This window comes from Lactuca virosa, chromosome 3 (genome assembly GCF_052849685.1).
Source record: "Lactuca virosa cultivar CGN04683 chromosome 3, Lactuca_virosa_CGN04683_v6, whole genome shotgun sequence".
Lineage (NCBI taxonomy): Eukaryota > Viridiplantae > Streptophyta > Magnoliopsida > Asterales > Asteraceae > Lactuca > Lactuca virosa.
Genome location: NC_136428.1, coordinates 44,074,034 through 44,146,122, shown reverse-complemented (window position 1 = coordinate 44,146,122; position 72,089 = coordinate 44,074,034). Strand labels below are relative to the sequence as shown.

Here is a 72,089-nt window from a genome sequence, read left to right as displayed (position 1 = left end):
TTAAAGGATACATTTCTCCTTTGTGTTCAGACTTTAGCAGAACCTTTTTCGATTGCTTTTCTATTATTTCAGAGCCCTCATCATCAAATGATACTTTCAGACCTGTTCCCACAACTAATTGTGACACGCTGATGAGGTTATGCTGCAATCCTTCCACATACGCCACTTTTCGAATTGAGAAATCTCCGTTGGTTATCATACCATATCCCTTGATTGTTCCATAGGAGTTATTGCCATACTTTACACACCCACCATCTCTTAGGGACCGAAACTCCCTCAGCTCTTCCTTCCTTCCTGTCATGTGACGCGAGCAGCCGCTGTCTATATACCATTCATCATCGAACTGCTCGTCACTGATTACCTGCAAATTTAAGCAGATTTAGGAACCCAAAGTTTCTTGGGTCCTGGTGAGTTTTTCATAGAAAAAGGAAGTACAGAAGAAATATCAACTAAATATGTTCTTTTTACTAGAGTCGTTTGATCTTTTCTTTTAATGGTGTACACCTTGATTTTAGTTTTATCTTGTTTAGGTTTTGGTGTATAAGTTTGTGTGTTGTTAGATGGTTTAGGAATATTCTTTTGAATCCTAGGTTTAGCTGGCTTTTTCTTATTATTGAACTCAGAATCAAGCTTTCCCTTGCCTTTGATATCCTTCATTGAAGTTAATTTTCTTTGGGAGTTAGAAGGACCGAAACTAGACTTAGGACCGAGACTCGACTTTCGGTTCTGAGTGCTGTTGTTGGGACCGAAAGTAGGCTTTCGGTTGTTAGCCTTGGCGGTTGGACCGAAACTTGTCTTTCGGTTCTGTGAGTCCATGTGGGGACCGAAACTTGTCTTTCGGTTCGGTACGCTAGTTTGGGAACCTAAAGTAGACTTTCGGTTCTGAGATTTGGAATAGTAGGAATTTGGGCTGAAGTTTTCTTTTCCTTTCAGTTTTTCCTTTCCTCTATCCGTTGATTCTTTCTTAGGAGGTACGTAGTTGGGATTTTGAGATTCCCAGTGACGTTTTCGCACATTCAGATTCCTTGCGTATCTTTGATTTCTTAAGCGTTTCTGTTCAGCTAACTCCTTCTGTGATTTGTGGATATTGAAGCTACCCTTTGGCTTCTCCTTTTTAATTTCGGTTGTATTTGTTGGAACAGTTGGTTCTGTCATCGGTTCTTCAGGGATTTCTTTGGTTCCACTTGTGCTTGGTTTGTCGAAACTTGAGGGTTTGTTGATGAGTTCACCAACATATCTTCCTTTAACCCTCCATGAAGTTTGCTCAGATAAGCCTACGGTTTCGTCTGCGTTGTCGATAAGGGCAGACCAGAAGTAATCGTCGCATCCTTCAGCATTGTCTTTGTCGACCAGGATTTGTAATTCTGTTGTTTGTTTAGCAGTGATTCCTGTAACTGCATACACCTGATTCGGCACCGTTTGAACCTTTTGGTAGACCATAGCTTTTTCCTTGAGTTTCTTTGTCTTGTCTTTTGACAAGCGAGCGAACTCAACCGAATTTTCAGAAATGAGAGGTTTCTTATTCTTGGTTTCGCTTTTCATAAACTCTGAGCAATCAACTACATCTTCCACTGAGATTTCGCTCATCTCACTTTCCTCATCAAATTTAGACGTATTTTCTAAGTTCATTTTATTTTCTGAAATCAATTTTGCGTTAGACGAGTCAAATGATTTGATATTTTCGGACTTTATTTTTAACCTATCATTTTCATCTAAAAGATCTTTGAGCATACATTTATGTTCCTTAGAGTCAATGAAGGTTTCTATCTTGTCCAGTCCGATTTTGTAATGAATTGACGTTTCTTCTGAGGACACTACTGATTCACATTCTGTTATGACCTCATCCTCCTTAAATTCAAGAAAGGGTAACATCATCTTATGAATCTTCTTTCCTATCTCACAACTTAAATGCAATTGAGCAATATTAAAGTATAAACGCTTAGCAATTAAACAAAAAACATTCCTTTGTTTTAAAAACATTAAATTGTCTCTTTGTAAATAAATACTTTCATCCCTAATCCTAATTAACTCCGCCTCCTTCAGCTCAATCCACATCCTTCTCTCCTCACTTTTTGAAGACACCCTGCTGAGTTGGTCAGTTAGGTTAGAATTCGCTAAGCGAGTTTGCATGAGACTACCACTTAAGTTAGAAAATTTAAATTTTAATTCATTTAATTCTTCTTCGTAATCTGTTATTGGAACTTTAAGTGATTCAAGGATGGATTGTACCTTTTTGATCAACCGATCGCAGTCGTTGATCTTCTCACTCACAGGCTTGGCCGCAAAACACTTGTCCTCAGTCAGGTTCGGTTCCTCACTTGCACTTTCGGTTGATGAACCAGCTGTGACAATTAAACACCTTCCAGCCGAACCTACTTCCTTTGCCACATAAGCCTTTCCATGAGTGGGCTTTCTCACCTCTTCATCTTCAGAATCGGTTGACCAAACTTCGACTCCACCGAACTCATATTCACCTGCATTCTCCTGCACAATCAAGGCATTCATAGAGCTGTTAGTTGCCTTCTTTTGCTTGATCTCTTCCAACTTGTGCATGTAGTACGTCTCATCATCTTCACCATCTCTTTTCTCAGCCATTTTCCTTAGCACGCAGTCTTTGGAAAAATGGTTCTTGCCGTGACAGTAGTTGCAGTCGAACCCAGAGTCTCCTGCAAGTTTGCTCTCCTTCTTGTCTTCATCCTTTTGAGAAGAGACTTTCTCTTCGTCCTTCACCTTCTCAGAACTGTAACTTCCCTGCCAGTTTCGGTTCTTGTTGACAGGAAATTTTCTTCTTGCAAACTTCTTTGGATTGGTGACCATCATAGCATACTCCTCGCTTGTAAGGTCACACTCAGACATATCAGACTCGTCTTCTTCTTCTGCAATGCTTTTTGCTTTTGAGACAAGGGCCAGCGATCCCACACCAGAAACTACTTTCGCTTCTTTGGTTACTACACTTTCATGGGACTTAAGTATTCCTACAAGTTTCGCTAGTGAGTAAGATTTAAATTGTTCATGTGCTTTCACGGTTGAAACCACATCCATCCATTCTGGTCTCAGACCGTTCATGAAGGTCACCTTCTGCTCGGTCAACTTTCTTTCTATTCCATGCTAGATCATCTTACTTAGGAGATGATTGAACCGATCGAAAGTTTGTATGAGTTTTTCTTCTGGTTTCTGTTCAAAAACTCCAAATTCTGACAGCAGCAAGGTTTGAATGGAGTGTTCCAGATCTTCATCAGTTGAATAAAGTTCTTTCAACCTATCCCATATTTCTTTGGCCGTCGTGCATGATCCAACCAATCGAAAAGTATCAGATTGCAAGGCGAATCTGATCATTCTCATGGCCTTCACGTTACACAACAACTTGTCTTTCTCATCCTGTGGCATCTTCTCTACATCCGCCACCAGCTTGTTATATTCCTTTTGGGACTTAACTGTCGTGTTCGTTCCTGAATGAACAAACGGACCAAGTGTGATAGCTTCCCAGATGAGATAGCCATTATCTTCAGATCCAACCACGTAGTCTTCAAAGTGATGCGCCCATACTTCATAGTCTTGAGTGTAGAGTATGGGTATCCTGGTTGTTGATCCAATGCTGTTTGAGATGTTGATGGGATTTGTTTGCGAATCTTCGTGAGACATGGTGAGCTGCTAGAATCAAACCTGTAAACTTGAGATTAGGGTTTTATCTGAAACAGAGTTGTCGTCGATACGAAGAGGACGGCTTCTATTTATACGATAAAAACGGAAACCCTAAAGAATTCTGAATACAGAAGGAATGTGTATTGATCACACAGTCTCCTGCTCTGATTCCAATTGTTAGAACAATGTTCTATTAGGATCGTTAGATTCTATGCAAGCAAACAGTTAAGAATGTAATCAAGAACACAAGAATGGATTTGAATATGTCGTATAATTAATACTTCAACACCTCAGAAGAGCTCGATTAAGAACTTCAACTGTAGAGGTGTTTAGGGTTACAAAACAATAAACGTAATTATCAACCCCGTCTAATGCATACATGCATGCATATTTATAGTATAACCCTATCAGATAAACACGGATGGACAGGCCCAATCCGGATACAAAACATAAAGCCCAAGACGCAACACAATTAGACTCAACAGTTTCATTAGAGTAAAGATAAATCATTTCGATGCAGGTCTTGATGGATGCATGCAGAACTTTGTGTTTGGCTCTTTATTGTTAAAAAAAGGATATTTACTTACATGGAGAATAAGAAAATGTTTCTTGGAAGTTTTCTTCAGTGTGCATGCTAGTAACTACTCCTGATGGGTTTTCTGTCCCAAATTGACAATATTACCCTTATTATTTTTTTGAGTATAAAAAAATGGTGTTTATTAGATATATCATATATATACTTATAAGATTTTAGTAAATGTTTCTATTCTTTTAATTGTACTATTTCAAGCACACATTGCTGCCAATTCATGTTTGATACTGTTATAACACACTTAATTTTTACTCAAATGAAAAAAATTGACGATGTACTTTCCTCAATCTCTTTTTACCATAATATACCATCAAACTTTTCCGTTGTAATACTGTTATAACACAAAGTTAATTTTTTTCAGTTTTTTACTGTAATGGTGGATGACATGTTATAACATAAACTGCATATTAAAGCAATGTACTTTCGTTATGCAATGTTAGACAAAGTTGTATTCTTTTCATTTATTTATCATACTTTTCTATTAAAGAAAGTTGCATTCTTTTCATTTTTTTAATGGTGTATAATCTGGTGCAATTAAAAGAATACATGACAAAAAGGGCAATTTGGTTCTTTCTTATGGCTGTTACCGAAACTCCTTCATTCAATACAACTATATTGTTATTTGTTTTTGTTTTTATTCATTTTTTTTTTAGTTTTTTCAGAAATTGTTTATGTTAAGGTAAGTTTACAAAACTACCATTCAATTCCTTTTATTTATTTATACATCCCTTTAAATGCAAATAAAGCAATGTACTTTTGTAAAATGGCATGATTGACCTTTTTGTTCATTTTTAATTCTGCCAAATGATATCGAAGAAAAAAATGGTCAAATTTACCAGTCGTCCAAAATGTCTAAAATTGTCATTTTTTTGTATAATAACTTAACCAGGAAACAATTTCAGTTTTACAGCAACAAATTTTCATTTTATGAAGACTATTCTTTAAACTTACAAATACAATAGTACAACCAAAATGAACATTACATAATTATAGTAACATATTCAATGAACGACCCATAATTATACCGATAAGACATTATTATTCTTATATAACTATATTTACATATAGACACATATAATAACTGTAATCATAATTAAATGCTACCTACACTCACAATATTTGTTTCTTCTGAAAGCCAATTCATCATATTTTGACACACATAATAAAAGGTACATGACCATAAACAACCAATACTAACTTGTTTTCTTGCGTTTACTAAGTACAACTAGTACAAAATCGCCCTATGGAGACACAAATATTTAGTGTGACCATATGCATCACCTTTTAGCTACTTTGTATGTTATGTGTCTAAAAAGGCACCAGGTTATAGACACACATACAATTGCCTCATGTCACAATACATTTATCTATTGTCTCTTATAAAAAAGGTATGACAATATTAATCGATACATGTGGCTGATTGTGACCTATGGCCTCAATGTTCGAGTGTGACTAATATTTGTCACATTTGGTATAATTAAGTGTGGTTAAAGTTTTGATTATCTATACAATGGCCACACAAACTAATTTAAATGTATCCAAAAACAGTCTCTAAATTTTTTTAGTGACCTTTGGCCACACTTTCAATAAAAAGTGTGATAGGCCGTTTTTCGGAAAGTGTGACCGTAGGTCATTTTTGTACTAGTGGTGCAATTTCATGGGTTAGCATCAAATTCACATTTTTCCTAAAGTTTAGTTACTTTATGTCATTATACTTTAAATGAGAGTTTAGTGTTCTATCCTACCTGCTCGGCTAACGACCCTCCACTAGTCAAGGGTGTGGTGGGTAAGAATAGATACCCAATGACGGTCTTTTTACAGGCCGCTTCCTTAAACACCCCTTATAGACCAGCTTCGTGAATGAGGCCTGCTAACGGTAAGACTGACTTTTCTTATATATATATATATATATATATATATATATATATATATATATATATATATATATTAAACTTTTAATTCTATAATAGTATAATGGTCTATTTTAAACTTTTAAAATACTAGGGTTCTTAAATTTAAGATTTCAAAATTAAACTATTTAATTAAATTTTAAATTATAAAACCAAAGGATGTATTTTAAAATTTTTCAAAAATACTAGATCAAATTTTAAATAATGAAATTAATAAATTAATTTTGTCTTTATCTAAAAATTTGGCCAAATCATTTATTTTGATAAGGATATACCATTACCTTTTCAGAAAATTCAATTTTAAGCAATAAAAACAAATTAAGGTAATTATCCTAATCAAATCAAGATATGAAAATCGAAAAATCAGGGATCTGACGAGTCAAGTCGTCGAGTTCTAGGCAGTGAACTCCTTGAGTTAGACCAACTCATCGAGTCCCATGAGGAACTCGTCGAGTTCAATGAACAGATTGACGAATCTGTTCCTTCCTCCTTTGGACAATTCACATATGCATCAAATTCAACTTAAAAACATTGTAGGCTCTGATACCACTGATGGGTTATGAACATAAATACTACCTATGTGTTCATGAAACCCTAATTGCTTTGGATCTAAGTTTTTCACTAGTTGAACATCCAAATTGAATACCAAAGGAAAACCCTAGATCTAGCATATATAAATCGAAATCTACATGTGATTAGGGTATATAAGTTTACCTCACTTGTTATGTAGCAATAACAAGAAACCTTGTAGATCCTTGACTCTAGAAAGAAAGTGCCTCAAATGTTGCACCTCTAATGGATCACAAACACTACTAGCAAAAGGATGAGAGGAGAGAGGTGGGAATACACTTAGGAAAGAGAAGTAGATATCAGTCCTTGTAACCAACGAGTTAACCGAATCGAATGCATAAAATCATTGTGTCTTCAAGATCAACATGAGGGCATTCGAGGTTTTAAGAGATTTTGAGTCAGTAGATGAAAACAAGACTTACTGCATTGATGGTTGCTCTTTGCATTGATGCCAGTGAGTGTAGGAGAAAGAGGGTATTCTCAAGAAAAAGAAGACATGATGCCACTCTTTTTCTCAGCACCAAGAGCATTGAGATCTTTAAGCTCTTACAAATTCTGAAGAAAGGATATGTAGATAAATCTTAGATACGCCTGAAGGATGTATAAGAAAGAAAAGAATACTTGTAAATACTAGAAGCGAAGCTTAAACAAATTATGTAAAAATCTGTAAAGATAATAAAAATAGTATTTATTTTTGTGTTTTTATGTTTTCTTTTGGAAAGCAATCAAAATAGTTAGAAAGCAATTAAATCATTGAAATCATGTCGACATCTGAAATCAATTTGTTTAAAGTATTTTCGTCCAACGCCTTAGTGAAAATGTCAGCCAACTGATCAGTGGATGGAATGTAGAACAACTCCACTTTTCTTTTTTGAACTATGTCCCTGATGAAATGATGCACGATGTCGATTTACTTGGTCTTGGAATGTTGCACTAGATTCTGTATTATTTGATGGCACTAGAGTTATCATAGCAAATGGGAGTCTTTGAGAAATTTAGACCATAGTCTATGAGCTAATTCTGAATCCATAGAATCTGAGCACAACACCTTCCAGCGGAAACATATTCAGCTTCAGCTGTAGAACAAGCCACTGATGTCTGCTTTTTGTTGGACCAACTTACCAATCTATTTCCAAGAATTTGAGCTCCTCCTGAAGTGCTTTTGCGATCAATGCCACATCCACCATTATTGGAGTCAGTCTATCCCACCAGCTTGAACTTAGAATCACGAGGGTACTATAACCCAAGATTGGGTGTATGCTTGATAATGCGCACACAATATAGTAGCAAACATAATGTCAGGGAGACTGGCGGTAAGATAGAGTAAAGAGCCTATCATTCCTTGAAACATGGTTGCATTCACATCAACGCCAATAGACGTTGATGATTACATCGAAGTCTTTTTCGGCTTGCAATAAGACAATCCATACTTCTTCAGCATATCTACAACATATTTAGCATGGAAAACAAAAATACCATTAGTTAGTTGTTTGACCTGCAAACCCAAAAAGAAGGTTAGTACGCCCATCATGCTCATTTCGAACTTTTTGGCCATAATATCTGTGAATTATGAACTTAGCTTTTTATCATTGGATCCAAAAATGATATCATCCACATACACTTGAGCAAAAATGACATGGGATCCTGAATGCTTTATGAACAAAGTGTTATCGATCTTTCCTCATTTGTATCCACTTGAAAGAAGATAGCTCAGCAATATATAATACCATGCTCTAGCTACCTACATTAAACCATAGATAGTTTTATCAGGACGATACACATGATTTGGAAACTCTTCACTTTCGAACCCTGGAGGTTGCTTTAGAAAAACTTCTTCTTAAAGACGTAACAAACACATCCAAACACATGAAAATAAAATATGTTCGGTTTCCTTCCTTTCAGTAGCTCATAAGTAGTTTTCCCATGGCGCTTAACAATGATGGATCGGTTTTGGGTATAACATGTCGTATTGACAACTTCAGTCCAAAAAGAAAAAGGAAGACCAGCTTCAATGACCATAGTTCATCCAGCTACAATGAGAGTTTTGTTTCTTCTCTCTACGCTACCATTTTGTTGAGGAGTTGTAACAGCAAAAAAATTCTGAGAAATCCCTGTGTTTAAGCATAATTCTTCCAGAGAGGAGTTTCTGAATTCAATCCCATGATCACTATGTAATTTCCTTACTTTATGATCATAGAGAACTTCCCACTGCTTGATAATAGGAATGATTTCATCAGCGGCATGGCTCTTCCTTCTTAAAAAGAATACCCACATAAACCTTGAAAATTCATCCACAATGAAGAGAGTGTACTTCTTCCCAACTCTTGACTTAACCGGAACTATTCCAAAAAGATCAATGTAAAGAAGATGAAGAGGTTCGATAACGGAAGAGCAGGAATTTGGTTTGAAGGAAGACTTGGTTTTCTTTCCCTTTTCACATGTTGAGCATAGCTTATCCTTGACAAAGTGCATATTGGGAATTCCTCTTACAAGATGATTCCCCGAGATCTTCGATATGTGTTGAAATTCAAATGTGATTACCTCTTGTGCCACAACCAATTTAGATGCAACTGAGCACCAGATAGGAAGCAGTGACGAAGAGAGTTTTCAGTAGAAAACATATCCAGAACATAGATGTCATTCTGTCGATATGCAGAGAGAATAGTTAGGCTCCTTTGATCAACAACCTTTCCTTCTCTCTTGTTAAAGAGAACTTCATAGCCAACATCACACAGTTGGCTGATTGAAATGAGATTAAGCTGAAGACCTTCCACATAAGAGACATTCTAGAAAACAACATAATTACACTTGATGGATCCATATCCCTTTGTAACTCCCTTGCCATTATCTCTATACGTAACAGTTGGACCATCCTTCTTTATGAAGTCTTCTAGAAGTGACTTGAATCCGGTCATATGTCTTGAGCAGCCACAGTCTAAATACCAAATATGCTCTTTACCCTAAAACTAAAATATACAATAAGCCCTGACACAGAAGAAACAAAAATATACACTTACCCACTTGTAATGGGTCACTCAAGAAGATATTATAACAATCATCAGGGAGACAATTCAATGATTTTCCCTTTTTGATCCACTTATCATTTCAAGTCATGATGTTTCAACTCGAACGGAATTATTTTTAAAGGTTCACTTGTGGACTTTGTGATAAGCATCACCACATTGATAACAAAATTTGATTCCTGGATTCTTTCCTTTAGCATTAGATTTTTATTTCTTTTCAACTAAAGAATCCAAAGAACATTGATTATTTTATTTAATATTTATGCTTTTAGTTATGGAACAAGGAATTTCATCGATGGTATGCTCAGATACTACCTTTTCATGAGGCTCACGATGCATTGAAGAGTCATCCGAGGTAGAAGACTTTGATTGATCTTTAGTTTCAGAATTGCTAACTGAGCACTGAGAAAACATGCTAATAATTTCGTTTACATAATGAACTTCACCATTACATATAGGAAACTTTAGCAAAATCTTAGTGGAAGGAAGAACATACTCACGATGAGAAGGTTGGTGAGAAGGATCAAGAGCAGATAACTAATAAACACATTTGGTAATGTCGTTAGAATCAGTAGAGTTGTGAGTATTAATTAAAGTTTTATTTATAAAATAAGAACTCACAAATCTACTCTTAAAATATTATTTTAAACAATTAGCTTTATAGAAGATTTGTTTAGTTTCAACAACTTTGGTTAAGGAAACTGCACCTTCTATATCACCTCCAAGAATTTTCTCACACTGATCTGGGATCTGAACATTTATAATTCTTGTGAAATTGAAGTGAGAAGAGGCCCAGTTTTTCAAAATTACTTGAATGCATTTAGCATGATCAACAGCTTTTTCTTTTTCAGTGTGAAGAAAATTATTTGTTAGAGAGATACATGTGTTTTCCCTTTTTAATACATAAAGAAATTTTTTGAGAAAATAGATTTTTTCTTTGAGTTTCATTAACTCGAGAATGAGAGCAGATTTCTCTTTATTTGAGACCAATAAATCGAAACGTAGGTGGTCTATCGTGTCATCTTTTTCAATATTTTCAACAGAGGAGAAATTAACAAGATTCTGTTGGATTAGGTGTCTAAGCTCATCACTATTTTGGTATATACTTGACCCGATTATGAGCATGGTCCTTTTGGGTTGCCTTCGCTCATGCAACTTGATAGGATGACAACAGGAGAGATAGTAGAATTTATTATATGAATAATAAATTCATACTCAAAATGGTTTTATTAATATATTACAAGATTAATATATTATTTTGAAATCATATTATTTAATTAGTATTGATCAGAAATTAATTTAGTGGTGAAAAGAGACTGATTAAATAATTGAGGGACTGTTATGCAAATCATTGATAGTTGCATAAATGGGCTGATGGACTCCATAGAGTGGAGTGGACGAATTTCTATAAGGAAGCCTTATAGAATTCGTCCATGGGCTCTAAGGAAAGGAGTTCATGGGCTGGTTGTTGCCTAAGTTAGGTATTAGGGTTTCCACCTGAAAACCCTAGTAGCCTCAGCTATATAAACCCCTATAATCTAAGGAATTCGGCCTTATGCTTCTTGGAGTTGCCCTAGCTGATTTCCTCCTCTCTCCTAAGTCATCTTGTTGCATTGGGTGTTTGTGATTCCATTAGAGGTGCAACATTTGATGCACTAAGCTTTCAAAGGTCAAGGAGTTCTTGTTATTACTACATAACAAGTTGAGGTAATCATTCTAACTTGTTTATTATGTCTATTTTGAAATAAGCATGCCAGATTAGGGTTTATTGCTTTGGTATTCAATGTTGTATGTTTAAATTAGAAAAATCTAGATCAAAGCAATTAGGGTTGCATGAACACCATAGGAATGATGTTATGCTCATAACCCATCAGTGGTATCAGAGCCTATGTCGTTTTTCTAGTTGAATAGATGCAAAAGTGAACTGCCAATTGATCAAAAAGTCGAATTTTTGTTGTCTGCGAAGCCGGCTCGGCGAGTCCATCAGTGGACTCGACGAGTTGCATGAACTCGGCGAGTCCAGGGTGCTGTTGCCGGAATTTTCGATTTTTTGAGCAGTTTTGATGATGATAATTACCAAAACTCGTTTTTCTTGCCTAAAATTGATTTTTCATGTTTGGTATGGTTATCCTTATCAAAATTAATGGATTTGGTTAAATATGGATAATATAGGATTATTTTGATTCAAATATTTGACCTAGTAAGCTTGAAAAGTTTCAATTTACACCCTTTAGGTTTTATAGTTTAAATTTGAACTTAAAAAGTTTTAGTTTTTTAAATTTAAATAGTTAAACCCTAATATTTTGAAAAGTTTCAAAATTTGTCCTCAAGTTTTGGAATTTATAATTTAATTAAAAAGTATTAATTTTGAAAAATTAAATCTAAAACCCTAGTATTTTGAAAAGTTCAAAATTACCCCCTTTATCGATTTCATTAAGATTAATTAAAAGTTTAATTAAAAGCGAGAATTAATAAATCCATAATAATATGGTTTAAGATTAATCAAATTGAAAGTCTAATTTATTAATAGATTAAACCACCTAGTATTTTAAAAGTATAAAATACACCCTTATACTATATAGAATTAAAAGTTTAATATTATATATGTATAAGTAAATGTCAGTCTTACCGTTAGTAGGCCTCATTCGCGAAGCTGGTCTATAAGGGGTGTTTAAGGAAGTGGTCAGTAAAATGACAGCCATTGGGTATCCACTCTTACCCACCGCACCCTTGACTAGTGGAGGGTCGTTAGCCGAACGGGTAGAATAGGACACAACCTTCCATTATAAGTATAATGAAATACGAAGTAACTAAACACTTTTATAAATTCCCAAATCTTAGTTACTTTAGGAAAAATGTGGATTTGGTGCTAATCCATGAAATTGCACATTGCACCTTGTTGGTCGTTAGTGGAGCGTGTGTGGTTAACCGGCACACTAATATGGGACCAATGAAGGATGGCAATGGGTAGCTCGTAGATTATCATAGATCAATGGAGCGTGTGTGGTTAACCGGCACATTGATTAGGTGATACACATCTTCGAGAGTACCAAGCTAATTTGCATGGTTATCCACACCTTGTTTGTGATCCTCAGTATCCCAGTCACAAACTTGAAGGGCATAATCGAGATTAAACATGCCATTGAAAAGTTCAATGAATCTTAAAAGATCTAGGAGTTTCAATGAATTTAAAACCTAATTTCCAATTTTCGTTTTTCATGGTGGAAATTGGTAAATCGTCATTTACCTACTTTCAAATATTCTGCAACTGGATTGCGGCATCCCTCTTCCGAGTTGTAGAATATTGTGTTGGGTCCTAGCCTTAATATTTCATTTGGGTGTTATATTAAGGATTGAATCAACTAACTTGAATTTCTCCCGTGTTGTAGATGTCAAACTCTTACAACTATGGTGTTCCCGAATCCTTTGGAAAAAGCTTTCCACATGAAGATGATGTTCCACGATTGGATTGTGGAAATGGAAATCATGATTCACTTCCTCCACCTCCTCCAATAATTCTCCCTAACCCACGTGTTCGAAGACTTGAAAAGTTCAAGGTCACTCAAGCCCTACTGGCAAACAAACACGAAGATGGAAAGTCTATATGTGCTCGTGTCTTGGATATGAAGTTGCATATTGATAGATTGGGAATGTTGGGTGTCGAAGTCTCTAGGAAGCTGGCTGTTGACTTGGTTCTTCAATCACTTCCTGACTCATATAGTGAGTTCATTAGAGAGTACTATATGATGGACCACGACGTGACCCTCATTGATCTTACATATTTGCTTATTGCTGCTGAATCAACAATGATTTGGCGCACTCGTAAAGCAAACTTGACTGGTAAGTCAACCTCCCAAACTTCCATGGACATAGGCAATGGCAACGATAGTCCAGACAGGATTTCTTCTCCTAAGGGAAAGAGGTCTGCCATGGTCAAAAAGTTTGACCATAAGAGAAAGGCAAAGTCTGATATTGTTTCTTGTGTCTTTCCCAAAGAGTCCATATGTTTCTATTGCCAAAAGAAGGGGCATTGGTTGCGAAGCTGCCCTGACTACCTGAGAGATCTAAGAGATGGGAGAGTCAAGATGTATGACTTTGCTTCAGGTAAATCCACTATTTAACTCTATTAAGTTCCTATTTGTAGATTCTTAATACATGATGTGATAAGATTGCATTTTGATGTTTTGTAGGATCGAAGAAAAGAAATGAAGCTTAAAAGAAAGAGTATGTTGAGTCTGATCGCGAAGAAATGGATTTCGATCGCATGGTTCGATGATTGGATTTTTGAGCTGCTATTTAAGAGTTAGAATATATTGCTTAGAAATGTTTAGTAACATAGTTTTCATTTGTAATTGCGTTGTAAGGACATGTTTTTCTGCGTTTTTATAAATAAAATAATTTTTTTGTTTTGTCTTATTTATATATCCTTGCAATGGTATTTGTGAAACTTGATGTTTGTATGTTTCTATTGATAGCAATGTTGAAATGGATGTGATTCTTTATTATGTTGTTTGCGGTAGTGTCGAAAATTTACCAAATAAGGAATGATTCTCATCACCCAAGTTTCAATTGGACAGAAGCTTGGAATCATGCAACTGGTATAGTATGATGAATGAGAATCTTCACATTTGGGAAATTGAGACTAATTCCTTGTTCACATATAGATTTGAGTCAAGTGAAGGACTAGGGGATGTGGTACACATAGTTGTGCACTAGTCAAGTCCACCACAAAGAACAATAAGACTATTCGTCATGATTTGCTAAAAGTTTCGTAAATATGGTTATGCTTAAAAGTTTAAGTGTGATTCTGAATCATTGGAAAAGTTTCAATAATAGCAGAACGAATAAGAAGAGTCAATTAGGCAGAGATATAAAATTTCTCCATTCTAAAAAGAAGTGAGAGTACTTTTCTATGATCATCTTAATGATTATGAAACTGTATCACAATTAATCCTCTTAGGACAACTTAGTGCGCTAGTATGACTAAGAAGAGGATTCGGGAATTGTTGAAATGGTTAAATCAAAAAGTGAATCATACTTCGTTCCAAAAGGTCAAGTCTTGGATAAGTAACACATCACAAAATGTAGAGTAGAAATGTTTCTCGCTCTTGCACATTTTTAAAAATTGGTAAGTTGTGATGTCTTGGATAAGACAAAGACCAATTAAGACCAATTGTGTGTTGTGTGTTTGTCTTTATAAGAATCCGCACTAACTCTTGAATATTTGTTTGTCAAGGAATGTTCTTTGACAAGAGAATCTTATATGTCAAGAGGTTAGTGGGAGTCTTAAAGATATTGAAAAGGATTTAAAGAACTAATCAAGTGTAAGCCTATCGCTTTGACATAATTTTGTTTCTATGCCATTCCAGTTTCAGTCAAGTATGCATGTGAGTTCTATGAGTTCTCAATTGATTGCATAGAGGCAAGGCACCCTGATCAATGGAAAGTACATTGATAGGTAGGGGTGAGCTGCTCAAAGACTTGGAAGCAATGGTGGGACCCTTGATGGCAAGAAATTAAGGATGAACTAGTTCTATCCATATGAGTTGGATTTGTCACAAACATTGTCTTATGATTATGGTTATGACAGATTCACATGGATAGAAACACATACACCATTAAATCTAAGTGTCATAAGGTTTCTCTCCATTTTCATGAAAAATGATTGTGAGGAAACATTTTCACTAAGAGAGATTTTAAGAATATAGAAATTATGATATTTGCATTCTCAAATTCTATTATGACTACGACATCCCCCTTCATAGTTCGAATTGTGAGATTTGGCAATTAGTTTAAACATTTAAGACTTATTGCTATAAGTTCTGAAATGTTAGACACACATATGAGTTATCTAAGGAAAGGTGTATGAGTTTAAGAAGCTTAGATAAATTCTTATCAAAGCATCTCGTATCAGAAATATGAAATTTGGTATTGAAAGTCAATAAGTATTGATTTCTAGAAGTCCAGCTGTTTTCTACTACATGTCAAAGCTAGTGGGAGCATAAGTGTTATGCTGGTAAAAGATATAATCATCATGTTAGTGGGAGCATGATTATTATTTTAAGTGTTGCAAGTTAGCAATATTTATTATAGAAAACAAAAGTTTCACTTTGCAAAGTTGCAGGGGTTGAAAGGTTGTTTTGCTATAATTAAGGGAGAGAATATTATACTTCATTTCAAATCTAAAAGCTTAGATCGAGAAATTTTAATCAAATATAATCAAAAGATATATATGATTTTTATGTTGAAAAGATTCAACATAAGGGAATTCTATATATGACAATATTATAGCAAGAAACTGGTAAAGTATCACGTTTTTCATGAATCGTGTCCCATACGCTTCTGGTATAGGATCGGTTGCATATGCTGTACTATTCGACCGTTCTAAACTTTCCAAATGCCTGGGGCATTAAGAGGGAAAAAGGACTAGAACCGGAAATGACTAAAATAATTAAACAACTATCGAGGACAATCTAAGGTTCGCTAAGGGTTGGTCCTTGTGGGCAGTTGGAAGTATAGTAATGGATGGACCACATTGACATTATTATGAATAGATAGGGCTCTATTTACAATGAGTTGTCATATAGAAAATACGGAAATGTTTCCATAAATGGGAGTTGGATATCTAGAATCTATGTCTAGATTAGAAACTTTTATGAAAGAAGGATGTTCAAAGGAATGTACTTTGAATGTGAGACTTCATATCTATGGAATTTCCTTGTAACAATCTCCAATAGAGCACTTTGTAATATCATTGGCAAAGTCTTGGTGGCTTTGGTGCTGTGACATTACGAAAGGATCGTTGCATAAAATGTTAGAATCTAACATATTCTAATAGTGGCAAGAATTTGGTATTCTTACACTTATGATAAGGATTAGGAGTTGTGAAATGAGTATCGTTGGAAATGTGTTCAATTGATCTATTTCACAAAGTATGGACCATAGGTAAACATAGTGTGCATGCTTGGAGCATGGGACAACTGTTGTTATAATTCAAGTAATAAGTTGATTATCCGAAACATTATACAATGAATAATGTGTAATCGATATGGTGATTAAATAAAATGTATTTTCTTTATACTCAAAAGTTTTGAGACCATATTGGATTCGATTATTCTTGTGTTTCACTTCGCATGTTTTGACTTCCAAAATAATAAGATTATTTAAACTATCCACAGTCGATCATACTTTGGAAGTAGGTATGAAAGAAGACTGTCATGAATTGGTTTGTAGATTGTCTAAGTGTTTAGACATAGCAAAGGTTTGTTGCAACGTTCTTGAGTGCTCCTGAAATAAGATTTGAGTATTGGATTAAACCCACGCTCATGTGAATCACTTCATGGATTTTATCACGAGTGATTGTGAGACGATAATATCTTATATTCTTGAAACGGAGACATGTGAGTTGTAGTTTGCAAGTCGGTTTCACATTGACATATGTAAACGCACTAGTAACTTGGTGTTATAAAACATATTGTTGTGTGTAATTGGATGAGTAAATACAAGCGAGCATTTGAGTCGGAGTTTATCTGTTCCTTTTACCCTAAGAAGGATAAAAGCGATATCTGTGGGCCCCTCGATGATTTAGTGATGACACCCTAAAGCGCTTGGCCAAGCCTGGACTAAGTTGATGTGTTCAATTGTAGTTTGTTGTCAGTCGTCATAAATCGGAAATCGGGAAACAACACATGAACACAGAGAATGATTATAATCCATGTCTCAGTTCATACGATATCTAGAATGGAGGAATACATGATCCCTTATCTAAAGGACACGTTGCTGATAAGATCAGAGTTCGACAACGGCTTTTGAAAGCTACGATTGCTAATCAGGTTCTGAAGTAGTACTTAAAAAATAGTTAGTAGACTTATCCAAGTGGGAGACTGTTGGATTAGGTGTCTTAGCCCATAACTATCTTGGTATATACTTGACCCGATTATGAGCATGGTCCTTTTGGGTTGCCTTTACTCATGCAACTTGATGATGATAAGAGGAGAGAGAGTAGAATTTATTATATGAATAATAAATTCATACTCAAAATGATTTTATTAATATATTACAAGATTAATATATTATTTGGAAATCATATTATTTAATTGGTATTGATCAGAAATTAATTTAGAATTAATTTAGTGGTCAAAAGAGACTGATTAAATAATTGAGGGATTGTTATGCAAATCATTGATAGTTGCATAAATGGACTGATGGACTCCATGGAGTGGAGTGGACGAACTTCTATAAGGAAGCCTTATAGAATTCGTCCATGGGCTCTAAGGAAAGGAGTTCATGGGCTGCTTGTTGCCTAAGTCAGGTATTAGGGTTTCCACTTGAAAACCCTAGCAGCCTCAGCTATATAAACCCCTATAGTCTAAGGAATTCGGCCATATGCTTCTTGGAGTTTCCCTAGCCGATTTCCTCGTCTCTCCTAAGTCATCTTGTTGCATTGGGTGTTTGTGATTCCATTAGAGGTGCAACATTTGAGGCACTAAGTTTTCAAAGGTCAATGAGTTCTTGTTATTACTACATAACAAGTTGAGGTAATCATTCTAACTTTTTTATTATGTCTATTTCGAAATAAGCATGCTAGATTAGGGTTTATTGCTTTGGTATTCAATGTTGTATGTTCATATTAGAAAAACCTAGATCAAAGAAATTAGGGTTGCATGAACACCATAGGAATGATGTTATGCTCATAACCCATCATATTCTTTACCTGATACGCTGAGGTATCGTCCCATTCTTACTTGAGGTCCTTAGCAGCGTGAAGAAGATCAGCGTCAAGGATCCCAACGATGTCATGTGAAATGTCAGCATGGGATTCAAAAATCTTTTCCATGAGACATTTACTTTCATCGTCTGAGGAGTTTTCCTTTTCAAAAGCATATGATAGAGTGATCATCATCTCTTGAGAAGTTGAGCAGTTTAGGACCAAACGATAGTCATAAAAATGGAGTGAGTTTCCAATAGCAGTTCTCGCCTTTACATCGAGATTCGGCATCCTTTTCTTTTCCTTGTTATATCCGGGTATAGATTTCCCTTTCAGCTTACTACCAGATGCATCAAAAATGGGTGATTGATGCATAGCGGCGATAGGAGCTTTATTTATGACATCGAGCATATCAAAGTCCATGAACCTGAGAGCTTCCATGGACTTTAATTTCCAAGTAGAGGATAATTAGTCCCCATAGATTTAATTAGTCTCTTTTGATCACTAAATTAATTCCAAATTAATTCATGATCAATACTAATTAAAACATATGATTTCATATTAATATATTAGAACTTATAATATATTAATAAATCATATATAACCTTCTCTCAAGAGTCCATCCTAACAAATTGTCCTGGTGTTATGCAACCCAAATGGACCATGCTACTCTCGGGTCGAGTACATACCAATAATAGTTATGGGCTTAGACATCTAATCCAACAATCTCCCACTTGGATAACTCTAAAACTATTATTGCAAGTATGACTCCAAAACCCGACTAGCAATCGTAGCTCTTAAAAGCCGTTGTCGAACTCTGACCTAGTCAATGACGTGTCCATTAGATAAGGGGTCATATATTCCTCCATTCTAGATATCATATGGACTGAGACATGGATTATAATCATTATCTCTGTCCATCTGTTGTTTCCCGATTTCTGATTTATGACGACGGATTAATTGAACAAATCAAATCAGTCCAAGCCCGGCCGAGCACTTAAGGTTGTCATCACTAAATCATCGAGGGGCCCACAGATATCGCTTTTATCCCTCCAAGGGTAAAATGAATGGATAAACTTCGACTCATATGCTTGCTCTATCTACTCATCAAATCACACACAACAATGTGTTTTATAACACCAAGTTACTGGTGCGTTTTCACATTATCAATGTGCAACCGACTTGTAGACTGCAACTCATATCTCTCCGTTTGAAGAATATAAGATATTATCGTCTCATGATCACTCGTGATAAAATCCATGAAGGATTCAAATGAGCGTGGGTTTAATCCAATACTCGAATCTTATTCCAGGAGCACTCATGAATACTACAGCTATGTCTAAAACACCTAGACAAACTACAGACCCATTCATGACAGTCTTGCCTCAATACCTACTTCCAAAGTATGATCGACTGTGGATGGTTTTTGAATAACCTAGTTATTCGGGAAGTCAAAACATGCAAAGTGAAACACAAGAATAATAGTAATCCTATATGGCCCCAAAACTTTTGGGTCATATTGATTACTCATTATTCATTGTATAATGTTTCAAATAATCAACTTTATACTTAAATTAAAACAATAGTTATGCCATGCTCCAAACATGCACACTATGTTTACCTATGGTCCTTTCTTTGTGAAATAGATCAATTGATAACATTTCAATGATGCTCATTTCACAATTCCAAATCCTTATGATAAATGTAAGAATACAAGATCCTTTGCCATTTACTTAAATTTTGTTAGACTCTAAACTTATATGCAACGATCCTCTTGTAATGACTATGCACAAAAGTCACAGAGACTTGGCAACAGACATTACAAAGTATTCCAATGGAGAGCAGTTCCATGAAGTCTCATATTCAAAGTACATTCATTTGAACATCCTTCTTGCATTAAGTTTTTCTAATCTTACACAGATCCAATGAATAACTTCCACTTATGGAAACATTTCCATATTCCCATTTTGACTATCACTTCTGAACAAGAGTTGCCTCCTTTCAGAATATGTCAATATGGTCCTCCCAAAATTAACACTATACTTCCAACTGTCCATGAGCAACCAATCTTTGGCAAACCTCGGATTGTCCTCGACAATTGCTTAATCATTCTAGTCACATACAGTTCTGGTCCTTTTTCCCTCTTAATGCCCTAGGCATTTAGAAAATTCAGAACACATAGAAATATTATAGCATATGCAATTGATCCTATACCCGAAGCATATGGGATACGATTCATAATGTATCACATAAAGACATGATCATAGACCAGTCTTTTACTATAATTTTTCCATTTGCCATGTTCTCAAAATTCGGACTATGAAGAGGGATGCCGTAATCATAATCGAATTTTGAGAACGCAATTAACATTTCCATATAGAAATTCTTTATGTTGAACCATTCCAACATAACATTCATATATATACTTGACTAAATTTGATTAAAATCTCAATCTAAGCTTGCATAATTGAAATGAAGTATGAATTCCTCTCCCTTAATTATAGCAAAACAACTTTTCAAACCCTGCAACTTTGCAAATTGAAACTTTTGTTTTCTATAATTAATATTGCTAACTTGCAAAACTTAACATAATAATCATGCTCCCACTAACATGATAATTATATCCTTATTAGCATAACACTTATGCTCCCACTAGCTTTGACATGTACCCATAAATCAGCTGGACTTCTAGAAATCAATACTTTATTGACTTTCATTACCAAAGTTCAGATTTCTGATACAAGATGCTTTGATAAGACTTTATCAAAATCATACACCTTTACTTAGATATCTCACATGTGTGTCTAAACAATTATGAAGAGGGATGTCGTAATCATAATGTTTAGACCTTTTGCCATTTCTCAAAATTCGAACTATGAAGAGGGATGTCGTAATCATAATCGAATTTGAGAATGCAAATACCACAATTGCTATCTCCTTAAAATCTACTTAGTGAAAGCGTTTCCTCACCATCATTTTCATGAATCGAAGAGAACCCTTATGACACTTAGATTTTATGGTGTATGTCCTCCTATCCATGTGAATTTGTCAAACCATAATCATAAGACAAGGTTAGTGACAAATCCAAACTCATATGGACTGAAGTTGTTCAATCTTAATTTCTTGCCACATGGCAGCACAAGGGCCTACCATGTCTTCCAAGTTGTTATGCAAACAATTGAGAACTCATAGAACTCACATGCATGGTCAACTTTAACTGGAATGGGCACAGAAACAAGAATATGTCAACACGATAGGTTACAAACCTCAAGTCGTGTGCTAGTGATAAACAACAGGTTTTATTCTTGATTAGTTCTTGAGACCCTTTTCAATATCATTAAGACTCCCACTGACCTCTTGACATATAAGATTCTCTTGTCAAGAACCATTCCTTGCCAAAGCAAATATTCAAGAGTTAGTGCGGATTCTTATCAAGACAAACACTTCACACAATTGGCCTTAGCCTTAGTTGGTCTTTGTTTTATCCAAAACATCACAAATTACCAATTCCAAATGAACAAGAGTATGAAAACATTTTACTCTACATTTGACAAGTGTTATAAACCTTCTTTAGATTATGTCACTCAAGACTTGATTTTGGAACGAAGTACGATTTACTTTTAATTTAACCATTTCAACAATTCGCGATTCCTCTTCTTAGTCATACAAATGCACTAAGATGTCCTTAGAGGATTAATTGTGATACGGTTTCAAAATCACTAAAGTAATCATAAAACATGATACTTCAAGTACTCTCCCATCTTTTCAGATTAGAGAAACTTTTATCTTTCTGTCTAATTTGATTCTTCTTATTCGTTCTTCCATACATTGAAACTTTTCCAATGTTTCAGAATTATACTTAAACTTGTAAGCATAACCATATTTACTAAACTTTAGTAAATCATGACGAACAGTCATATCGTTCTCTGTGGTGGACCTGACCAGCGCACACCCAAGTGTACCCGATCCCCTAGTCCTTCACTTGACTCACATATACATGCGAACAAGGAATTAGTCTTAATTTACCAAAGATGAAAATTCTCATTCATCATACAATACAAGTTGCATGATTCCAAGTTTCTATCCAACTGAAACTTGGGTGATGAGAATCTTTCCTAATTTGGTAAATTTTGACACTACCACAAACAAAAGAATCAAATCCATTTTCCAATATTGCTATCAATGGAATCATATAAACAACAATTTTCACAAATGCCATTGTAAGGATACTTAAAATAAAAAACTTTTCTTTATAAAATTTGCGGAAAAACTTTTCCTTACAATGCAATGAAACCTATGTTGTTATCTATTCCTAAGCAATCTATCATAACTCTTAAGCAGCAACTCAAAATTCTGATCTTCGAATCATGCGATCGAAATCCATCTTCGCGATCAGATTCATCATACTCTTCTTCTAAGCTTCCTCTCCTTTTTTGATTCTACAAAACATCAAAATGCGACCTAGTCACATCACGTAATAAGAATCTCCAAATAGAAACTTAATAGAGTTAGATAGTAGACTTTACCTGAAGCATAGTCAATTTTTTTTTTTTTTGACTTTTACCATCCTAGTGAACTTTCAGGTAAATAAGGCAGCTTCGCAACCAATGCTCATTCCTTTGGCAATAGAAACATATGGACTCTTTGGTAATGGTACATGGGACTATCTCAGACTTAGCCTTTCTCTTTACCATTTGGTCAACCGGGTTGACTATGGTCGATCCCTTTCCATTGGGAAGATAAAGCTTTTCTGGATTTCTAATGTTACCATTGTCAATGTCCATGGAAGTTTGGGAAGTAGATCTTCCAATCAAATTTGCTTTACCAGTGCTCCAAATCATTGCTGATTCAGCAGCAACAAGCAAATAGATAAGATCATTAAGGGTCATGTCGGGGTCTGTCACATAGTAGTCCTTAATGAACTCACTATATGACTCAGAAAGTGATTGAAGAACCCAGTCAACAGTCAACTTCCTTGAGACTTCGACACGCAACTCTCCCAACTTGTCAATATGTGACTTCATCTCCAAGATGTGAGCACATATAGACTTTCCTTCCTGCCAACATGGCTTTGAGTGACCTAGAACTTTTGGGTTAGGGAGAATAATTGTAGGAGGTAGAGGAAGTGAAGTATGATTTCCAGTCCCATTAATGCACAACAAAGGGATTAATCTTTCACCTTGATCGTCATTTGGGATATCATATTCATTAGGAAAGCTTTATCCAAAAGGATAAGGAAGACCATAGTTGTCATAAATAGACATCTATGAGGGAAAAATTCAAGTTTAGTTGATTTAAATCCTTAATATAACACCCAATATGGAATATTAAGGCTAGGACCCAACACAGTATTTTATAACTTGGAAGAGGGATGCCGTAATCCAAGCAACAAAATATTTGAAGGTAGGTAAATGACAATTTACTAATTTCCACCATGAAAAACGAAAAGGAATTTTAGGTCTTAAATGGATTGAAATTCCTAGATCCTTTGATATTCATTGAACTATTCAATGGCATGTTTAAATCTCGATTGTGCCCTTCAAGTTTGTGACTGGGATGCCGAGGATCACAAACAAGGAGTGAATAACCATGCAAATTAACTTGGTACACTTAATGTTACAACCACCTAATCAATGTGCCGGTTAACCACACACGCTCCATTGATCTATGATTAACATCAAGCTACCCTTTGCCACACATTGTCAGTCCCAGATTAGTGTGTCGGTTAACCACACACGCTCCACTAACGACTTAACAAGGTGCAAAGTGCAATTTCATGGGTTAGCACCAAATTCACATTTTCCTAAAGTAACTAAGATTGGGAATTTAATAAAGTTTAGTTACTTTATATTTATCATTATACTTTTAATGAAGGGATAATTAATGTCCTGTCCTACCCGTTCGGCTAACGACCCTCCACCAGTCAAGGAAGCGGTGGGTGAGAGTGGACACCCATTAAACTGTCATTTTATAGGCAGTAACCTTATACCCCCCTTATAGACCGGCTTCGTGAATGAGGCTTACTAACGGTAAGAATGACTTACTCTTATACATATATATATATATATATATATATATATATATATAAATATTAAGCCTATAATATTATAATAGTATAAGGGTTGAATTTTAAACTTTTAAAATTCTAAGGGTTGGAATTAAAGTATACATGGGGGTAACTTTACAAATTCCAAAACTTGAGGGAAAGTTTTGAACAATTCAAAAACTTTTGGTTTCCATAACTTATGAGTTTAATATGGTTTTTATGGAAGACTTTTCAAGTTCCATAACTTGAGGACAAATTATGGAAGATATAAAAAACATTTTATGATGACATTAAAAATAGAGACTCTTCCATTTTCATAACCTATGAGACTTAATGACTCTTTTAAAAGAAAACTCTTCTTTTCCATAACTTGAGGGCAAGTTCTGAAGTTCATAAAAACCATTAAGATCAAATATTCCAATTAACACAATAATAAAGTAATTTTTCTATGAACAAGATTAAACTCATAAGCAAAGATAATTTATATCAACAATTTTCAAGAAATTAGCTAATCATATAAACTAATACAAATCTTGAAACTTTGACAATTATCCTTTATTTGGATGAGGATAATCATTACCATAGCATCAAAATCAAATTTTATGAACAAAAACATTTTGTGGTAATGATCCAAATCCAAAACAGGCCAAAAAAACTTGAAAATCTGCTGTCAGGGGCACCAACTCGTCAAGTGCAAGAACTGACTCGGCGAGTTGGTTGAATTATGAGGTGAACTCGGCGAGTTCCCCAGTGGACTCGGCGAGTCCACTGTCCAGAGAGCACAAAAATGATTTTTTTTCACATGAAAACCAATAATAACATCAAGTATAATAGAAAACAACCCATGTCTCTGATACCACTGTTGGGTTTTGTATACTACAACATCCTATGGTGTACATACAACCCTAAATTCCTTGGATCTATGTTTTCTCTAATTATACATGTAATGGTATTTCCAAAGCATTAAGCCTCTAACTAGCATGCAATTGACATAAACAATATGAAATACTAGTTAGGATGACATACCTTTTATGTAGCTTGAAACCTTGATGTATTTGGCCTTAAGAGCTTAGCACCAAAAGTATGAATGCCTCAAATGGCTCATAAATCACCTAGGACAAAGGTGGCTCTTGAGAGAGATTCTCCATGCACCAAAAACCTCCATGAACTCCAAGAACTAGAAGTGTAGGCGTTTTTAGGTTATCGAGCTTATATTTATATGTAGGATTCCAAGAGTCATGGGTATAACCTAAATCCATACCCATGGGTTTTATGATTCATCGTTCATGTGGCCCAACTCTTTATATATCCATACATAAACTTGGTCCAACATGGATCATAAGCCCAACACATATAAATATAACTAATTACCATAATTAGCCCCCATAGATTTAATTAGTCACTTTTGATCACTAAATTAATTCCAAATTAATTCTTGATCAATACTAATTAAAACATATGATTTCATATTAATATATTACAACTTATAATATATTAATAAATCATATATAACCTTCTCTCAAGAGTCCATCCTAACAAATTGTCCTGGTGTTATGCAACCCAAATGGACCATGCTACTCTCGGGTCGAGTACATACCAATAATAGTTATGGGCTTAGACATCTAATCCAACAATATGAGAACTTTTGTGAGTCAGGAGTGAGAGTTTATGAGTTTTAGACTTGCTCAGCCATGCTAAGGCTTAAAGTCACAAAGTTTATGGAGTATTAGCCTTTAGTGAGTCTAAATCTGAGATTATAGCTATGGTCTTAACGGATTAAGACCAGGAGAATGGGAAAAGTAAACCTGGGACGTATGTTGAGCGTACTCCTAGATACGCGCAGCGTAGCGTCAAAGTTTCCCGATGCATGCATCACGAAGCAGTACGCCCAGCGTAAAGGGCTCTACGCCTAGCGTACGCGCTTGGTGTTGACTTTTGTTGACTTTTAGGGTTTGGTCAAACTGTGGACTTTGGAGGCTATGGAAGGGTAAAATGGTCTTTTATTCTTCTGAGAAATTAGTAGAGGGTTTAGCCTAACAACATTGGGGGTCGTTTATTAATTAGATTTAATTACGATATATGTTAGGCGGAGGCTAGATCGGTGGTTCGAGTACGAGACATATTTGCTTTACTTATGAGGTAAGTCTTCTCACTATACTTATCTGAGTTGTAATACTGTGTGACCGGGGGGTCTTATTTGAGTTATCGATCGGATGGTCCTATATGCTTATATTGAGTTATGTGATATTATGCATTTTGTCTTTGTGATATACGCTATATTATTTTGTGCCTTACTGAGTTAGGACCGGAGGGTCCAAACCGAGTTATGAGACCGGAGGGTCTTCACTAAGATACAGGACTGGAGGGTCCGACCCGAGCTGTGAGACTAGAGGGTCTTCACTGAGACACATGAACGAAGGGTCCACACCGAGCCGTGAGATCGGAGGGTCCTCACCGAGACGCTTGACCGGAGGGTCCATGCCGAGCTATAGCCATGAGAGGCTTATTATTTGTGTATGTGGTATTTTGGGGAACTCACTAAACTTCATGTTTACGGTGTTGTGTGATATGTGTTTCAGGTACTTCTCAAGATCACGGGAAGGCACCGGCTTGATTGTACACACCTGTTCGAGATTATGTTTGAGGATTCTGAGATTTTATCAAACATTTGTTGAATTGTGTTTTGACAACTTATATATTTTGTGGTTTTGGGAAATGTGATGTTGAGTTTATGTGATTTTAAAAGTGAAAATTTTATTTGAAAATTTACAGTGTTACAAGGAGCAATTATTGTTGTTCTCCGATTGGGGCACACGAGATGAGGAAACAAAGGTTAATGGAAGGAGAAGGGGTAGAAACGGAAGCCTCTGTCGGATCTTATTCTAGTAAAAGTTTCTTTAAGATAATACGATCCGACAGAGTTAAATATCTTCTTTACGTATTTTAAACTAGGAATGTGATCAGTCCAGCACCAGTGCCGAAATTTTTCTGAGATTAAGGCTAGGACCGAATAACGAACCATACGTACAACTTCGACATTGGTTCGGTTTTGGGATCGAAAACAGTACTAGGACCAAATAATTAAGAACATAAAATAAATATACTAAATAACAAACACTAATGTAAATCATTCCAAATTTATCTGTAAACCATTCGAAAACCAAAATAGCAAATGTGTATCAAAATCAAAAAGCATTCGAATTGAAAATAAATGTAAGATAGTAACAAAACATCAATGTAGCAACTTAATCGTCATATGGGGGCCGATTTTTTGAAGGCTTTTAGTGTTTATCGGGTACCAATTATTTGATGAAGATGATGGAAACCGCTTTCGTTTAAATATCTTGATTCTTGAATAATCCTGTAAGTTAGGAATGGAGTTGATTAGGAGATCAAGAGATCTAGTGTGACTATTAAGCTTCTGGGATCGGTACATTCAGAAAAAAAAAACCTGAAACCGAACCGGATAGTACCGAATACATATTAGTATATATGAAAGGTGGAACCAAGTACTGCACTGAATAGATGGAATCGGTTCGAGTTTGGTGTGGTACCGATTTAGGTGGGGGTTTGGTATTTGGTCTGTCATGCTGATCCCTATTTAAAGAAATATTATGGTTGTTTTATAACCAAAACATTAATTAATCATTTGCTATTATCAGAATTGGTTTTATCATACAGAAAGGTTTAACGGTGCAACTTGTTGCCCGTTTGCGTTCTCATTCGTTGTACGATGATAACTAAGATGTTTTAATCGATGATTAGTGGTCTTTAACAAATAAAAAAAATGTTTAAAAAAAATAAATAAAAAAAAATAAAAAAAAAACGTTAATATTATTATGGGAAACTCTTCCAATAAATGCTCCTTTATTACACAGATATCAAACCTGAAACTCAATCATCAACGATATACGAAATACTACATGGAAAATACCTTCGTTTTCTTCACTCTACTAAATAATATTCTCAAAAAAAAAAATCCTGTAAAACATAGGTGAATGAAGCTAGCATGACCCCGGGGGTTCTCCATGTCCAACCCCAGGGCTTGGTCCTGGGCATGTTGGCCTGAAAGCTTTCTTCTCATACATTTTGTAATGATTGAACTTAAACCCGTGTATAGATGGAAGCTTAGGCATTGGTGGTGGAAGGACCTTTAGCACTCTTGATGCTTGTATCAAATATACATCGTATGTTACAAGTAAAATAAGCACACAGAGATTTAGAAACCTCATGGTGGATCACTCCTTAATTAGCTTGGTAGAGATAACGCCAAAACTCTTAAAAAGAGAGTATACAATATGAACTTGGAGATTATTTGAGCCACATAAGCTGTTACTTATGTACACTATAAAGTGTCTCGCAACATTATTTTATCGTAATTTTAGTGTTTGTTCTTTCCCTAATCTGAATCCATTCGATTCTAAGTCACGCAAGTTGTTACAAATATTTAAATAGGCATTATTATTAAAGTGTCTCAAGTACTATTTTATTTTTATTTATATTTATAGGTTGTATATTTATTTTGAATTACTTTATTCTTTTCCTACTTTACTACGTACCATGTTCAATATACTATGCATTATGTTTGTATTAAAAATCGGAAAACATAGCCTAATATGATATCATCTTGATTTGTAACAGTAAAAAAGTACTCAAGAGCCACAAATCACTTTCATACATCAAAAATATGTTTGAAAATACATACAAAATTCACACACAAAACGCAAATGGTAAACCGTACCATGATGCATTAGTATGGCTCACGCCGAATCTGCCTTAAAGCCTATCATATGGGTGATATATCAATCATAGACGACTATCAATATTCTTGATATATCAGTTTGGACCTCATTTATTCATGGAACGATGACACCTCAACCATTGGCTCACATCATGGTGATCACACATATAGTTCAAATGAAAACCACAAAAATGATGAGTACCACAATAACCGATTGCAACTTTGATGGATGAAAATTTGAGGTCCAAGAAAAAAAAAACTTTTTGATCAATTTTGGTACTTAAGGCTCTTTTTAACATTTGACTCAAAATTTGTTGGGATATTAACTCTACTCAACCTTATAAATGAGGTTTAACAAAAAATAACAAAGTTTTTGTGTTTTGCAAAACATAACCACGGTCATAAATCGGTGATTTTTTACCGACCAATAAAATATAATGTTTATTTTTCCTTACTTTCACAAATTATTAAAAAAAAACAAAAAAATATATGTACTAATGTTTGAAGTGTTAATTTCAAAGTGTTTAATATCACCATTTTCAATTTAGGTTTGTGATTTTAAGCTCCTGAATAAATATATGCTTCCAAAATGCTATGTTTCTTTAATTTTTTTTCTTAGATTTAAAATAAAAAACCAAGAATTTTCTCGAAATTTCAGAATTGTCATCGGATTTCGGACTTGTTTGGAAATTCAAGAATTTTTTTTTCCATAACCAAGAATATCAATAAAAAAAATGTACTCTTTTCCTAATATATATATATATATATATATATATATATATATATATATATATATATATATATATATATATATATATATATATATATATATATAATTAATTAGAGTTGTTATGTGTACAGGCGGACCAGAACCTTTTCCAAATGGGGGCATATATTTTTTTAACTATGTATAGTTCGAAGAGAAACGATCAAATAAATTAGACTATGGATAATATTTATTACTTTATTATACACATAAGTTTAATACAAAATTATTAAATTGTTAAATTTATCCATGTCTTTTGTTTTCATGAATATGAACTCTCTGGTTAATTATTACACCCAAATAAGCATTGTATATACTATGAATATATAAACGATCTATGAAAGTTAAATATTAATGAATATGTACGTTAGTAAAATATCAATGGACAATAAAAAACAATTAACAAGTGAACCTAGATATATAGACCTAATGCCTTAATTACAAGAAAACAATAAAAAAACAAAGTAAATAGATGGGTAGGCAGTAGGGTGCGGAGTTTAATAAAAAACAAAGTAAATTGTCTTTGTCAAACTTTTTTTTTTCATAATTAGCTTATTTTGGATATGTATACGACTTAAGATCACATTTTCTTGAAGCGTGACGTCAAGAATAACCTTTGGATCCAAGAAGATTAATATTAAAGTATTAATAAATATCCTTTTAAAATTTTAAACTAATATTTTATTATTTTATTTCAATAAATATATGGGTCCTTCTATTCGCACGAAACGAGTCGTGTAATTGTTTTGGTATTTGTGTCTGAAGTTTGAAAACTGACAATATGTCACAACCACTTTATATATGGAAATGTTATTATATAATTTCTCATTAATCCCTTTATTAATACACAATGTTCATATTTCATCCTATATTTTTTTGACTTTTAAAAATTCACTATATTAATCTATTCTATTAGAAATATGCTCATATGTGTATGATAATATTTAAAAATATATACATAATTTTTAACCTATAGTATTAGTCTAATTCATTTGTAAACTCAATCAACGTTTAAAAATTAGTTTTTAAAAACTCAATTAATATTTAAAATTAATTAGTGTTTTAAAAAATTAGCATTTAGAGTTGGTGTTTAAAAACTCAAGTAGTGTTTAAAATTAACATTTACAAACTCAATTAACGTATTAGAACTCAATTGACGTTTAAAAACTCAATTAGTGTTAATTAGAAAATAACACTTTCATAAGTTTAAAATTATACAAATATTGAAGGATCATAAACCGTTATTAAATTAGTGTTTTTTTCTAACATGGGAAATCCATCGGCATTTCGTTTTTTTTAATATGTATATAAATAAAAAAGAAAGCTATAAATAAAATGGGAAAATACAAATCTAGCAATTTTTGTTAATTATTTATCAAAAAATAGCAAAAAAAAATAATATTTAGCCAAAAATAGCCCTTAAAAACGTAGTCAACTTTTGGTTGACTACGGTCAACGTTGTTGACTATTATTTTATGCCTTAAAGTAGTGTTTCGTGCTAATAGGCTACTGTTTCACGGGCCCGTTTACTTTTTCGTGGCCCATTAGCCCAAAGTATATAATGAAATTTTTTTCAGATTATGTCATTTTTCCTATTGTTTTCTTTGGTTTGGCTACTTTTTTGTCTCAATGGAGCACCCGAAGAACAACTAGGTTTGTCTACTTTTCATCAAAATTTTACCGTGTTTGTGATTAGGAGTAGGTTTTGTATATGTGGTTAAATTCTTTTTGAAAAAAATCGAAAAAAAATATATAAAACTGTAGGTTTCATACTAAACCTACGGTGTACAAGTGTCGATGATTAGACTTCAAGTTTGTTGCACAACAAGTGTGTTGGTCAACAACTTTTGTGACTTGGAAAGCAGTAGTCGATTTGATTCCCCTTGCCCTAACCATCCAAGAACAATTTTCTACCAAACAAACCACCTCGAACCTCTCTTTGCTCGATCTGGTAGTCTTATACTGCTTACCTTGTTCCATGCATTGTCTTCCAATTGCAAGCTTGAGCAACTCTTTGTCATAAAAAATTGTCTAGAACCTTAATCTCTTCATTTATATCCAGCCTCTGACATGGAATGTTCACATCATCGTTTACAGGACACGAAGGCAATGGGGGCATACCATGAAACATGTTATCTGAATAAATAAGTTTAGGTTCATCATCAAATTCTTCTCCGTTAGAATCACTCTCTAGGACCGATATATCCAACTTATCATAATCCGCAAACTCGCCATATCCTTTTAGTTCACCATAATTGGAACATATTAAGTAAAAGGTTTAAAATAAAATTTTGAAAAACAAAAGGTAAATTTTGAAAGATAAATAAAAGCATGAGGACAACATTTGAAAATTAAAATAACATTATATTCGGGATATATATATATATATATATATATATATATATATATATATATATATATATATATATATATATATATTCGGTGCTCCTATATACACGAATAAAATCGTGTAATTGATATGTGTATTAATATGTGCGCCAATCATTATATCTCAATTATTGTATTAATATGTGTGCTAATCATTCTATCTCAATTATTGTATTAATATGTGTGCCAATCATTCTATCGATAAAATGTAATATTACAATTTTATACCCTCAGTTTACGTTGTCGTTTTAAAAAAGACCCTAGATTTTATCAATTTAAATCTTAAACCCTTAAAACTTTTTTAATTTTGAAAACTAACAAATAAAAACATATTATTTATTCATAAAAGTTGTATAATTAAAATGATCTCATTAATACATTTACAAGAAGAGTAATAATGAATATTATTAAATATTAATAGAAAAAAATTAATTTGTTAAATAAGAAATATAAACTATGAAACATTAACAAAAATAGAAGGGATAAAAATGAAAATTTGGTTACAATTTCTTTCTATATATAGATTTTCTTATATGTTAAACTGAAAGTGACTTGCAATGTTATTTTGAAAGTAACTTTCCTTAAAGCAAACATACGATACTTGTTATAAATATAGATTTTATTAAATGACAAGTTGGGAAGAATGGATGGGTGACACATATTATGAGGTATTTGTACTTAACCTTTCTTATTATTATTATTATTATTATTATTATTATTATTATTATTATTATTATTATCATTATTATTATTATTATTATTATTATTAAATGTATGTTTTTCTCTTTGTTATGTTTAGAGAGATGATATTCATCCAATGGAGACAAATGAAGTAGATGAAAATAATAGCTTCAATGAAAGTAACTATTTTTTCGACGACACATCGCCATTCGAAACGGATATTCATCCAATGGACAAAAATGAAGCAGATGAAAATGAAAGTTTAAATGAAAGTCGTTATTTCTTCGATGACACATCACCATTCAAAACAGATAAGGTATAAATTCATTAGTATGTTGTTACAGTAATGTTAGCATCGAGTGGATTTGTTAGCTACTGATAATAATATAATTGTCAGGTGTTCAATTCTCGTCAAGAATTGATGGATTAGGTGCAAAATATGGCAAATACTTTAGGTTATGTCATCGTCATAAAAAATTCGAAACGTAACTTTAATGTTGTATTTCAATGTGACCGTGGAGGTACATACAAAAGTACAAAAATCTCTAAAAAAAACAGGGACAAAAAAAATTAATTGTCCATTTAGCCTACCGGGTAAATATTCGACAGTAGAAAATTCTTGGAAGATAAAAATGATATGTGAATTTCATAACCATGAGCCGTCATTATATTTGAAATGTCATCCTTATCCACGACGGCTAACTGAATATGAATGTCGAGTAGTGGAAGATTTGTTGAAAAAAAAATGTCAAACCAAAAGATATATTATCTGCACTAAAAAACATAAATCCAAAAAATGTATCTACTCTCAAAACTATCTACAATGCAGACGAAAAACTTCGACGTAGGGAGAGAGAAGGTAAAACTCAAATGCAAGGTGTTATGGAATTTCTAGATCAAAATGGATATGTTTATTATAGTCGTGCAAATGTTTTGACAAATAAGTTAGAAGATTTATTTTTTGCTCATCCAAGATCATTAGAAATATGGCGTGCATTTCCACATGTCTTGTTAATGGATGCAACATATAAGACAAACAAGTACGGGATGCCTCTATTGGAGATTGTTGGTGTAACTCCAACAAATATGACATTTTCCATTGCATTTGTGTACATGCATGAAGAAAAACAGTCCAACTATGTTTGGTCTTTAGACTGTCTAAAATCGGTAATGGAAGGATGTATGTTGTCGCGTGTTATTGTGACCGATAGAGAAATGGCTCTCATGAACGCATACGTTGTTATATTTCCATATGCTAAAGGATTACTTTGCAGATGACATATAAATAACAATATCATGAAGAAATGCAAATCATGTTGGGATGTTCTTTATACGTCATGGACGAGTTTGGTTAACTCTGAAACAAAGGAAGCATACAACAAGAATTTGGCACAAGTTGAAAAAATTACGAACAATTATCCAGGTATTTTTAAATATACATTATAATATGTTATAATTCATTACATCAACTGAAATTTGTTTATGTATTTCAGATGCATTTTCTTATCTAAACAAAACATGGTTGACACCACACAAAGAAAAGTTTGTGTCTGCATGGACCGGTAAGTTTCTTAACTTTGGCAACCACACAACTAATAGAGCTGAAAGTCAACATGCCAAGTTAAAAAGATATGTCGAAACATCGCGATCAGATATCGCCAAATCATTGAAGCGTATTGCTGATGTTGTTGAGTCACAATACACAGGTATAAAAGCGAGTCTTGCGCATAACAAAATTTTTATTGTACATCGGTACTACGAAATACCACATCTAAAACCATTGTGTCGTTTCGTTTCAATTTATGCACTTGATATCATTTTCAAAGAATATGAGCGGTCCAAAGAATTTGGATTTGTTTATGAAAATTGTGGATGTCAAGTACGTACAAGTTATGGGCTGCCATGTGCGCATGAACAAGCTATATTTGTTAAAAAAGGTCATTATGTACCGCTTCATTCAGTCGATAAGTTTTGGAAGAAACTTGATTTATTAGAATGCAAATCGTTAGAAGATGACAATTTGGGTTGTGCAGTTGAGGTAAATATGTTTAATGCTCATTACGAAAAACAATCAAGACCTGTTAAGTTAAGTTTAGCAAGGAAGTTACTAAACTTAATCACGCCGTCAACAACTTCAGTTTCTGAACCTGCTACTCACAAAAATACTCGTGGGTGCCCCTCCTTAAAGAAGAAACTTTTCAAGAAAACCCATATCGATTTAAACCAGGACCCACCAACTCAAGATCCACCACCTCAAGATCAACCGACTCAATCGCCACCAACTCAATATCCATCTCGACGCAGCATTTCTACTTATACGCCTGATTATATGCGGTCTAATTTGTTTGATCTAAACTAGGAACCGGATAGGCACAGTACGTACTCGTTCCGAGAACCTCCAATGTTCAACTCAACTTTTAATCAGGAACAATCGATGCATAACTCGTACTTCAACCAAGAACAAGTAATGTATAATTCAGATCCACTTATGAATGAAATTCCGTATGAATTTCATCCATATGTCACAAACATACAAAACGTGAGGGGAGATGGAAATTGTGGATTTCGTGCAATAGCTGCGTGTCTCGGTTATAGTGAAGATAATTGGCGTCAAATCCGCTTAGATTTACAAAATGAGTTGTTAGCACACCCAGCTGAGTACGCACATATTTTTTATTACGATTTAAACACCATACATCACTCATTGAATTTCAATGGATCACATTTCGCACCAAAAGATCGTTGGTTGATTATGCCGGTCACTAGCTTTCTCATTGCTAACAAGTATAGTGTAATAGTTATTTTTCTAAGCAAAGATAGTCCATCAACATGTTTTCCACTATGGCTTGGTCCCCAAGACATCTCAACTCATAGAGTTGTTGTTGTTGCTCTTGTTAGAGGTGATCATTATGTGAAGGTTGATTTACATGGAGCATATCCAATGCCTACTATTTTGCCACTTTGGCGTCACAACAGATCATTACGGTCTGCTGGATGGGAAACTGTTTATGCTGCTCGCCTGAATTCATACATTTCTCCATTTGCAACACACAGTAATTGTAACAATTCTACAGTTATAATATCTGATAATTAATAAAATCAAGTTTATGTTTTGTTGTTTATAATTATGAAGATCTCTATAAATAAAAAAAATTGTTTTTTTTAATTTAGCAAACATATACGGAGTCTAATTGAAAATTTACGTCACAAATTCCATAGTTATTTAGCTTTAGCTACGGAATTTCATGTTTTTGCTATGAAATTTTTCCGTATCTAAATCGAAATTTTTTTGTAGTGTATATAGAAAACAATACATATTTTCTAATTATATATTTTTAATAGAGATGTGTATTGGACGGTTTGGTTTGGTTATTGGCCACGGTGAACCTTATTGCTATCAATAGGAACAATCATGAGATTATCGGTTAACAATAATTACATAAAAAAAATAATTTTAACAAACCATGTAAATCTATATTAAATTTATTGTTTACATATAATTAAATATATAAGATTATTGACTCGGTTTCCTTGTAAAACAAAAGTATGAGGACAAAATTTGACTTGATTATGTTTTTATGCAATTCCTTAAAAGGTAAATTTTGAAAGATAAATAAAAGTATGAGGACAAAATTTGAAAACATAATTGGAACATATTAAGTAAAAGGTTTAAAATAAAATTTTGAAAAACAAAAGGTAAATTTTGAAAGATAAATAAAAGCATGAGGACCCTCTTTGAAAATTAAAATACCATTATATTCGGGATTTATATACATGAGATTTAATTGATGGAAGACTGCTTTGCAATAATTATTCGTGCATATAGATATTTATTCGTGTCTTTAGAATTACCCTAAATATACTTAGGAAATGACAATTGACAAGAAACATGCTTGAACCATCAATATTTTCCTTTGTTCTTCCCTTTATCATTTGCTTCTCTCACTTTCTCTCATCACATCACAACAGACGAACGAAATCTCAAGCACTCGCCACTGCATCCCACTCTAATTTGTGCAAGAAACTTAATTGCTTCTATAAACTAATTTTTGGAAGAGATTATTCGCACCCGTCGCTTAGCGCAGGTAAACGTCTAGTATATATATATATATATATATATATATATATATATATATATATATATATATATATATATATATATATATATATATATATATATATATATATATATATATAGGGCTAGGTTATAATGTGGATGGACAATTATTGTGCGTACGTGTGGACAGTAATATTCTATGAGAATTACTAAGATAATAAGTTGTTTAGTAATGCGAATACGTTCAACCTCACACAACTATCGTCATTTTGATGCATTCTCACTAATTCTTGTTCATTTTTGTTCTCAAACATCGTTTTTTACTCATTTTCATTCTTACATAATACGACTCAATAAACATTCTGACAGAATGAGAATAATAATAAAATGTCTATAATAACCTTATGGACGATTTAATTAGTGAGAATGTATGATAATAACAATAGTTATGTAAGATTAAACATATTCATATTATCAAACAACATATTTTCTTTGTCATTATCACAAAATAGCACTGTCCACACGTCCACACAATAGATGTCAATCCACATTTGAACCTAGCTTTATGTGTGTATATATATATATATATATATATATATATATATATATATATATATATATATATATATATCAAGGTGGTAGAAATCGCTCGACGGTGGACCGGGGTCAAGGGATTAATCGGCTAAGCGGGGATTAATCGGGGGATTAATCGGAGACCATTAATTATTAAGAAAAATATTTAAAATTTAATAAATTCAAACATGAAATTTGGTCTTTTACATACTACAAAATGTTGTCTTCCAATTCCATTTCTACAATAAACTCTCAACCAACTATCTTAGTCCCACAACAATTACATATAAAGTTTGTTCAACAAAATGCACCAAAAACACTAAAAACAATACAAACTTTTTATAACATATACATAATATTCTAACAAATACAAAACCAAAAGTCCACATTAAGAAAAACACACCAATTCTTAACTTTTGAGGAGTGATTCCAGGGCATCAAAGAACAAGGATACTATTTCCGGGTTTGGAGTTTTGACAACACACTTGATTCAAGGGACACCAACAACCACTGTAATTTCAATCAGGAATGAAATACCTCTTGGAATCTTAGCTGATAAATACAAGACAACCGCTCTATAATTCCATCCACATATGTTTTCACAGTAAATCCACCAGAAACCAATTTCACCATTATGCACAAACCTGGAATTGGATACTAACCTTGAATTGGATTTTGAACCAGACAATTGTCTAAATGTCTACAGATAATTGAAAACTATGAATTCAATTCTTAACGAAGATATTGTAGTTGTAAGCACTATAGGCATCAACAATCAAAATCAAAATCAGAACTATGCATGATCAAAGAGATAAACGAATTGATTTAAAAAATCTAAAAACTCCAGCATATTTAACGTAACCTTGGGATTTCATACCTGTTAGCCACAAAATTAGGACCCCTGCTCCATTAGTGTTGGCCACAAGAAGTGGAGAAGCTTCAGAAGTCGATACCGGTGTTTAACTTTAGAAGTCGATACCGATGTTTAACCTCAGAATTCGACATCGGTGTGCTTGGAATCGGAAGACGATAGGCTTCAGAAGCTTGGAATCGGAAGTCGAAGAACTAGATGAAGTTGTCATCGCCGTCAATGGAGAAGAAGAAGATGTCGGCGATGGAATGGGTAATCGGAAGGAACCCTAGAATCAATTAACCCTCCCTATAATCACTGTTGTGGAAGCTTCGACAACGATGACTGGTGTGCTTCGAGGACGAGACGGACTGCGACGATGTTGGCGTTCACTGGAAGAAGAAGATGGCGTCGGAGGAGGAGCAGATGGTGTCGGCGTTCACTTCATTCTTCCATTCGTTCCTTGAGATGACAGAGAGAAATTCAAAAACGAAATTTTGATCGAATGCGATGGAATGGCGAAATTGGAAGGAACCCTAGAAACAATTGACAAATTTTCCATTAAAAGTTTTTTAATTTAGGTTGACCAGTTGACCGATTAGGGTGCCTAGACCCGCCTAGACCCAATTATCTCCGCCTTTGACCGACTTTGACAACGTCCGATTATAGAGACCGATTAGCTATAAACGTTATCTTCGGAGGACCGCCAAGCGCCTAGGCTCCGATTAATCGGCCGCCAAGGCCGATATTTGCAACACTTATATATATATATATATATATATATATATATATATATATATATATATATATATATATTGTGTAACGCCTGTGTTTCAAGGCTAAGCATTAATTCGATGATGTAATAGTCAAGTTCAACCATTGTAACCTATTTTAAAGTAATAAAGATGAATTACTTGAATATTATGTGAATTATGTGATTTTATGTGAATATATACTTGGTGGTAAATATATAATAAAAATAAGCGTCAAAAATAAAATGTTAGATAAGCCCGATATCTATGAAGAAAGTTGTAGTGTTTGTGACAAGGATTTCGGACATATAAAGAACGATGAAATCCGAGTTATAACGAAGAAGTTATGGTCTGTCGAAGTTTCGCGGCAGAACCGACATGACATTGCGTGACGTAAAAAGTGAGTTTACGATAAAGTGCTTTTTACACTTAGGTTGTGTTTGTTTTTTTTAAAAGTCCTCTTCTAACCTCTTAGTGCTGCGCGGCGCAGCAGACGCGCAACACTTTTAAGTTCGCAGCAGTTTGATTTTTAGAAGGCTTCGGGCTCAAAAACCTCTTCCCGTCCTCTTCCCCACGCATCATTGGGCTTGCCTCTTCTCACCACTTCTAAACCTAATAACAAAAAAAACACGGACAATAGCCGCAACGCCTCCTTCTTCGTTCTCCCTTGTCGTCGACACTGTTGAAGACCGGAAGAAATCCGAGCGCCGCTTGGTCCGCTGCCGCTCGCCACTCGCTGCTGCTGCTCGCCGCTCGCTGCTGCTGTTGCTCACCGGTTGCTGCTGCTGGTCGCCGGTCGCTGGATTCGCTGCCCAATCCACCATCTACCATCGTCTTCAACATTAACATCAACATGTTAGTTTTTTTTCCTAATTTCTTATTTGAGTACCTAAATATGAAGAAAAAGATGATAATCTCATGATATTTCTGAAACTTTGAAATTGTGAAATAAGATTGAAGCTGTGAAATAAGATTGAAGAGAGAAGCTGTGAAATAAGCTTTGAAACTGTGAAATAACTTTGAAACTCTGAAACTTTGTTATTATGATTTCTTATTTGAGTGCCTAAAGATAATCTCATGAATTTTCTGATTTCTTATTCACTGGTAATTTATTCATTTTTCTGAAACTTTTAAACTGTGAAATAAGATTGAAGAAAAAGATGATAATCTCATGATTTTAATGGTTTCATAAGGGCATAATTGGCTGTTTTTCAGCAGATCCACCATGATCTATAAGAGAGAAGTTTGTGTTTTGTTATAATTCTAGCATTTAGAGATATTAGAGCCATAAATTGAGTTAAAATTCAGCTTTAGTGCTTTGTTATACTTTTAGGAGTTTGTGTTTTGTTCTTTAAAAAGATTTTCTGCTCAAATTTATGTTTAGGTTCATGAATTTTTGTGTTGAATTGTTATGAATGTTGGGTAAAATCATAATCCTTGCTGAAATCATATACTTATATGCTGAAATCGTAAACTCATATGCAAGTTTATATGCTGAAATCATTAGCTAAAATGGTTTTTTAAACTTATTTGTTGAATTGTTATCACTTGTATTTCTTGAATGGAGATCAAGTTTATGCTTATTTGCAAGTTTGTGCTTAAATTGTTGAATATGCTAAACTTATTTGTTGATTATGTTGAAATATGATTAATCTTTGTAGCTAAAGTATGTATTCTATATTTTTTTTTGTTATTAGCAATGGGAGATAAACATACATGGACCAATGAGCATACAAAATGCTTATTGCAAATTTGTATTGAAGAAGTACAAACCGTGGGTAGAAAAGGTTTGAGTTTGCACAAACAATCATGGCACAAGTTAGGAACAACCATTAAGGAAAAGTATAGCGTGGATTTGAATCAACGACAATTAAAAAACGCCTATGATAACCTTAAAGCCAAATACACAGGATGGTTATACTTAAAAAACAAAAATGGAAACCTTTACAATCCACAAACAAATACTTTTAATTTAACAAATGAGGAGTGGGAGGACCTTAAAAAGGTATATATATACACACACATATTTATATGTATTTTGTTAATATAGTTGCCATTTATTCTTATATTACTTTTGTTACATTGATTGCATTTAGGGACATCCGAAAGCCGCTTCTTTGAAAACCGTCCCATTATTGTTTCCAGAGCTTTGTGCATAACTCTTTGATGGAAACAGTGCATCTGGTAATCTCAGCCATGCCACATCCCAAACACCATCGGCACATGGATCATCTTCTTTCCATGTTGCACCACTACATCTTATGGACACCCCTTCCATTAACATAGATGAGGATTATTTCTTTTCCAATCATACTAGTGAGCATTTTACTCAGCCTCCACCTTCTGCTGCTTCACCTTCTGCTGATTCACCTTCTGCTCCTTCACATACTGGTAACCCCAACAAAAGGACTAAACCCTCAACTCCTAGACCTCGAGCTCATAGTGCCTCACCTGATCCACCTTCTTGTGCCTCGCCTAAAGCTTCTATTACTGCTGATGATTTAGCACTGGAGATGAAAAAAGCTCTACGCCATTTGACTTAAGGGTCAACAATTCCCCAATGTTTAGAGAAGCTTGAGTTGCTCGAGTTAGACCCAATGGACCCTCTACAATTTGCTGCGTATCACATTTTTGGAGGGACCATGAATATAAGAGAGATGTGGGTAAATTTGCCTAATGATCCACAAATATTAAGAGGATGGATCGAGATGACAGCTACAAGTTTAGGAGTTTTAAAGGATGGAAAGATTGTTCGTTAAGTTTATATGTTTGAGTTGTTTAGGTTTTAATTGCATGTTTTGGAACTATATGGTTATGTTTTTTTTGGTTATTTGCTACTTGAATGTTATTTGTAGTATTTGGTACTTGAATGTTATGTTATTTGGTACTTGAGATTAATGTTATGTTATTTGGTACTTGAGATTTATGTTATGTTTTTTGGTACTTGAATCTTATGTTATGTTATTCTTTTATGTTAGTTGGCTCTTGATTCTTATGTTATGTTATTATCTTAATAGGTTTGTAATGGATCATGAAAAAAAGATATTACTCATAATTCTTATGTACTTATACGTCCGCTACTTTTGGAAGAGGGGTGTCAAACGAGTGCGGGACAATGATTCGGAAATGACGGGACATGAATTTACGTTAGAGTTACTTCACCGTAATCCTCTACAATGTCTTGAAGTGCTACGCATGTCCCGTGAATCATTTTTCCGGCTATGTGCTCATTTTAGAGTAAACTACGCGTTAAAGGATAGCAAACATGTGTCGGTTGAGGAGAAGATGACTATGTTTTTGATGATGATCAGTCATAACCAATGTTATGTGATTATCAAACGGAGATTTCAACACTCAAAGCAAACAATTCATAAGTTTTTTCATGAAGTGTTGGACAAAATGTTGCTTTTCGCACATGACATTATAGTACCAACTTCTTTTAATCCGAATCCAAACATTCCGGGACATAATAGGAGGCTACGGCGGGTGTTCAAGGGAGCAGGTGGTGCACTTGATGGCACTTTGATACATGCTGTTGTCTCTGCAAACAAACGGGATTTATATAGAAGTAGGGGAAAAGGCGATTGTTACCAAAACGTATTGGCAATATGTGACTTCAACATGATGTTTACGTTTGTTGTGGCCGGTTGGGAAGGGATAGCACACGATTCTAGAATTTTATCAGAAGCATTAGCAAATCCACATGCACCATTCCCGCTTCCACCATCAGGTAAATTTATGGTTATTTAAATAGTTTTATCTTAGTTTGAAAAATAAATGACCTTTTTCTTTTGTTTTTTGTACAAATAAATATTATCTTTGTGATGCCGCCTATGCAAACATTCGAGGTTTTATGGCACTGTACCGTAATGTGAGGTATTGGCTTGGAGATTTCCGTCGAAGACGTGCATTAACGAATGAAGAAAAATTTAACTATGCACACGCAAAACTTCGGAATGTCATTAAGCGTGCTTTTGGTGTCTTGAATGCACGATTCCCTATATTGAAGAGGATGACACCATTCTCGTTGGTTACACAACGAAACATTACCCTAGCATGTTTTGCGCTTCATAATTTTATAAGAAGAGAGGGACTACGTGATGAGTATTTTGCACGATATGATGAACCAAATGTCTCGGTTCGGAATAACAATACAGTCGTTGATAATGATGAAGATGACATTCCAACACATGGTACTGCAGCGGACCGTGAATATATGACCCAGTTACGGGATGAAATTGCCGAACAATTGATGCAAAATTTGGAATGAGAATTATTAAAGTTTGGTTGTATGAATTTTATTTAAAAATGTTATTGTAAGACTAATTTGGTTGTTTGAATTTTATTTCAATGTTTTAAGACTACAATTATTAAATTTTTGGTATTAAAAAACTATTTTCGGTTTATTAAATTACTTTATTTTAAATTTTTTAATATCTGCAGTAGCCTGCAGACGTTAAAAAAACAAACATGCTTCTCATTACAGTCTGCAGCACTTTGGTCCACCTCTTCTGCTGCAGAGGGCTGCATAGGTGGTCCGCAGACTTCAGACAGTTTCACTTCGGAAAAACAAACATCACCAGCAATCTAAACAAAATTTGTAGCATACGTTAAACTGAGAGCGTGCATAAAAAGAACGCCCAAATCTGACTTCGTATGAGGATGTTACGATTTTTCCAAGTTTCGGATAAACATTACACAGCCCGGAGTTCGAATAGTAAATCGAACGGTTTTCGGCCGACACAACCTAAACGAGTATCGAAGGTCTGGTTAATGGTAGCTCAACGGTAAAAAGACAGACGAAAACGGATTTCAGATGAAAAAGTTATGAATTTTTAACGGACTTTTCGGGTCCCGGCCTGTTAAAAATATAACTTTAAAAATAGAGTCAAAATTAGCCGACGGAGTCTAAACGAAAGTTGTAGATTAGATTCAAATGTTTTTTCTTTATGTGTATTGTATTTATTTTTCAATGTATGATTAGATTCAAATTTTTTTTATATTAATGATAATTATTGTATTTTGTGTACTAAGATTTGCATTCCAATGCATTCTGATTTTAATATGAGGGTTATATTAATGATATTGATTTCACAATAGTTAGTTGAAATCAAGTTATACTAGCTTTTTTTAGATAGTTTTGTATTTTTAAATTTGTAGAATTGATTGGTTATGTTCTCACTTTTAGTTTCGTACGCCAAGTGTTTGATGAATTGTCTGACCCAACCAACATTGCAAATAAATTGTTTTATGATCATATTTTATTACCCTAATTATTCTGTCAGAATTACAACTTGCTAATTTACTATGTTGTATGTATTCTGCCAAAATTTAAAATGTCACATATATATATATATATATATATATATATATATATATATATATATATATATATATATATATATATATATATATATATATATATATATATATATATATATATTCTGTCAGAATCAAATGGTAATTGCACTTTAGATTTAATGATTCTTTTAGAATCTTTTTTGCCTATTAAAATGTCAAATATTTTGTCGGTTCGTTTAGTGGATTAGTGTTTTTGTTAGATTTTGATGATTTTTTTTTTCTTTTTAGGTTTTGAAGAGTTTGTCATTCATGTGGAGAAAAAAGAAAATATGGAGAACAATTGTGTCTTATAGTAGAATGTATTCCGCCAAAATGTATAAAACGAATCTTAGCAATATTATTCTTTCAGAATGACTTAGTGTTTTTTGTTGGATTTTGATGTTTTTGATGCATTTGTGATAGGAATGGCTTGAAGATCTTATAGGAATGACGTGAAGAATGAATCAAAGATTGATCACACTCACAGTTTAAGAATGTTGTTTTTTAAAAATTACACTTGTTATTCTTTCAGAATGTTGTTATTATTCAAGAATGTTCTTTTTATATCACAATCATAGAATGTAATTATTTGATATATTATTAGTTTAAGAATCGATTTTTTATATTGTTTCATAATGTACTTATTCATGTTTTCTTCTTATTTATGTATTCTTAAATAATGTCATAAACTGTTATTCTAACAGAATGTCATTCTAACATAATTTCATTATAATAGAATCGCATTCTGACAGAATAAAATAAGTTATAATCGGTTATGATTACAAATTAAATTAGAATGGAAATTGAATTAATTTTTTTTAAATCAGAACTATTCCTTCAAATTCGAAAATTTCATTTTTTAAATATAGTTAATTGTCTAAAATACTCTTTTAATTAAATTTGAGTGATATTATCGTACATGATACTCCATTGTAATATCATAGACCCTCAAAATTATAGTCATTCATTATTTTCATCTATTGGTCCAGAGTTCTTACATGCACATAATAGTTACCTAAAACAAAATAACCTAACCCTATCATTGAAGTATGACTCATTACGTACTGATTTGAGTTACTTGGCAATTCAATTGAGGATGGTATGATAATGTGTAATTATAAGGTTTAAGTTAATTGGCATTCACTCGTGAATGCTTGAATGGTTATATTCGGTGGCGGACCTAGGAATCAAGATATGGGATACAAGTGCTTTATTCATATGATTATTTTTGGGTTTATAGACATTCACTTGAGAATGGAAGCACTCATAAACTAAAACAAATGTTTTATTAGTTGTATAATGTTTAGAATGATTATGATATATTAATATTACTCGGTTTGAGTTGCATGGAAATTCAATTAGGAATGATTTAATAACCAATGGAAAGCTGGACAAAAACAAAGTTTGACTAGTACAATAAAAGGGACCAAACACAAAATTAAAGCTAAAAAACTAAAAGCACCTGTCTTTTTGAATGGTAACTGTTGAATGGTCATATAAATGATTCTTTTGAGTTTCTTTGCCATTTTACTTGAGAATGATTTCATTGAAATACTAAAATGCTTGACTTATTCATCGGAAAATGGATCAAGTAATTATGATACTTGTGTTACTTGGGATATTTTATAGTGAATGTTGAAGCAAATGTATTGAATTCTACCATTTGCATGATAATTCTTATGAAGAGGATGATGATGTTGTTTGTAGTATACAATTCATAAAGCCGTGGAATCATGTTCTATCGATGAGGTTAGTTACCTAGAGGTGTCAAAGTTTTTATTCCCAAGATAAATGAGAATGTCAAACCAAAAAAAAAAAAAGAATACAATCTTTTCCATCAACTGATGTTCCAATCGTTATGTATGAAAAATATGTTGCAATAAGTGGGTTTCAAATTAGACGAAAAGTCATACTCGAAGAATAAATGTCACTCGCGAGTTAACTGTTGGAAAACGTGTTAGCGGCCGTTAATCCACAAGTTGCATGGTTTTTTTTTTTTTTTTTTTTTTTTTTTTTTTTTTTTTTTTATAATAAAAAGAACTTATATAATTTTTTATTGTATAGTACATCTTCAACATGGCAATTTAATGAATAAATCTATATATGGTGGTGGTCAAAGATTTAGAAAAATAAAATAGAGAATAATATTTGTGAGAAAGAATAGCTAAAAGATGAGAAAGGTATGCTATATTTTAAAATCGAAAGAAAAGCGACTAGGAATCATAGGATATTTCCATTTTTAGACTGATTAGACCTCCCATAGAATAATAAACTTTATTCAATACCCCATAAGATCCTTCTTCTTTGTGACTGTTGAGTATTAATAAAAGACATTTTTATATAAAAATTAAAGAGAGATACAATCGGAAGGATAGAATAATCTAATAAAATATTTCAACATTTATAAATGTTTTATTGTAAACTCTGAAATAAAATTGCCAATTGGGGATCCACTTGTATTATATGTTTGTAACTAAATATTAATCCCTCCACTAATCTGTCTTGAGTCTTGACCTAGAGATTCGGCCCGAAAACAATCTTTAAATGCAAGCCCATGGGCCCGCTTTGAGAAAATCCCAGTTAGGGGCCGTACTTAGACCCGATAACCGGTTCAAGCCCAATCTCAGTTAGGCCCGATACTCGGATCAAGTACTATTTTGCTTACGTATTTCTAACCAAAGTAACCACTTTCTTTATTTCCATTGACTAACTTTCTGAAAAATAGAAAATATGGCTATAAAATATTTGAAGAAAACATAAATCCTTCCAAACTTTTTCTTCCTATCAATTTAAAATTGAGTTAAATATCCTAAAATATTATTGAAAAAATAAAAATGGACATTTGTCATTATTTTAAATGGATAGAAATATGCGTACCAAGAAAAAAAAATATATAAGGATTTTGTATTTCTCTTTTTTGAATCTTGGTCGGCTGTGAAATTCATCTTTATGTTGTGCTATACCTTTTTCTAAAAATATTTCAAATTTTGTAACATCTCGATTTCCTGGAATTTTCATTTTCACCCTTGGTATGAGAATTATTTGCAAATTGGTCTTAAATGACTTTTTTGTAATTTTTGGAGTTGCTTGCGTACGCTGGGCATACCCAAGCGTATGCGGGGCGTACGTGGCCTGGACCTAAAACCCTAATATTTAGGGTTTGTGCACTATTTATTCATCCTTAACTCTCAAGGCTCCTTTCATCCATCAGCCTCTAGCCTCATTTCGACCACTATGCAGACCTTAATCCATTTGAGAGCATTTTTGAGCCTTGAGTGTACATTTTGGTGTTCTTGAAGAGTGGATCACTTTGGATCCAAAATCCCATCACTATTTGATTTGAAGGTAAAAAGCTCTGAACTTGATGAAGTGTTGATTAGATCTTGTGTAGCTATGGATTTGTGTTCTTTTGGTCCCATAAGATTGGTATTATGAATATGGGTTACTCTAATTTATATAAGCTGTCCTTTCAGACGTTTTGGAGTGTGTATAAGCATAAAAATGTGATCTTGGTCATTAGTTTCTTTCCATGCAAGAACTAGGATGTCTTAATGGGTTAAGAAGTTAGGGTTTTTTGTATTGAGCACTTAATAGCCATCCAAAACCATAAAGTTGGAAACTTTATGGTCAAGGACATCATTTAAGGAGTAGATCTGAATTTTGGGCAAAAGGGCTTAAGGATTAAGCTCTTAATCGAAGGTGTGGTTGGATGGCGCATATGCTAGGCGTATGCTGGAGTACACAGCGCATATGTGGTCTACATACCGACTTTGGTCAAGCCTTGTGTACGTTGGGCGTAATCAGCTGAGTCAACTCGGTTGATTTTGTTGACTTTCGACTTTGACCAGATTTTGACCTAGTGTGACCTGGGGGTATTTTGAATTTTAATTGAGTTGGTCATTTTTCATGAATAGGTAACAGGTTGAGATGATATTTGGAGCAGTGTCATGTTTAGCTATCTTTTCAGACTGAGAGGTGAGTTTTCCTCACTGTACTTGTGGGTCGAAGGCACCAATGACGACCCATTATGTTATGTATCATGGTATATAGGATGTTGCTATGTTGTAGTGATCTATTTGATCTGTATTCTGGTATATAGGATATTGTTATGCGGTAGGGATCTAAAGATCTTTATGATTATCTGTTTTCTGGTTATATGTTTATCTGTTGCATATGTCGACTTAGTGTGGTTGGGTTGAGGCAACAATGCTTTGTGCGGAGGCCAACAAACCTGGGAGCAAGCCAGACATAAGATGTGTGACCGAAATGCAAACCAAACTTATGTTGTGGGCTCGGGAGTAAGCTAGACATGAGATGTGGGTCAGGAGGTAAGCCAGACTCATGCTGTGGACTCAGGGATAATCCAGTATGTTAGTTGTGGTCCTAGTATGCATGTTGTTATATGTTTGTGTGGTGGTACCTGGGGGAACTCACTAAGCTTCGTGCTTACGGTTTAAGTTTATGTTTCAAGTATTTTAGATGATCGTTGAAAGCAAAGGCGTGATCGTACACATCCTTCAACGATATATATTTTAGAGATTTATGATGATACTGATTTAGGACACTCTGGTATATGGTTTCTACTTTTGAGAACAATGTTTTGTAAACGATTGGTTTTGATTTGGGGTTTTTTCAGAAAACAATGATTTCTCTGGATTTAAAAATGAAAAAAAAGTATCGTGATTTTTGTGGGGATATTACAAGTTGGTATCAGAGCCCTGGTTTGAGAGAATTGGATGAACATTCATGTGAATGCATTCAAACTAAGGATCTGTAAAAGTTTTCGAAATAATTTTCAAATTTAAATTTAAATTATTTTCAAAAGTAACCAAGGAAGGATGAGATGTGTACGATCAGCTGGAGCAAGAAAATTTACCCCATGACACCCACATTGTTATTTGCTTATGATGCTATGATAGAACTGCATGCTAGTGACAGGCTAGGGATCTTCAGGAATTGTACGATAGAACTGTATGATGTATGATGCATGATAGCCCAGGAGGACTTCTTATATGTTAGATGAAATTGACATCATTCTTATATGGTTTCTTAGTGTGTGCATCATAGTTGTACATAACAAAGATTCTATAGCCTGAAAATGTTTGATTTAGCTTTATTTCCCGTTCTTGTCTGATTAAGGGCTTAGGGTAGAGTCAAGTATTTGACTGTCTATGGGATCCAGCGTTATGTATGATTAACATGCACTAGTGGCTGCAGGGTTGGTGGAAGTTTCATGAGTGGGTGCAATTTATAGCAGGTCAACGTGAGGAATGATTAGCTACTCTTGAGAGAGTGAGTACAGGATGAATGTGTATCCTAGATGCTTGGGTCTAGAAGTTGGGAATTGTGTATGAGGATTTTCCTGATTTTATTGTGTCTTAGTGCCAGTCGACTCCACTACTCGAATGATGTTTGCTTTGTGCTTTGTGGGACTCATATTGATGTGAGTAACTATCAAATGAATATGTTAAATTATATGCTATGAAGGTTAAATAATCTTAGAGTGAAGGATTTGGTGCTATTGTGCAGCTCTCGTTTGAGTCTAACCGTTGTAGGGTTGGGTCTTTTAGATTTGTTACATGTAATTGTATTCATGAAGTGGTTAGCTGACATTAATAGGGGTTCTTCAGCAGCTGATGGCAGGGGAGGTGGGGAATCCTAGGAAAGCCTAGGAAGTGCTTTAGTACGTTTTCTATGTTGTTTAGCGGGTGTGTAACATCCCAAAAATCATGACCAAAAATTTCATTTTTTTTATTTATTAAAGAACCATAATTATCAAAATCATTGCATCCAAAAACATAAGTCGTAGTACCAAATCAGAGTATCACATCAAAACTCATATCAAAATATAAGAGTAAAAACATCCCAGGCTAAACAAATGGTGTGTGCACTGCAGTCATCCCGAGCTCTTCCTTTTGCTACCGGAAGTACCTGAAAACAAAACTGAAAGTTGTAAGCATGAAGCGTAGTGAGTCTCCCCAAACTACCACATACCATACACATAATCATGCTACTAAGAAATACAAGCCCCACCCACACTCAATGAGATACGGGCCCCACCCACACTTGGCTAACTAGGAGATACGGGCCTCGCCCATACTCCGCTGACTATAAGATACGGGCGCCTCCTACACTCAGCTAACTACGAGATACGAGCGTCACCCACACTCGGCTAACTACGAGATGCAGGCCCCGCCCACACTCGGCTAACTATGAGATACGGCCCTCGCCCACACTCGTATGACGGGCCCCTCCCAAACAAGATACGGGCCTCGCCCACACTCAAATACTAATCAATACAAATAGCATTGTAACACCCACTTTTGAAAGTGATCGGTTGTGACTTCGGAGGCCAAGGGCATAGGCGTAATATTTCGATTCGGTCTTTTATGGGTCTTGGGTTTTATTCGGAAGTTTTAAGGCTTAGGGTGTAGCTAGGAGCGTAGGGCTTCCCGCCACCTTTTCGTGGATATAAAGTTTGTCGGAAACGGACTTAGAACGAAGAAGTTATAGCACTTTGAAGTTTTTGGCAATATTGGTCCCTAATGGTGAAAAGTGGCAAGAAGGTACCATGCATGCAACGTGGTAGGCGCGAAAGTACGCCCAATGTAAGTTGGGGTACGCCCAACGTAGAGGAGTAAAATGGACGCGGGTGGTTTGTGAGTACGTCGGGCGTACATAGAGGTACGCGGGGCGTACTCCATTCAGACTAAAACCCTAAATTTTAGGGCATGCCACTATAAAAGGAGTAACATGCCTCAATGTTCAGCCTCTATTTCACCCTTAGACAGCCACCACAAAACCCTAATCAGTATTTGAGTGTTCTTGGAGCTTAGAAGGCCATTAGAGAGCATTTTGGTGTGTTGATCCATTTTCCAAGCATGTGAAGAGCAAAGCAAGGTGGTGGTTCAAAGAAGAAGTTGTAGATCCGATATTGTTGCTTCATTTAAGACCATCTTGAGGTATAAAGTCTAAAACTTGCCTCTTGAATGCTTAGATCTATTATTTTGAGTTTTTGGACCTTTTTGGTCCCAACGATGGAGCTTTATGGTTCAAATCTGATTCCTAGGCTTAGAGTTGCCACTCTCAGTGCTAAATGAGTCCCTAAGGCAGAAAGTTGCCATCTTGAATGTCTTAATGGGTTCATGCATGAGTTAAGATCACTTTCATGGAAATAGAATACCATTTTTGGAGTTTGGGCTTATTTGGGTCATGTAAAGTCACCAAGTTAGTGACTTTATTGATTAAGACGTTGAAGAGGACTTGGATCTGTGCTTATAACCATTGGAATAGAGTATTAAGTGCTTAATGGGAGAAGTGACTTAACATAGTAGTACACTGGGCGTACATGCATGTACGCGCAGCGTACAAGTCATACAGTCATACGCTTAGCGTACAAAGGAGTACGCCCCGCGTACTCAAAAGATGTGTGTTTTGCGTGTTTTGGGCCTTGGATTGGGCCATACATTGGACTTTGTTTCTTTGGGCCTTAGTGGGCCATCAGAAGTCAGATATTATGGGCTAATATTATGTTTGGGCTTTAGGGTAAGGCTCATTAGAGGGGTTGGGCCCAATTTAGCAAATTGGGCCATTAGTGGGCCACTAGTGGGCTTGGGAAGTCTACCTAGTATTGGGCCTTTCATATTATGGTTTTGGGCCTTAGGTTGGGACCAATTAAATCACGGGTAAAATGGTCATTTTACCCTAAGGAGGATTATTGGCTTTTAGACTAAGTGTTATTTTAGTAATGATAGCTCGAGGATTCGAGAGATCAGCAATTTGGGGATCTGCCAGCTAGCAGCTAGAGGATTATTCGTGTGATTCAGTAGTGCGATGTGAGTTTCCCTTTGTGTGAACGGGTCTAAGGCACCAATGTCGGCCCGTATATGTATGCATGTATGATTACATGTTACGGACTACGGTCTGATGTCGGGGAGAGCCCGAGGAATGTTTGTATGATTGATGTGTTTGTGATTCTTGTATGTACTTGTTTTGTATGTTTCCGGACTTCGGTATGATGCCAAGGCAAGCCCGAGGAATGTTTCCAGACTTTGGTCCGATGTCGGGCGGGACCCGAGGAATGTTTCTATGTATGTTTTCGGACCACGGTCCGATGTCGGGCAGTGCCCAAGGAAGGTATGTATGTTTATTTATACTTGTTGTCTTTGTGATACTCGTATGTGCCTGGTCGGGAGGTGAGTGTGGGCGGAGTACAATATCTCATCACTAGCTGAGTATGGACGGGGTTCCATATCTCATCATTAATAGAGTAGGGGTGGGGCCCAAGATAGACGAGGCCTTAGGACTGGAGCATATAGTAATGTGTATGATTCTTTATGTGCTAGTATGATTATATGATATTGTTGTATGTGTATAACGGGTGGGGCCCAGAGACAGGCGAGGCCTGGAAGAAACAGATTTGTATACCGAGCGGGGCTCGATGCCAAGCGGGGCCAGATGTCGGACATGGTCCAATGCCGAGCGGGGGCCCATCATATGTGATTATGTGTATGGTATGTGGTAGGTTGGGGAACTCACTAAGCTTCGTGCTTACGGTTTTCAGTTTTGGTTACACGTATTTCCGATTGCAGATAGAATAGCTCGGGATGACTGCATTGCACACACCAAGATGTTTTAGCCTGGGATGTTTACTCTGATGTTTTGATACTCTGATAATAAGTTTTAAGATATTTTGACTATGCTTGATGAAATGATTAATAATTATGGTTTTATTTAATGATTTAAAACAAAATTTGTGGTCATGATTTTTGGGATGTTTCAAGTTGGTATCAGAGCCTTGGTTTGAGGGATTCGAGCACACTCTCGGGTGTGTCTGAAATCAAACTGAGGACTTGGTATAAATTTTTTTAAAAGAAAAACCATTTTTACAAAAAGGATTTTGAAACGAGAAAAGGGTGTGGTGCATGTAATCAGCCGAGCTCAAGTAAGTTCTCCCAAAGTACCCATACAAGCTTGTTATGTTATGTTATGATATGATTATGAGAAGTGCATGCTAGATTAGGGCTAAGGATCTAGGAAGGATGCCTTGTATGCCTATTGTATGAGCTTATTGAACTGTATGCTAGTACTGATTAGTCAGTAATATGATAGCCTGATTAGAATATGCTTGGTTTGGTTTACTCAATGCTCAAATCCTGCTTGCTTTGTGATTTTAGGAGTTCTCTGTTGGGTTATGAGCATTCTAACACTCCTAAGTGTACATGCAACCCTAAATACCTTGGATCTATGTTTTCTCTATTATACATACAATTATGAACATCCAAGGTATTATCCTAATCTAGCATACAAAATAATAAATATAACAAGATAGAATACATACCTCTTTGATGTAGAATGTCTTCATGAAGCTTGAGTGCCTAGTGCCCCAAGTGTGACACCTCAAATGGTTCACACAACACCAAATACACTTGGAATAACTTGAGAGAAACTTGAACACTCCTTGAAATCGTCTAGCCCTCACACTCACACATTAGTGCACGATTTCTTGAGCCATGGGATTCTTTTATATGGTGGCTATTAGGGTTACACCATGTAACTCATAACTTTACCCATTCCTTATGCTCCATGGATTTTAACCTCCATGGAGTATCCATGGGTCACCCCATGGACTTAGTCGAACATAAGGAATCTTGGATCACAAGCCCACATATATAAGAATGAATGATTTACACAATCAACCCATATATTTAATTAGTCTCCTTTTGATCACTTAATTAATTCCAAATTAATTCTTGATCAATACTAATTAAATAACCTTATTAATATATTAGAACTTATAATATATTAACCAACCTTAAGTGTTATTTCTCTCATTATAGTCTATCCAAATGCATGATGCCATGCAACCCAAATGGACCATGCCGGGTCGGGTCAAGTCTTACCAATTATAGTTATGGACTTAGACATTAATCCAGCAGTCTCCCACTTGGATAAGTCTAAAACTATTATTGCGTATGACTTCAGGAACCGATCAGCAATCGTAGCTCTCAAAAGCTTCTGTCGAACTCTGACCTTGTCGATGAACTCTGACCTTTGTCAATGACTTGTCCATTAGATAAGGGATCATATATTCCTCCATTCTAGATATCATATGGACTAAGACATGGATTATCAATCATTCTCTCTGTCCATTTGTTGTTTCCTGATTTCCGATTCATGATGACTGACTGATTGAACAAATCAAATCAGTCCTGGCTTGGCCAAGCACTCACATGTATCATCTTTAAATCATCGAGGGGCCCACAGATATCACTTTTATCCCGAAGGTAAAAGGAATGGATAAACTTCGACTCATATGGCTTGTTCTACTACTTGTTGAATCATACACAAAGGCACGTTTTATAACATCGAGTTACCAATGCGTTTTCGTGCAATCAATGTATAACCAACTCATAGTAACAACTCATATCTCTAGGTTTGAAGAATATAAGATATTATCGTCTCATGATCACTCGTGATAAAATCCATGAAGTGATTCAAATGAGCGCGGGTTGAATCCAATACTCAGAACTTATGAGCACTCATGAGTGTTGTAGCACCACTTTGTCCACCAACTTGGACCTCTACAAACCAACCCATGACAGTCTTGATTCATATCTACTTCCAACATATGACCGACTGTGGATGGTTTGAATAACTTAATCATTCAGGAAGAGCGACTTAGTTATTCTGGAAGTCAAAACATGCAAAGTGAAACACAAGAATAAATGAATCAAATATGGTATCAAACCCTATGAATATAAATAAACACTTTTATTTATCACCATACTGATTACTCATTATTCATTGTTTCGGTTTTATCAACTTTATACTTGAATTTAAAACAATAGTTGTCCCATGCTCCAAGCATGTACACTATGTTTTCTAAACACTAGTCATGCCATACACCAAGTATACATACTATGTTTGTCTATGATCTTTACTTTGTAAAATAGATCAATTGAACATCACTCCAATGATCCTCTTTTCACAGTCCCAAATCCTTACTGCAAATGCAAGAATACCAAATTCATGCCATTTACTGAAATCTGTTAGATTCTAAACTTATATGCATTGATCCTCTTAATGATTATGCACAAAGTCAGAAAGACTTGACAACAATCATTACAGAGCATTCCAAAGGAGATCAGCTCCTTGGAAACATCCTTCTTTCATTAAGTTTCCTAATCTTACACACATTGAATAATTTCTAACTTTGAAACATTTCCATATTCCATTTTGACTATCATTTCTGAACAAGAGTTGCCTCCTTACAGATTATGTCAATATGGTCCTTCCAGAATTAACATTATACTTCCAACTGTCCTTGAGCAACCAATCTTTGGTAAACCTTAGATTGTCCTCGACAATTGCTTAATCATTTTAGTCATATCCAATTCTAGACCTTTTCCCTTCATAATGCCCCAGGCATTTGGAAAATTTTAGAAAGGATGAATATAGCACATGTAATCGATCCTATATCTGAAGCATATGGGACACGATTCATGATGTCTCACATAAAGACTAAACCAGTCTTTTGCTATAATATTTCCATTTCAATTTGCCAAGTTCTCAAAATTCAGATTATGAAAAGGGATGCCGTAATCATAATCGAATTTTAGAACGCAAATAATGGACCCATATATAGAATTTCCTTATGTTGAGCCATTCCAACATGAAATTCATATATATATATATATATATATATATATATATATATATATATATATATATATATATATATATATATATATATATATATATATATATATATCCTTGATTAAATACGATTAAAATCTCAATCTAAGCTTTTAGAATTGAAATGAAGTAACTTTTTCAACCCCTGCAACCTCACAAATTGAAACTTTTGTTTTCTATAATTAACATTGCTAACTTGCAACCTTTGTCATAATTATCATGCTCCCACTAACATGATGATTATTAGCATAACACTTATGCTCCTACTAGCTTTGACATGTACTCAGAAATCAGCTGACTTTCTTACCAAAGTTCAGATTTCTGATACTAGATTGTTTTGATAAAACTTTATCAAAATCATACACCTCTCTTAGATAGCTCACATATGTGTCTAAACAATTTTAGAACTATGAAAAGGGATGTCGTAATCATAGTCTCAACTGTTTAGACCTTTGCCACTTCTCACAAGACCATGTTAGTGTGCCGGTAAACCACACACGCTCCACTAACGACTTTGAGAATGCAAATATCACAATTGCTATCTAGCTAAAATCTACTTAGTGAAAGTGTTTCCTCACCATCATTTTCATGAATCGGAGAGAAACCTTATGACACTTAGATTTAATAGTGTATGTGTTCTTATCCATGTGAATTTGTCAAAACCATAATCACAAGACAAGGTTAGTGACAAATCCAAACTCATATTGATTAAACTTGTGCAATCTTAAATTCTTGCCATTTGGCAGCTCAGGTGCCTGCCATTGCTTCCAAGTAGTTGTGCAACCAATTGAGATCTCTCAGAACTCCTATGCAAAGACAACTTGAATAGGCACAAAAATTTCAACACGATAGGTTATAAACCTCAAGTCGTGTGCTAGTGAAGGACTTTAGGTTTTATTCTTGATTAAGTCTTGAAACTTTCAAGAGCTTTAAGACTCCCACTGTCCTCTTGACATATAAGACTCCCTTGTCAAATATTCAAGAGATAGTGCAGATTCTTTATCAAGACTAACACTTTACACAATTGGCCTAAGTTGGTCTCTGTTTTATCCAAAACATCACAACTTACCAATTTCAAATGTACAAGAGTAGATAACCTTTTACTCTTACATTTGACTAGTGTTAACAAACCCTCTTTAAGATATGTCACTCAAGTTACAATCTTGGAGTATGACTCTAAGAATTGTTTTGGAACAAAGTATGACTCATCTTTTTTGATTTAACCATTTCAACAATTCATGACTCCTCTTCTTAGTCATAAGAATGCACTAAGATGACTTTAGAGGACCAATTGTGATATGGTATCTTAATCATTAAGATGATCATAAACATGATACTAAAGTACTCTCCCATCTTTTCAGATTTGAGAAACTTTTATCTTTCTGCCATACTTTGATTCTTCTTATTCGTTCTGTCTCACATTGAAACTTCTCCAATGCTACAGACTTATACTTAAACTTATAAGTATAACCATATTTACTGAACTTAAGTAAATCATGACGAATAGTCTTCTTGATCTTTTGTGGTGGACTTGACCAGTGCACAAGAATGTGTACTCGATCCCTTAGTCCTTTCCTTATTCACATAAGGAATTAGTCTTAATTTTCCAAGCTGAAAGTTCTCATTCATCATACTATACAACTTGCATGATTCCAAGTTTCGGTCCAATTGAACCTTGGGTGATGAGAATCTTTCCTTATTTGGTAATATTAGACACTACCACAACCGAAAGAATCAAATCCATTTTTCCAATATTGCTATCAATGGAATCTTATAAGCAACAACTTTTCACAAATGCCATTGTAAGGATACTTAAAATAAATAAAATCAAAACCTTTTTCTTTTATTTTAAAACTTTGCGGAAAAACTTATCCTTACAATCCATATGAAAACCTTGTTGTTATCTATTCCTAAGCAATATAAATATCATAACTCTTAAGTAATAGCCCAAAATTCTGATCACCGAACCATGCGATTGAAATCCATCTTCGCGATCAGAATCAGCATATACTTAATAGAGTTAGACAATGGACTTTACCTGAAGTAGAGCCAAACTTATTGACTTTAACATCCTTAGGTAAATTTGGCAGCTTCGTAACCAATGCCCCTTCCTTTGGCAATAGTTACCTATGGACCCTTGATAATGGGACTATCTCAGACTTCGCCTCTCTCTTTACCATTGGGTCAACCGAGTTGACTATGGCCGATCCCTTTCCATTGGGAAGAGAGAGCTTTACTGGATATCCAATGTCATCATTGTCAATGTCCATAGCGTTTTAGGAAGTTGATCTTAGCAAATAGATAAGATCATTAAGGGTCTTGTCTTAGTCTGTTTCATAGGATTCCCAAAAGAACTCACTATGTGACTTAGAAAGTAGTTGAGCCACCAACTTTCTCAAGACTTTGACACCCAACTCTCCCGGCTTGTCAATATGTGACTACATCTCCAAGATGTGATCACACCTAGACCTTGCCTTGCCAATAGGGCTTGAGTGACCTTAAACTTTTTAGGAACTTATGGGTTAGGGAGAATAATTGGAGGAGGTGAAAGAAGTATGATATCCATGGGACATCATCTTCATTTAGGAAAGCTTGTTTCAAGAGATTTGGGAAGATCATAAATGTCTAGACCAGACATCTTTTTGGGAGATATTCAAGATAGTTGATTTAAAGTCCTTAATATGACACCCAATATGAAATATTAAGGCTAGGACCCAACAAACTATTTTATAACTTAGAAGAGGGATGCCGTAATCCAAGCTATAAAATATTTGAAGGTAGGTGAATGACGATTCACCAATTTCCACCATGAAAAACGAAATAATTTATTAGGTTTTAATTGGATTTGAAAGTCCTAGATCTTTGAGATTCATTGAACTGTTCAAAGGCATGTTTCAATCTCGAGTGTGCCCTTCAGGTTTTGTGACTGGGATGCCGAGGATCACAAAACAAGGTGTGAATAACCATGCAAATATACTTGGTACCCTTAATATTTACCCCTTAATCAGTGTGCCGGTTAACCACACACGCTCCACCGATACTATGATAAATATTAAGTTACCCTTTGCCTACCTTGTTAAGTCCAGGTTAGTGTGCCGGTTAACCACACACGCTTCACTAACGACTTAAGCAAAGTGCAAAGTGTAATTTCATGGGTTAGCACCAAATTCACATTTTCCTAAGTAACTAAGATTGGGTATTAATAAGAGTTTCGTTACTTAGTATTTATCATTAATACTTTTAATGAAAGGAGAATTATAGTCCTTGTCCTACCCGTTCGGCTAACGACCCTCCACCAGTCAAGGAAGCGGTGGGTGAGAGTGGACACCCATTAAACTGCCATTTTATAGGCAGTAACCTTATACCCCCCTTATAGACCGGCTTCGTGAATGAGGCCTACTAACGGTAAGACTGACTTTACTCTTATACATATATATAAATATTATTAACTTATAATATTATAAAGTATAAGGGTTGAATTTTAACTTTTAAAATTCTAAGGGCTAACTTGGAATTAAAGTAGTCATAAGTGAAAACTTTTCAAATTCCAAAACTTGAGGGCAAGTTTTGAAACTATTCAAAACTAATTAATTCCATAACTTATGAGTTTAAAGTAGTTTTAATTAAAAAAAAAACTCTTCAAGTTCCATAACTTGAGGACAAGTTATGGAAGACTTTAAACTAATTAATAAAAAAAATAACTTTTTTTTTGTTATTGTAACTTATGGAACTAATTAAGGTTACATTTTTTTTAATTTAATGAAGAGACTCTTGAACCTCCATAACTTGAGGACAAGTTATGGAGTCATAAAACCATTTAATTAGAACTAGACTCTTCATTTTGTAACATTTTGCCAACTTTTATGAGTTTTATGATTCTTAAATGTGACTTTTCATATAACTTGAGGACAAGTTACAAAAACACACTTTGGAATCAACTCTTAGATTAAAATGGATTGAAAACAACTATTTCACACAACTTTTCTATTAATCTAAGAACCTCATAAGAACAAGATAATTCAAATCATCAATCTTCAAGAAATTAGCATGAACATACAAACTAATACAAATCTTGAAATTATGACAATTATCTTAGAAATTGGATTAGCATGAACATTACCACATCAAAAACAAGTTTATAAGTCCAAAAACATCTTAGGGTAATGTTCCTAGTCCAATTCCAGCCAAAACAATCGAATATATGCATCCAACTCGATTTTTCAGCTACTTTTGCAAGTATAACAAGAAAACAAGCCTAGGCTCTGATACCACTGTTGGGTTATGAGCATTCTAACACTCCTAAGTGTACATGCAACCCTAAATACCTTGGATCTATGTTTTCTCTATTATACATACAATTATGAGCATCCAAGGTATTATCCTAATCTAGCATACAAAATAATAAATATAACAAGATAGAATACATACCTCTTTGATGTAGAATGTCTTCATGAAGCTTGAGTGCCTAGTGCCCCAAGTGTGACACCTCAAATGGTTCACACAACACCAAATACACTTGGAATAACTTGAGAGAAACTTGAACACTCCTTGAAATCGTCTAGCCCTCACACTCACACATTAGTGCACGATTTCTTGAGCCATGAGATTCTTTTATATGGTGGCTATTAGGGTTACACCATGTAACTCATAACTTTACCCATTCCTTATGCTCCATGGATTTTAACCTCCATGGAGTATCCATGGGTCACCCCATGGACTTAGTCGAACATAAGGAATCTTGGATCACAAGCCCACATATATAAGAATGAATGATTTACACAATCAACCCATATATTTAATTAGTCTCCTTTTGATCACTTAATTAATTCCAAATTAATTCTTGATCAATACTAATTAAATAACCTTATTAATATATTAGAACTTATAATATATTAACCAACCTTAAGTGTTATTTCTCTCATTATAGTCTATCCAAATGCATGATGCCATGCAACCCAAATGGACCATGCCGGGTCGGGTCAAGTCTTACCAATTATAGTTATGGACTTAGACATTAATCCAACATTCTCGTTGTCTTTAACTAACTAGTAAACGAATACGTTAAGATACATATTACGAGGACTAAATAATTTCAGAAGGTTAGGTTTAGCTCTATTTCGTAGCTCTCGTCTGAGTATAACCGTTGTAGGGTAGGACCTCTCATTTGAAGAATTATCTAGTCTTAGTAATACATAATAGTATTCGCGAGCTAGTCAGCTGATGGCGGAGAGTGGGTCGGTGATTACCCTAGAGCAAGCCTAGGATGAGATTAGCACGAGAACAACAGTAGTAGTAGAAGGGACTTGGTGGAGTCAAGGCGGTTCTTGAGAAAAGTACGGACAGATGTGGAAGGTAGTATGGACCCGTACTACTGAAAACAGAGGATCCATACTCGAATCAAGGAAGGTTGAGATGAATCCAGAGAACTTGTAGTGTGTGTGATCCCTCGAGTTATGATGAGTATTCTGATGATTGTTATGGTATATTTCCGAGTATGGTGACGCTACGTGGTAGACCAGATGGTAGTTCTGGTGCCGGAGAGGGATCAGGGTTGGACTTTGGAGCCGGGCAGCTCGATAATCAGATGAGGGAGTTCATTCCATCTGAGATTACGCATAGTATCACTTACCAGACTCCTGTGATCTTCGGTATGCTAAAGGAGGGCATTTTGGAGATTATTGATGAGAGGCCGAGTGCATTCTGCACTGAGATAACGGCCATGATAGGGACACATGCGTTGATGTTTCTAGAGTTCAGAGCTTGTGAAGCTCTAGATTATCATGGGGCTAGGGACCCCATTCCTAGCAGCAGATGGTTGGCAGATGTCGTCAACGCTTTTCGTACCAGCCGTTGCCCGAGGGGGAGAAGGTCCGACTTACTTCCTGCCTCCTGAAGGATAGGGCACGTGATTGATGGGAAGAGGTTGGTAGTGAGTTGGGTGATGATGTGGTTGATGCTATGTCATGGGATGATTTTTCAACCAGATTTCGGGCAGAGTTTGCCTAGGCGATTGAGGCGCAGCAGTTGGTGCAAGAGTTGTTAAGTCTCCGCCAGACTACTGAGACTGTGGCAGAGATCACTACCAAGTCTCAGGAGAGAGCTTATCTGGTACCGCAGTATGCAGCAGATGAGAGAATGAAGAAGGTGGGGTATCATGATATGTTCGGAATGATATCAGGGAGATTGTGAGTATCTCGGGGTGCGAGACCCGGAATGATACCGCTTCTAGAGCCCGGGAACCGGATATTGACTTGGATCAAATTGGGAAGAGGGAACCAGATCAGTTGCATATATTGGAGGGTCTCGGGAAGAGACCCAAGCTTTCGTATCAGCTTTTGAAAGGCCAACAGGACTGGATTCACTGTAGCATGTGCGGGAAACTGCACGATGGAGTCTTTCGTTCCAAGGGTTGGAGTAAGTGTATCTTCAGGTTTATTCTCCATCTGTGTTTGAATTATATTTTCAAGAGATGTCATATGCCAATTGCATACCGAGAATTATTAGTGGGTAACGAAAGGTTATTTCCCTAATTGCGGGTTGAGAGTGTACAATGTCATCTTGGTTTATGGTCGAGATCGGATCGGGGGTGTTATGTGGAAGGTCTGCGGTCAGGGTTCCACAGGATGGTTATCCAGCATCGTCAGGATTCGGTGGTCCTAGTAACCGTTATTGATTGGCTGATGGAAGCGCCAAGGAAAGTGGCTCGCTGCTGAAGTATTGGTTGGAGCATCTGTCTTTTGGTCTTCAAGATTCGAGTATGGTATAATTTCAAGCATCAGGGGCTATCGGTTTCGCTGGGATTCAGGAAGTGTTCATCTAGTTCTTAGAAGTTGTGTGATCTTTTGGGATTGGCTAGTAATGGAGCACTAGTGGTAAGGGTAGACTACCAGCAGATCGATCATTGGATAGTAAGAGGGATCGGGAATCTTTCCAGTCTTGTGTGCTGTAAGATGTAGTTGAACCAAAGTGGGGGAGAATCCCACGGGTGTTCAGGAACAGATTAAGTGCGAAAGGAGGATGAGTTCACATTTCCATCAGAATTGAAGGCGGCCCAAGTGGCTGATTGGATTGAGAAATATGTAAGTTAGGAGTTCGGGAAACATCCCAACATAGGGTTCACTTCTTGTTGGTGTTTGATAAATGGTTTTGGGGAAACCAGGTTGAGGAAATTCTCGTCAGGACGCGAGTTCAGCCAGGATGTTAGCTCGTGTGCATGATCGACGTGGAATGTGTTGTAATACTGCAGGATAGCCGTAGCATTCACCAACATCCAGACAACGTGGAAAGTGTTGTAAGAATGCGTGATAGCCGTAGCATTCACCAGCATCCAGACAGCGTGGAAAATGTTGTAAGACTGTGGGATTGCTGCAACATTCATTTGCAGCCAGATAACGGAGTGTGGGCGGGGGCCCGTATCTCCTATTCAGCGGATTGTGGGCGAGGCCCGTATCTCATAGTTAGCATGAACGGATAGGTAGATAGGATTCGAGGTGGAGTTGTACATGTGTAGCCCTAGATAGGTGAGACCTGGGGGCAAGGCCACTCCGTAGTATAGTTTGGGTGAGACCCGTAGGCGAGGCCGGTGCGATCATAGCAATGCAGGTGGGACCTGGAAGAGACCGTGGGGTCAAGATATAGGATTGGGGATTCCAAGATTTATAGAGGCAAGAGTGGAAATGTGGATAGAGCAGTTTCGATAGCCGAAGTTTTCTTCAGAAGTCGCTGGGAGCGACTGAGAGGGTGTTCGTTAGTTCAGTAACCGGGTGGAATCCAGTAGTTCTAGATAGTTAACAGATAAGTTGGGACCTGGGATGTCTCGTTTCATTCAGACAGTGGATAAGAGGCAGCAGGATGTTTTGGCAGTAGTGATGCGAGGATTATTATGTGTGGAGGTAGCTTGTTGATCAAAAATACTAAGACACTTGCAACGGGATTAAATAATCTCAGAGTAATTGATTTGAACCTGTTGCGCAGCTCTCGTCTGAGTCTAACCGTTTCAGGGATGAATCTTCTACTCGAAGGATTATCTGAGCCTTCTGTCAAGTATAATTGTCCTGCAGATGGTTATGCAGGGGCAGTCTGTTAGGGAGAAAAATCAGTATGGATTTGGACTTTGGAAAGGCAGAAGTGAGTTGCTGAAGCTTAAAGTTCGTTTTCTTCGGGATGGAAGTTCGGTTGGTTTTTAGTTGTCTCGAGAAGATGGTCTTACGCGTGGAATCTTCGGTTGCGTTCCTCAGATCCATCGTTGGATACGGGTGTTAGTAAGGAGCGATTTTGAGGACGAAATCTAATTTAAGTGGAGGAGAGTTGTAACACCCGGTTTTGAAAGTGATCGGTTGTGGCTTCGGAGGCCAAGGGCATATGCGTAATATGAAGATTCGGTCTTTTATGGGTCTCGGGTTTTATTCGGAAGGTTTTAAGGCTTGGGGGAGTAGCTAGGAGCATAGGGCTTCCCGCCACCTTTTCGTGGATATAAAGTTTGTCGGAAACGGACTTAGAACGAAGAAGTTATAGCACTTTGAAATTTTTGGCAATATTGGTCCCTAATGGAGAAAAGTGGCAAGAAGATACAATGCATGCAAGGTGGTAAGCGCGAAAGTACGCCCAACGTAAGCTGGGGTACACCCAACGTAGAGAAGTAAAATAGACGCGGGTGGTTTGTGTGTACACCGGGCGTACATAGAGGTACGCGGGGCGTACTCCATTCAGACTCAAACCCAAAATTTTAGGGTATGCTACTACAAAAGGAATAATATACCTTAATGGTCAGCCTCCATTTCACCCTTAGACGGCCACCACGAAACCCTAATCCTTCTTTCAGTGTTCTTGGAGCTTAGAAGTCCATTAGAGATCATTTTGGTGTTGTTGATCCATTTTCCAAGCAAGTGAAGAGCAAAGCAAGGTGGTGGTTCAAAGGAGAAGTTGTAGATCCGATATTGTTGCTTCATTTAAGACCATCTTGAGGTATAAAATCTTAAACTTGCCTCTTGAATGCTTAGATCTATTATGTTGAGATTTTGGACCTTTTTGGTCCCAAGGATGGAGCTTTATGGTTCAAATCCGATTCCTAGGCTTAGAGTTGCCACTCTCAGTGCTAAATGAGTCCCTAAGGTAGAAAGTTACCATCTTGAATGTCTTAATGGGTTCATGCATGAGTTAAGATCACTTTCATGGAAATAGAATACCATTTTTGGAGTTTGGTCTTATTTGGGTCATGTAAAGTCACCAAGTCAGTGACTTTATGGATTAAGACGTTGAAGAGGACTTGGATCTGTGCTTATAGCTGTTGGAATAGGGTATTAAGTGCTAATGGGAGAAGTGAGTTAACAGAGCAGTACGCGCAACGTACAAGTCATACAGCTGTAAGCTTAGCGTACAAAGGAGTACGCCCGCGTACTTAACAGATGTGGGTTTTGCGTGTTTTGGGCCTCGAATTGGGCCATACATTGGACTTTGTTTCTGTGGGCCTTAGTGGGCCATCAGAAGTTAGATATTCTGGGTTAAGATTATATTTGGGCTTTAGGGTAAGGCCCATTAGAGGGGTTGGGCCCAATTTAGCAAATAGGGCCATTAGCGGGTCACTAGTGGGCTTTGGGAAGTCTACCTAGTGTTGGGCCTTTCATATTATGGTTTTGGGCATTATGTTGGGACCAATTTAGATCAGGGGTAAAATGGTCATTTTAGCCCAAGGAGGATTATTGGCTTTTGGACTGAGTGTTATTTTGGTAATGATAGCTCGAGGATTCGAGAGATCAGCAGTTCGGGGATCTTCCAGCTAGCAGCCAGAGGATTATTCGTGTGATTCAGCAGTGTGAGGTGAGTTTCCCTTTGTGTGAACGGGTCAAAGGCACCAATGCCGGCCCGTATATGTATGCATGTATGATTATATGTTCCGGACTACGGTCCGATGTCGGGGAGAGCCCGAGGAATGTTTGTATGCTTGATGTCTTTGTAATTCTTGCATGTACTTGTTTTGTATGTTTCCAGACTTCGGTCTGATGCCGGGGAAAGCTCGAGGAATGTTTCCAGACTTCGGTCCGATGCCGGGCGGGGACCGAGGAATGTTTCTATGTATGTTTCCAGACCACGGTCCGATGCCGAGCAGTTCCCGAGGAAGGTATGTATGTTTAGTTATAATTGTTGTCTTTGTGATACTCGCATGTGCCTGGTAGGCTGCTAGGGAGGTGAGTGTGGGCGGGGTCCCGTATCTCATCACTAGCTGAGTATGGACGGGGTTCCATATCTCATCATTAGCAGAGTAGGGGCGGGGCCCAAGATAGGCGAGGTGTGACATCCCTAATTTCACGGCCAAAAAAGACCGATTTCGTTTATGCTTTTTAAAATAAAATCAGAGAAATCCTTTTTAAAAGATGTTGCGGAATTTGTTCCCAAAACAAAAGATGATAAACTTTATCAAAACCTTTCCTTAAGAAATATATATTCTCATTTTATATTAAAACCTCGGGATGTCATGTTCCAATACAGATCAAAAGCATAAACAAGACATTATAAGCCTTACATCACTTATTTACAACTACTGGCCTATAATCCAAAAATCACTCATTGTCATCATCCGACTATGCTCGGGGTCCACAACCTGTAATATAAAAAGCTGAGAGGGTCAGGATTGGAAGCCTGGTGAGCATATAGGGTTTTCAACCCACAATAAATAATAAACTTATTAAGTTCTCAGTCAATAATAAATTTATTAATTTCATCAACCAAAAATAACCCTAATTACCCATTCCCATTATCCTCACTTTACGTCCCTAAAACAACAATCACAAGGGACCTAGCCTAAGGATTTTCACTAGGGGTGACAACATTGCTTCGGAGGTTCCTCAGCAATTAATGTCAAATAAGGCAACCAACGGGGTGACAACATTGCTTTCCTCATCAATTTATGTCAAACCAGACATCCTAACATAAAACAAACAATAAGGTGACAACATTGCTTTCCTAAGCAATTTATGTCAAATAAGACAACCAATAGGGTGAAAACATTGCTTTCCTCCGCAATTTATGTGAAATAAGGCAAACATCGGGGTGACAACATTGCTTTTCCCTTAGCAATTTATGTCAAATAAACAACCAATAAGGTGACAACATTGCTTTCTTCAGCAATTTATGTCAAATAAGACCACCTGACATAAAACAATCAATATGGTGACAACATTGCTTTCCTCAGCAATTTATGTCAAATAAAACAACCAACGTGGTGACAACACTGCTTTCCTTAGCAATTTATGTCAAATAAAACAAACATCGGGGTGACAACATTGCTTTCCCTCAGCAATTTATGTCAAATAAAATAAACATCGGGGTGACAACATTGCTTTCCCTCAACAATTTATGTCAAATAAAACAAACATCGGGGTGACAACATTGCTTTCCCTCAGCAATTTATGTTAAATAAAACAAACATGAGGGTGACAACATTGCTTTCCCTCATCAATTTATGTCAAATAGGCACGAAGTCATATCGTCGCCAAGGTTTACACAACAGGTACTAAGTCCATAGCTGCCAACGTACTAAATCCATAGCTACCAACGTACATCTATACTGTACTAAATTCATAGCTACCAACGTACATATATACTGTACTTTTATCCCTCATACTTTATCTACCCATGTTTTACCCAACATATTTGAAGATAAAATATTTATATATTTTAAATCATTTTAAACATGTATAAAACATTCATTCAACATCCATCTCAAATAAACAAACAACATATATACACATAGCACGTATTTTATATAAAATACTTCATATCTATATGTAAGATGAAAGTGACTATACACTCACTTGATTTAACGATAACCGGGCAGCACTTCGTTTCCTAAAACGATCGTTTCTAATAAAACAGGAAGTTTTATTGAGAAACCGGGCTCTGCGAGGGTCGGGCTTCGAAACCGAAAAAATAAATTTCTCGGGCTTCCCGGGCACTCCGGGACGTGTTCCGGGCGTTGGAAATGATCTCGGGGCATCGGGGGAAGTCAAAATAGCTAAAATATTGAAAAAGGGGTGAAAAATGCCCATTTTCCAAAAGTAGCCGGAAGTTCTCGCAACCCTTCTATTTATAGGGTGAGATCCGAAGTCGGCCGAGATAAGGGAGTCAGCACCGAGGATACGAGGCAGCAGGAGGCTCTGACACGTGGTTGGATCCGGAGGAGGACACGTGTCGGACACGACTCGCATGCGAGGGCTCGCCACCGAGGCACACGCGTCGGATCCTTATTGGACCACTTCGGACTCGTCAGCAGATCGGAACAAGGGGCGACACGCGACTTGCTTCGGTTGGGCCTCCAATCGGTCGAATCAGAAGCGAGCACGTGGTTACTGTTCATGCGAGGTGACTCATCAATTTCAGACACGTGGCTCGTATGAATCACCGGTTTCGGACACGTGGCACTCATTCAGCGAAGGTGACGTGGCCGAAGCCACCTATGCGAAATTTCTCGGTTTTCGCGCCAAAACTTCTAAAATCCATAACTTTCTCATACGAGCTCCATTTTTGACGTTCTTTATATGCACACGTAGGTAAAATTACGTTCTACAACTTTCGTTTAGACTTCGTCGGCTAATTTTGAATTTAATTTTTATATTACTATTTTTAACAGACCGGGACAGGAAATCCGTTAAAAATTCATAACTTCTTCATCCGACGTCCGTTTTTGTCTGTCTTTTTACCGTTGTGCTACAAATGACGAGACCTTCGATTTTCGTTTAGGTCGTGTCGGCTAAAAATTACTCGATCTAAAATTCGTGTTTTTAGCTGTCTACTGCTAAGCTGAAACTTCGAAAAATCATAAGTTCCTCATACGAAGTCAGATTTGGGCGTTCTTTTTATACATACTCTCGGTTTAACGAGCACTACGAATTTCGTTTAGATCACTAAGGCTAAAAATTAGTTTATCAAAAACTCACTCTTTACGACATTCGGCACCGTGCCGGTTTGTCGTGAAACTTCGACAGGTCATAACTTCTTCGTTATAACTCAGATTTCAGCATTCTTTATATATCCGGAAACCTTGAGACATATACTACAACTTGGTTAAGATTAATCCTTCTAAATAATCTTCCATCAAAAAGTCATTTTTGATGCTTATCGTCTCTAAATTGACTAGCCCGGATCTACGGGCGTTACAATTATCTCCCCCTTAGGATGATTACGTCCCGGAATCATCAACGAAAATAGGACTTGTATAATGATTCCATACGTTATCTTTCCATCCTAGGTAATAACCATGATGCTCAATCCTACACCAGCTCTTCGTACTAGGTTGGACTTTCAATCGTAACCTACAAGTTACAAAATAAATCCTTATTGAGGACTCCTTCTTCTTCTTAGGATAAGTACTTCCCCTTATCTATTGTAACAGATCGACGGGTCATGTTCTAATGACCTTCATCGGATGATGCAACGTCTAGACTCAAGTCTCTTTGAGTCAAATTCCAGAATGGAATATACCTTTGTTCGTATCTTAATGTGATATAATCACATTTTAGCATATAGCATTTCCAGCTACAAGCTTCATTAACAACGAGCGCGATGCTATCGATCGCATTAATTTCAACCTTCTGACTTTAGTCAGATGCTACATCGAACTTGGTTCTCTGAACCACGTAACAAACTCATCGTAGTCGGACTCAATTTGATATGACCACTAGGGTCAGAATATCAATCATCTCATTAGTCATTACCGAAACGATGGTAACGACATACTTGAATAAGACAGAATCAATTACTAACTCCTTGGTAACCTTGTGACTTTCCCTGATCCAAGTGTGAGTCCTGTGCTTCCAGTAGTATAGATCTCTACTACTATTCACACCTACTCATACTCGTCCCAAGTACTGTCTCGCAGTCCCCAAGTCCTAAAATCACAAAACAATTTAACACATACGAATGTGTCCAATTAATCATAAAATTTTCCTAGACTCTACTAGGACTTCTTCCATGCGTATCTTCAATCATCAATTCTACTTCAACTTGGTTGGTGATGGAAATTCCAAATGATGGGACAACTTCAAGAATTACACCAATCATTCCATCATCCTGCCAATCGAAGGTGTACTTCAGACGTACCGTACCCCTCTAAACGTTCCATTATTTTATTAGACATATTCTAAAGACAAGATACCACTCTTACGATATCTTCCGATAGGTGTCATTCACTATCATAAGCCTTTCATTTCCTCCATTTACTCAATTCTCTATGAGTCTTCACTCTAACGTTTTGTACACCCAAGCAGACGTTCGGTGTACCGGGCGAGAATTTAAGATAGGAAAGCTTTATTTATGATAGACGTATAAATCTCCTCATCACTTTGAAACGTTTACATGTTAGTTCTAATCTCGTAATCATACGCTTAGAATCCTACACACATAAGTTTCCAGATCCGGTCGGCAACAGACCATAGATCCGAACAAATAATGGCATATATGGCAAACATATAGCATTTACCACATAAAAGCATTTTAGCCATCTTTCCTAAAATAAACTAGTGCTTGTGTCTAAAATATAGCAGACACTCATCTCACAATCATCACTTAGCATTCTAAGTTTAAGTCTAGAAATCCTACAATTTCTTAGTTTGCTTAAACTAATGCTCTGATACCAACTGTGACATCCCTAATTTCACGGCCAGAAAAGACCGATTTCGTTTATGCTTTTTAAAATAAAATCAGAGAAATCCTTTTTAAAAGATGTTGCGGAATTTGTTCCCAAAACAAAACATGATAAAATTTATCAAAACCTTTCTTTAAGAAATATATATTCTCATTTTATATTAAAACCTCGGGATGTCATGTTCCAATACAGATCAAAAGCATAAACAAGACATTATAAGCCATACATCAATTATTTACAACTACTGGCCTATAATCCAAAAATCACTCATTGTCATCATCCGACTATTCTCGGGGTCCACTACCTGTAATATAAAAAGCTGAGTGGGTCAGGCTTGGAAGCCTGGTGAGCATATAGGGTTTTCAACCCACAATAAATAATAAACTTATTAAGTTCTCAGTCAATAATAAATTTATTAATTTCATCAACCAAAAATAACCCTAATTACCCATTCCCATTATACTCACTTTACGTCCCTAAAACAACTATCAAAAGGGACCTAGCCTAAGGATTTTCACTAGGGGTGACAACATTGCTTCGGAGGTTCCTCAGAAATTTATGTCAAATAAGGCAACCAACGGGGTGACAACATTGCTTTCCTCAGCAATTTATGTCAAACCAGACATCCTAACATAAAACAACCAATAAGGTGACAACATTGCTTTCCTCAGCAATTTATGTCAAATAAGACAACCAATAGGGTGACAACATTGCTTTCCTCCGCAATTTATGTCAAATAAGGCAAACATCGGGGTGACAACATTGCTTTTCCCTTAGCAATTTATGTCAAATAAACAACCAATAAGGTGACAACGTTGCTTTCTTCAGCAATTTATGTCAAATAAGACCACCTGACATAAAACAATCAATATGGTGACAACATTGCTTTCCTCAACAATTTATGTCAAATAAAACAACCAACGTGGTGACAACACTGCTTTCCTTAGCAATTTATGTCAAATAAAACAAACATCGGGGTGACAACATTGCTTTCCCTCAGCAATTTATGTCAAATAAAAGAAACATCGGGGTGACAACATTGCTTTCCATCAGCAATTTATGTCAAATAAAACAAACATCGGGGTGACAACATTGCTTTCCCTCAGCAATTTATGT

The 72,089-nt window shown here is 35.6% G+C and overlaps 2 protein-coding genes and 1 long non-coding RNA gene across 3 annotated transcripts; all 3 read left to right on the top strand.

Moving 5' to 3' along the window:
• Positions 1 to 33,338: 33,338 nt before the first annotated feature.
• On the top strand, positions 33,339 to 34,625 carry LOC145162291 (uncharacterized). Its single transcript, XR_013739021.1, has 3 exons — positions 33,339 to 33,382; positions 34,341 to 34,489; positions 34,560 to 34,625. It is a non-coding gene; the product is annotated as an uncharacterized LOC145162291 (long non-coding RNA).
• Positions 34,626 to 35,533: 908 nt separating this feature from the next.
• Positions 35,534 to 36,257, top strand: LOC145163453 (uncharacterized). The gene is made up of 2 exons (XM_079082295.1): positions 35,534 to 36,119; positions 36,238 to 36,257. Exons 1-2 carry the CDS (start codon positions 35,534 to 35,536, stop codon positions 36,255 to 36,257), a joined length of 606 nt encoding a protein of 201 aa, XP_078938421.1.
• A 6,167-nt stretch (positions 36,258 to 42,424) lies between these two features.
• Positions 42,425 to 45,094, top strand: LOC145163452 (uncharacterized). The gene is made up of 4 exons (XM_079082294.1): positions 42,425 to 43,028; positions 43,189 to 43,491; positions 44,888 to 44,943; positions 45,062 to 45,094. The coding sequence occupies exons 1-4, from the start codon at positions 42,425 to 42,427 to the stop codon at positions 45,092 to 45,094; spliced, it is 996 nt and encodes a 331-aa protein (XP_078938420.1).
• Positions 45,095 to 72,089: the final 26,995 nt, after the last annotated feature.

What these genes read in the sequence shown, in the direction of transcription:
- LOC145163452 (XM_079082294.1), top strand. Translation starts at nt 42,425, where the DNA reads ATGACGGGACATGAATTTACGTTAGAGTTACTTCACCGTAATCCTCTA. An exon ending in ATTCCCGCTTCCACCATCAG is followed by an intron (nt 43,029 to 43,188) that starts GTAAATTTATGG and finishes ATTGGCTTGGAG; the next exon opens with ATTTCCGTCGAAGACGTGCA. An exon ending in AAAATATGGAGAACAATTGT is followed by an intron (nt 44,944 to 45,061) that starts GTCTTATAGTAG and finishes CATTTGTGATAG; the next exon opens with GAATGGCTTGAAGATCTTAT.
- LOC145163453 (XM_079082295.1), top strand. Translation starts at nt 35,534, where the DNA reads ATGTATAATTCAGATCCACTTATGAATGAAATTCCGTATGAATTTCAT. An exon ending in TTCTCCATTTGCAACACACA is followed by an intron (nt 36,120 to 36,237) that starts GTAATTGTAACA and finishes TTTTTAATTTAG; the next exon opens with CAAACATATACGGAGTCTAA.